Source organism: Pistacia vera, unplaced genomic scaffold (genome assembly GCF_008641045.1).
Source record: "Pistacia vera cultivar Batoury unplaced genomic scaffold, PisVer_v2 Contig557, whole genome shotgun sequence".
Lineage (NCBI taxonomy): Eukaryota > Viridiplantae > Streptophyta > Magnoliopsida > Sapindales > Anacardiaceae > Pistacia > Pistacia vera.
The window spans coordinates 463,725-534,741 of record NW_022196398.1 but is presented as its reverse complement, the minus strand read 5'-3'; the positions used below and the strand labels follow the sequence as shown (position 1 = coordinate 534,741).

General features: G+C 38.5%; 3 protein-coding genes and 1 pseudogene across 3 annotated transcripts; 2 read left to right on the top strand and 2 right to left on the bottom strand.

The window, feature by feature from the left end:
* Window positions 1-10,705: 10,705 nt before the first annotated feature.
* LOC116108179 lies at window positions 10,706-13,817 on the bottom strand (annotated as a pseudogene).
* An 860-nt stretch (window positions 13,818-14,677) lies between these two features.
* On the top strand, window positions 14,678-15,582 carry LOC116108206 (probable RNA 3'-terminal phosphate cyclase-like protein). The gene is made up of 4 exons (XM_031394473.1): window positions 14,678-14,718; window positions 14,851-14,968; window positions 15,181-15,361; window positions 15,464-15,582. Exons 1-4 carry the CDS (start codon window positions 14,678-14,680, stop codon window positions 15,580-15,582), a joined length of 459 nt encoding a protein of 152 aa, XP_031250333.1.
* Window positions 15,583-21,896: 6,314 nt separating this feature from the next.
* On the top strand, window positions 21,897-25,382 carry LOC116108204. Its single transcript, XM_031394472.1, has 8 exons — window positions 21,897-22,058; window positions 22,152-22,274; window positions 22,358-22,377; window positions 22,580-22,695; window positions 23,252-23,716; window positions 23,816-24,033; window positions 24,195-24,614; window positions 25,050-25,382. The coding sequence occupies exons 1-8, from the start codon at window positions 21,897-21,899 to the stop codon at window positions 25,380-25,382; spliced, it is 1,857 nt and encodes a 618-aa protein (XP_031250332.1).
* Window positions 25,383-26,123: 741 nt separating this feature from the next.
* Window positions 26,124-39,016, bottom strand: LOC116108203. Its single transcript, XM_031394471.1, has 15 exons — window positions 38,704-39,016; window positions 37,772-38,599; window positions 37,257-37,507; window positions 36,655-36,922; window positions 36,268-36,348; window positions 31,167-31,186; window positions 29,086-31,080; window positions 28,666-29,007; window positions 28,507-28,569; window positions 28,270-28,422; window positions 27,766-27,929; window positions 27,535-27,682; window positions 27,236-27,358; window positions 27,009-27,096; window positions 26,124-26,364 (listed from the first exon to the last, which is right to left on the bottom strand). Exons 1-15 carry the CDS (start codon window positions 39,014-39,016, stop codon window positions 26,177-26,179), a joined length of 5,025 nt encoding a protein of 1,674 aa, XP_031250331.1. The 3' UTR covers window positions 26,124-26,176.
* Between the last annotated feature and the right edge of the window lie 32,001 nt (window positions 39,017-71,017).

The window sequence follows — 71,017 nt, the reverse complement described above, 5'->3', positions numbered from 1 at the left end:
GTTAAACCCCTCGACGCTTTGCCACAAACCACTGAAACATAGCTTCTCAAACTCGAAGAATTGAACTCTGGCAAAGTCCGAGTTGAGGATCCCCTCTTCAAGCTTTACTCTAAAAAGTTCTCCCAAATGTTGCCAAACTCATTCAACTTGTTAGATTATCGTGTTAAGGAGATAACTAAAGTTTACAGACTCGAGTTAGAACCCTTCTTGTTTCAGAGAAGTGGCAGTTTCTAATGAAAATGAGCTTGAACTTGGAGTTATGGCATTAGTTACCGGAGGCAAAGTAGGATTATGGAAAAGCGAAAACAGAATGTGGATGAATTTCACCATGGGTTCCGATGGTCGTACTATCACCATTGTGTTGGTAAGTGATCAGGTTTACGCAGTGGAAAAACGTAATTTTAAAAAGGAAAAAGATCACTTACACATCCCAAAAACAGGTACAAATTATATTATTTACATGCATAAATTTAAAATGTATAAAAGAGATTTGCGTAACATAGACAATCCATACAAGGATCTAGAACACTTACGCACGTTTGGAGGCTCCTCCGAATATCTCTGATTTCACTCACAAATTATGTTCAGAGCACTGTTCACCAACTACTGTTCATCAGATACTGTTCACTAATCGATCAATGTAGGATCGCACTCATGGAAATCCACACGAAGATAATCCGAAGAACGAACAATTATTTTGTTAGAACAATTGTCGGCTTCAAGAATAAAAAACAATCAAGGAAAAGAAAATTTTCTTTTGCACTCAAAGATTGAAAACGTGAGAGAGAGAAAGATAGGATGACTAGGGTTTTTATTTTTATAAAAAGCTCTCTTTATGTTTTAATTAAGTTGCACTTATATAGTGCAACTAATTAAAACCCTATTTCACTAAGGAATACCCATGGGCACCAACCCAAGATTACCCTTGCAACCAAACACATTTTAATTGGTATTTTAAATTTTAATTAATTATTATTATAATTAAATAATTAAAATAAATTAATATATAATAATATATTAACATTTAATTATTAATAATAATTCACTTAAATTTGTGCATACACATATTTAAATATATTGGAATAAGTATAAGAAGCAGGGTTGTTTCTGCAAAGATTAGAAGTTGAGTAGGGTTGTTTTTGTAAAGGCACCACACGGTGCGTTTTATGAACAAATGTAACAGACTATATAAAGTCTTCTGTAACTGATCTGCTTTACCAATTTTTCAATAACAGAACACTTGAAACATATTTTTCTCTTTTCTCTCTTAATTCGTTCACTTCTTTAATTTTCTTTTCAATTCCGCTATTAATCCTTCATGGTATCAGAGCTGTAGACAAGCGTCAATGGCTTCGAATCCTGAGTTCGTCAATGTTCCATCAAAATCTGAAGTTGAATCAGCTGAAAATGCAAACGCAAATAACTCAGCTGCTCACTCCACGCTTCCAACCATATCAGTAAAACTCGTGGAGAAGAATTATAGTCACTGGCGATCACAAGTTTTTCCAACCTTAGCCTCTCATGGTCTTGAAAGCTTTATCACTGGTGAGAGCATCTGGCCTTCTATGTTTCTTTTTGAAAAACTTGTTGATTCTGATGAATTAGTAAAGAAACAAAACCCTAAGTATCTTAATTGGAAAAGAACAGATCAATTTTTAGTTAGTTGGCTGTTTTCTTCAATTTCTGAATCTATGTTCAGACATGTAACCAAATGTGTTAGTGCGTTTGAAATATGGAACACGCTAGAATTGCATTTTTAATCAATTTCGAAGGCTAGAACACTTCACTTAAGGAATATGTTATAGACCACAAAGAAGGACTCTTTAAGTATTAATGAGTATGTCCTGAAAATGAAGGAATTAGGGGATGAGTTAGTGGCAAGTGGTGTTAACATTGGAGAAGAAGAGTTGCTTTTGTATAAACTGGATGGTCTAGGACCAGAGTAAAATGCGGTTGTGGTGAATTTGACATATCATAGTAGTAATGCAACCATTCAACAAGCTCAATTCATGCTTCACAAACATGAAATGAGATTGGAGAGACAACACTCGGCTCTGTCAAACTTTCATGAGCATTTAAATTCTACTCTGTTTGCTTCCAAGCAAGAAAACACCACCAACTGCTCTAATCCTCTAACTAATTCATCTGGTCAAAGAATGGTTGTACCATTTCATCCTCAGGTTGTTGGTCATGAGTATTCACACAGCCCTAATGTTAACATTCCAACCTCTGGTCCAACCACTGGTTCAGCATATCCTACAGCAAGTAATTTTGATTTTGGACAGAACAGTTATCAAGGAACAAATTATGGAAGAACTGGTTACTCACCCAACACATATCACTCTGCTGGACACTTTCAGTTTCAAAACAACATGATGAGAGGCAGGGGCAGAGGCCGAAATGAGACTGGAGAGACAACACTCGGCTTTGTCAAACTTTCATGAGCATTTAAATTCTGCTCTGTTTGCTTCCAAGCAAGAAAACACCACCAACTGCTCTAATCCTCTGACTAATTCATCTGGTCAAAGAATGGTTGTACCATTTCATCCTCAGGCTGTTGGTCATGAGTATTCACACAGCCCCAATGTTAACATTCCAACCTCTGGTCCAACCCCTGGTTCAGCATATCCTACAGCAAGTAATTTTGATTTTGGATAGAACAATTATCAAGGAACAAATTATGGAAGAACTGGTTACTCACCCAACACATATCACTCTGCTGGACACTTTCAGTTTCAAAACAACATGATGAGAGGCAGGGGCAGAGGCCGAAGTTACTTTAAGCCAAGATTAGTATGCCAAGTATGTGGCAAAACAGGCCATTCTGCCATCCAATGTTATCACTGATTTGATCAGGAGTATCAAGGCTTTACTGCCAATTCTTACAGCTCCCAAATACAGCCTACTATGTACAATTCAATAGGTCCCTCTCTAACTTTCGTTACTGAGCATTCTATTCAACCTGCAAGCCTTAATTGCAGCAAACTACACACAACATCCAAACTACACACAACCCCCAAACTACACACAACACTCTACCAATACCTTCCAAAATAATTTTGTAGATTTTCATGATTACTCAACTCCTCCTATGTCTAAATCAAATGCACCATCTCCTACTCATTTCTCTTCGGTACCACATCAACAATACTATCCTAGAACTTCAACCAATACTGGTCATTCTGTCAGCTTTACACCAAAAACAGTCACCAATGAAGTATCTCAATCTTCAGCAACCTCTTATCAAGCAGTAGCCTCTCCACAAATTCTGCAAGACCAGTCCTGGTATATGGACTCTGGAGCCTCAAATCACATGACTGCAGATGGTTCCAACTTGGCATTCAAAACTGCTCACTTAGGAGGCCCAAAGGTACAAGTTGGGAATGGGGAATCCATCCCTATTACTCATTCAGGTATGATGTTAGTACCCTTTTATGTTACAACTAGACTGATTCATCTTAAGAATATACTATGTGTTCCCAATATTGCCAAGAACTTACTAAGTATATCTCAAATCACTAAAGATAACAATGTCATTGTAAAGTTTCATTCTGACCATTGTTTGGTAAAGGATAAGTGTAGTAGAGCTGTGCTTCTTCAAGGTGCAGTTAAGGATGGATTGTATCAGCTTGAGTTGTCACAGTTTGTCAGCCCACTGGTTCATCAGTCATCCAGCTCAGTTTCATATCTCCCCACTGCTTGTCAGTTCTCAGAATCCTCTCATGCTCCTATCACAACTATGGTTAATAAATGTTCCACTGATGATGTTCAATCTGTTACTGTTTTGAATAAGTTTGCAAATTCAGATTTGTGTATGTTATGGCATGCAAGGTTAGGACATCCCAATGTTAGAACCATTCATGTCATTTTAGACAAACTGAATGTAAAACACTCTTTAAGCATAAATAAAAGTTTCTTTTGTGAGGCATGTCAGTTTGGTAAGTTACAACAATGCCAATTTCCTATTTCTCACTCTAGAGGCAAGGATCCTCTAGAGTTAGTTTATTCCGATCTTTGGGACCAGCTCCAATCAACTTTAGGGAAGGATTCAAGTATTATATCATATTTGTTGATGATTTTAGCCGTTTTACTTGGATTTATCCTTTGAAACTCAAATTGGAAGCTTATGGAGCATTTGTACAATTTCATTGCTTTGTGGAAAAACACTTGGGTTATAAACTTAAGAGCCTACAAACTGATTGGGGAGGTGAATATAGATCATTCAGTGGTTATTTACAGTAGAATGGTATTTTATTTAGGCATCCATGTCCACATTTACACCAACAAAATGGGAGAGTGGAGAGGAAACACAGAACTATTACAGAATTTGGGTTATCCCTTCTAGCTCATGCCGGTATGCCACTAAAGTATTGGTGGGAGGCCTTTAGCACAGCCACATACCTGATAAACAGATTACCCACCTCAGTTCTTGAATCTACCTCACCATATTCTGTTTTGTTTAAGCAATAGCCCAACTACACTACATTGAAGGTTTTTGGCTGTAGTTGTTATCCTTACTTAAGGCCATATCATAGACACAAACTCTCTTATCACACTGAGAAGTGTGTTTTTCTTGGATATAGCCTTGCCCATAAAGGATATTTGTGTTTGGCCTCCACTGGCAGATTGTATATTGCGAAGCAAGTCAAGTTTAATGAGACAGATTTTCCCTTCAAAGGTGATTTTGGTTCCCTCACAATGCATAGGTGTACCTCGCCAGTTGATCTTAGTTTGAACACCTCTAGTAGCTCATGGATCCTACCTCAAAATGTTCCTATTTGTACAGACTCTACTTCACCTGCAGTTTCATCTAACTTTGCTCCTATTGAACATTATTCTCAACCTGCTTTCACACCCCAATGTGTTCCTGATCCAGAATATGTTCAACCTGTTACCTCATCCAATCCTGCTCCAATATCACCATTACAACCTGATTTAGAACCTGTTCAACCTGCTGTTACATCCAATCTTTCTCCCATATCATCAGCTCAACCAGATAAGTCTGATACATCAGTTATAAATGCAGATTCCTCATTCCTTGATTCAGACTTAACACATCCTGGCATTAACTTAGAAGTAGTTCTTCCATTGCCCTCTATCTCATCTCTAAACACACATCCCATGATCACTAGATCAAAGTCAGCCACTTATCCTGGTTCCACTGCCTATCAAGCTGAAGTTACTCATATTCCTATTCTTCCGAAACCTAAAACAATTACTGAAGCATTATTAAGTCCTGAATGGAAACGGGCCATGGACTCTGAATATCAAGCTTTGATGAGCAATAACACATGGGAGATTGTTCCTTATGAAGAGGGAATGAATGTTGTAGGATACAAATGAGTGTTTAGAATAAAATTAAACTCTGATGGGACACTTCAGAAGTATAAGGCCAGGTTGGTGGTTAAAGGCTTTCAACAAACACCTGGTCTAGATTATTTCTACACATTTTCTCCAATTGTTAAAGCAGCCACAATCAGAGTCATGTTATCCTATGCAGTGGACCAAAATTAGGAAATCCAGTAGTTAGATGTTAATAATGCGTTCCTGAATGGGGAACTAATTGAAACTATCTTTATGCTTCCTCTTGAAGGATATTCTGGTACTGCAGCAGCCAAGGGTCATCCTGAGCAGGTTTGCAAACTTCATACATCCTTGTATGGTCTAAAACAAGCTCCTAGAGCTTGGTTTGATAAACTCAAATCTGCCTTGATCAATTGAGGTTTTGAAAATTCTGTTTCAGATGTGAGTTTGTTTTTTTACAAAAAGGATTTCAAATTAATGTATTTGTTAGTGTATGTAGACGATATCCTTGTAACAGGGAATGATTCTGAGCTCATATCAAGCTTAGTTGCTTACTTGAATAGCAAATTTGCTCTAAAAACTCTTGGTACAGTGCAGTACTTCCTGGGATTTGAGGTAAAGAGAAATGATTCTAGTTTACTACTGTCCCAGACCAAATATGCATAAGATCTTCTCCTTAAGGCAGGAATGACAGATTCGAAGCCCTGTTCCACCCCCATGGCTACTGGTCTTCGACTTGGCAAGGAGGATAGTAAGGTGTTTTAACAACCTACACTGTATAGAAGTGTCATTGGTGGACTTCAATATCTAACACTATCTCGGCCAGACTTAGCTTTTGCTGTCAACAAGCTCAGTCAATTTTTGTAGTAGCCCATTGAAGTTCACTGGACAGCATGTAAACGAATCCTCAGATATGTCAAGGGAACATTGCAGCATGGTATTCTTTTTACCAAGAAACAACCCTTTACTTTAGAAGCATTTTCAGATACTAATTGGGCTAGAGATGAAACTGATAGGAGATCCACCAGTGGGTACAATGTATTTCTTGGAGGTAACTTGGTCCAATGGTCATCTAGAAAACAGAAGGTAGTGTCCTTATCTTCTACAGAAGTTGAATACCGATCTCTTAGTCAAACAGCCACTGAACTTGTTTGGATTCAGAACTTATTCAAGGAACTTGGCATTCATATAAACAACACTCCCATCATATGGTGTGATAACATGAGTGCTGGGGCATTATCCTCAAATCCGGTGTTTCATGCCCGAACAAAGCACATCGAAATTGATGTACATTTTGTTAGGGAATTAGTTACAAAAAGGTTGCTAAATGTGCAGCATGTTTCATCTAAATATCAGATAGCTGATATCCTAACTAAAGCCCTCCCTTGTTCACGGTTTGCTATGCTAAGGGAGAAGCTAACTGTCACATCTGAGCTTGTAACCAGTGTTCACAGTAGTCAGGAGATATAGTTTGTAATGTAGTAGGATTTTGTGCAGAAATATTTGTTTGTGATGCAGTAAGAATTTGCAGCAATAAATATGGTTTGAAGTCTCTGCAGCAGAAATACAGTGGAATGCAGTGGAATTTTGCAGTAGGTTTTGCAGAAATTTATTTTTGTTTGTGATGCAGTGGAATTTTGCAGAAATTTATTGTTGTTGTGATGCAGTGATGCTATGGGATTTTGCAGTGGAATTTTGCAGTTTGTCTGTTGTTTGTGATGTTGTGGGATTTTGCAGTTTGTAGAAATTTATTGTTGTTTGTGATGCAGTGATGCTGTGGGATTTTGCTGTGGAATTTTGCAGTTTGTGATGCTGTGGAATTTTGCAGTTTGCAATGGAATTTTGCAGTTTGTTTGTTGTTTGTGATGCTGTGGGATTTTGCAATTTGCAGAAATTTATTGTTGTCTGTGATGCAGTGATGCTGTGGGATTTTGCAGTGGAATGTTGCAATTTGTTTGTTGTTTGTGATGCTGTGGGATTTTGCAGTTTGCAGAAATTTATTGTTGTTTGTGATGCAGTGGAATTTTTCAGTTTCCAGAAACTTGTTTTGTTGTTTGTGAAGCTGTAAGATTTTACAGTAAGGAGATATAGTTTGGAGTCTCTACAGCAGGAAATCTGTTTTGTGATGTCTGTTTTGTGATACAAGTGGAATGCAGTGGAAATTTTGCAGTGGAATTTTGCAAATTTTTTGTTTGTGATGAATGATATTGATTAAGAAAGAGTAATAAAGTCAGTTTATGGGCTCTAGCTTACGAGAAGATATTGATCAAGAGAGATTAACTGAATCAGTTCAGGGGCTTTGGTTTACGGGAAGATATTGGAATAAGTATAAGAAGTAGGGTTGTTTCTGCAAAGATTAGAAGTTGAGTAGGGTTGTTTTTGTAAAGGCACCACACGGTGCGTTTTATGAACAAATGTAACAGACTATATAAAGTCGTCTGTAACTGATCTGCTTTACCAATTTTTCAATAACAGAACACTTGAAACAAATTTTTCTCTTTTCTCTGTTAATTCGTTCACTTCTTTAATTTTCTTTTCAATTCCGCTATTAATCCTTCAAAATATAATCTCACGCATTTAATTTTAATATCAAATTAAATACAGGTAACAACCTTAGCAAATTTCATTACACTGCGAGATTATCCAAATACTCTTTCGTCTTGAAAGATGAAAATACCATTCTCACAAATTGATTTTTAAATTATCTTCTAAGCGTGTGTGATCCGTAGACTCCTCATCATATCGGTAGTGTATAGTATTGCAATTAACTCCAATTAATCGTCTTACTACACACATACCAAGATTGGCCCCTAGCAAGACATCATTGTCACTCGATAGATTTGAATTCAGCGAAACCTCAGCCTGTCAACAGTATGGTTACCGTGCAATTAAATCATTTCATCATCTGTTATCTCATCAAGGCTGAGGTACATAAATAGTGTCAACCTCAGATATCCTCGACATGTTTGTATTCAGTTATTGGACCAATGACATGAATATTAAATTGGATTGAGCAACAACTTAATTCCATTGTCGCCACAGATTTAGTGTCATTGCTATTCACTGAATTGCGCCGTAAGATAACTTCTCCCGTACCCGAGAGTGATGAATCCTTTGTCGATCCATCATAGTCTTGATACACTCCTTGATGCAACCAATCACTACCGTATTGATAGCTCTAAATAAAACTATGTTGGGATAGTGTCAAACTACACCAATCGGTACACAAGGCACTCTAGTGATCTCAAGTCCAAGGATCACATGCGCCACCATCCGTTAAAGGATTTATTCCATAGACACCGGAGTTACCATCCATATGGAATCCTTTGGTGGGTCTGTCCAGTGAACTTGCCTATAGCAAGCAGTCATGTGTCGCATCAGATTGTCGGCAAACAACCATGACAAGTGAGATCAGTCACTGCCTTTCGACAGGGTCGTTCAACATTATGATAGTCTTACCGTATTATCTGTGTCCTTGGTCAGAATAATACTGGACTGCGGACATTTCTAGAATGGCCACCATATGTGATCATATAGTTCTCACTATCAAGATTTGAAACGTTTAATATCCTCGTCACGGTTTTGCCATCCTAAGGACATATATCAATACATATAATATGATTTACGTGATATCATGGATAATGCTTTTTATTGATAAATAAACATTTATTATAGAATCAATTTTACAATAATTGATTAGTTCTAGGGCAGCTTCTCTAACACATTGATCCTAAATCTTTAAAGATTATCGAAGTTGCAGCTGCAGTTACGAAATCAAATCATGGATTACTCTCTTTGATACAATGGTTCGACGATTTGTTTTTGATCGATAAGTATTGGTTAGAGAAGTATAACAAATTTGGCTTGGGTCCTGAGGATGAGTTTTGTTCGGTTCGTGTGGACGTTTATAGGCTTGACGAAGAGAGGCGAGAGTGGATTAAGGTGAGGGATGGACTGGAGGAGAAGGCGTTGTTTCTGGGGGGAAATCATTCGTTTTTTGTTGAGGGTGAAGGATTCTCGGGGAGGAAAGGGAGGTGTATTTATTTGTTTGATAGAGATTTTTCAAGATTGGATTTTGATTATCCTGCTGTGAGTGTTGTGACCTTTGAATTGGAGGATGATAATGGCGGATGGAGCTATGGAGTTTCAAGCTTTTCCAAGATTTTTTGGCCTCCACCTACTTGGCTAAAGCAGAATTGATTATTGATCCAGATAGCTCCATCGCCTAGATTCTTGTATATATATCAGCATTTGTTTTGATTTATGTATTGTAAAACATATCTAATTATTATTGACTATATATATTAAAAGAGTATATCTTATTTTTCTCGTATAAGACCGCTTGTTACGCTCAGAAAGTATTAAAAATATCAAATATTCTATTATAAAATTTAAAAAAACGAAATTTTTTTAACAAGTATATAAACTTTATAATGAGTGATCTCATAGAATAAAATTAAATAAACCCTTGTCAGTATAATGGAGCAAACTCATAAAATTGTGATTTTAATATTATTAGAAGATTCCGTTAACAATGTGTGATTCATTTTCAAGCTCAAGATTCATATAAAGTCAATTGAGTTAACAAAATTTCAGGCATTAATTGTTGATTTGTTTGCCACCTACAAGTGATCAATATTACAGACCTATCCTTATAATGAATGTAACGAAATATCATGTCCATATGCATCTGATAATTACTCCAAATGCTTATTATTTTTGATAAATTTATGAAGCTCCCTTGTGATTTGAATAAATACATTAAGGCCTCAGTGGTTTGAAAACTCATCAGTTATCTCCCCTGTTATTTTTATAAAATATGACAAAAGGAAGAAAACTAAATGAAAAAGACGATAAAAATAAGAGTTTATTTTATTTCCCCCCTAAGCAGCTGCTTGCTTACCACGTAGTAGGATAATTTAAAAAAGAAAACACATTATCACTAAGGTTGTAAGTTTACATGAAGTATTGATAACATAACTAATTTGTAATAATTTTAATCGATTCTTTTTATATTGATAACAAAGTTATATACTGTTAAATTCAATCAAACTATAAATATTGATTTTAAGATATTTTTAAATTTCAATATTTCAGTAAAAAATATTATTATTCGAATTTGGTCCGCTTAATTAAATTTATCAAATTTCTAATCATGAAGATAAGACTTTTTACAGTTTCTGTGTTATTTCCAGGTTCAAATTTGGTCTACAATATTGAGGAAAATTTCAACTTCTAGAATATTTGAAGTATTCTTGTCGCAATACAATTAATTAATGAGAGATATTTCACTCTCGCTGAGAGATGACATATTTTCATTGACCAATTCTATTGTAAAAAGACGCACAGAAGACTTTTTTTCATTTTCATGTATTAGAAAGTGCGAAAGATGTAGGCTACTAATTGGAGCAACGTACAAAATACAATAAAGCACATGATGTAGGCTACATATCAGAATAATGATTTCTTTGGAACAGGTATGCATTTGACAATCCAACTAATTGGCCAAGAGGCAGCTGCAATTCCAATACAGGCACCCCCCCAGTTCAACCTCTCTCCATCTCCAAACCTTTTCAGATATTCCAGAATCATTATTTGAAGAACAATGGTAATCCCAACAATCCTCAAAAACAACTTGTTCTTGTGGACTCCCTGAAAGACGTTTTTCTTTTCCAGCTTCCTTGTGTTGAACTCATTAAAGACTTGACAAAGCACAAATATATTGAATGTCGAAGTGTCTTTTAGATTCTCATTTAGACCAAACAACGATTCACCTCTGAACTGTAAGATTAAGAGGATGACTATCTGATAAAAAGCTTGAGCAAAAAGACTCCTCAGTATAACGTTTGTGATAAGTGGCTGAGTTTGACTCAAAGGTGGGTTCTCCATGAGCTCCTGAGCGGGCTGCTCCGTAACAAGGGCCAAAGCACCTAATGTGTTCACGATCAAGCTTACCCACAATAACTGAACGGCTGTAAAGGGATTTTACCGACCAAAAGTGCTGGCCAAAAGTTAACCACAAGAGCAGCAACAATTACTGTAAGCTGGAACTGAATGAATTTCTGGATGTTGATATTGACACATCTTCCCCATCTCAAAACTGTGGCTTTAGAAGCAAAATTATCATCTATGATGACAATATCTGAACTCTGCCTGGCCACTTCAGTCCCTTGAATTGCCATGGACAGTCCTATATCTGCTTCCTTTAGAGCTGGTGCATCTTTTGTGCCATCCCCAGTGATAGCAACCACATGACCTTTCTGTTTTAAGCACTGTACCATGAGCAGTTTATCAGAAGGAGAGGACCTCGCCATCACACAGATTTGGTCAATTTTCTCCTTTCTCTCTTGTGGTGTGTAGTTTCTAAATTCCTCCCCTTCAACCACTGCTCCAGTGGGCATGTCTTGCAGGTTTGGTCCAAGAATTCCACATTCAGTGGCCACAGCTTTTGCAGTGAAAATATTGTCACCGTTGATCATTTTGATGTTTACTCCAGCATGTTGACAATCTTCCACAGCTTGTTTTATCCCTGGATGGCATGGATCCTGGATACCAACCAGTCCTAATAGGGTCAGACTATGTTGATTTAGCTTGTCTTGATCTTCTACATCTTCATGCTCTTCTTCTTGAACTTGTTTATGCGCAAAAGCAATGCATCGAAGTCCGCTATCTGCTATAACTTGAATAATTTGTTCTAGCTTTCCCCTTTCAACAACATCTAGATATTTCATGTTTCCATCAGCATCGTAGTAACTTGAACAAATCGCTAGAATAATTTCTGCTGCTCCTTTCCGGTGAATGTGGATAGAGTTGTCTGTTTCTTCCTCATCAAAACCCCACAACATTTCTTTTCTGAGTCGAAGGCCTCAAGTTGGAGAACAATGCAACTCTGCTTTGTTTCCTCCATATCCATGTGCAATTCCTGGGAAGCCCAAGAAAAAATTGCTTTTTCGGTCGGATCACTACTTGAAAACTCAAATTCAGACCCTAAAGTTTCCCAGTAGGCGCCATCAGCAGTATTCAGAGCAACCCCTTGTTGGATCAAATCGATAACCGGCGGATAAATTAAAGAAGCACAACCCTCTGTGACAGGTTCTTGGCCAAGCCAAAACTTTATGACCTTCATCTTGTTCTGGGTGAGAGTTCCCGTTTTATTAGTACAGATGACAGTCACACAGTTCATTGTCTCGCAGGCAGGGAGCTTTCTCACCATAACATGATCGACAATCATCTTCTTCATCGAATACGCAATAGCAACTGTCACAGCCAAGGGAAGACTATCTGGGAACATTAAATTCACAACATGAATAACTACATCACTGATACGATCACTACGGAATTCAATAGTTCCATCAGGGTATTTTGTATGACCAGTGGAGTAACGGGACAACAAGATTAGAAAAACAAAAATAGCAATAGCACCTCCAACTATGTCTACCAATGACATTATTTTCTCTACGTGAGCTTTAAAAGGTATCTGTTCACTTGTCTGTCGACTGATTTGGCTCATCATTTGGCCCCATGTGGTGTTCATGCCCACTGATGTTGCAATCAGACGACCATACCCATCAACCACCTTGTTGCCAGAAAACAAAAATGGATTTTGATTGCTGTTTACCTCTACATACTCGCACTCCCCTGTTATGCTTGATTGCTCCACTTGTAAAGAATGCCCATCTAAGAGCAATCCATCAGCAGGAACTTGGTCTCCCATCTCTAAGCATATAACATCTCCAACAACAGCTTCCAGTATTGAAATTTCTTGGCGCCGGCCACTTCTAACCACATCAATTTGGATACTGTTTCTGACTTTTGAGAATAGCTTGTCCAATTTTCTAGTTTGACAATAGTTACATAAAGCTGAGACTGCAATATAAATAAAGACAGCAAGAAATATGCTTCCTCCATCTTGCCATCCCTCTTTCAGTCCAGAATCGTTAATTCCCAAAGCAAGAGAAACAGCTGCACAGCCGAGGAAGATTAAAATCTTTAAACTCTTTAAAGCTTCCGCAAGAAAACTGAAGAAGCTCTTTATTGGTGGTTCCTCATAGGTGTTTGAACCAAATACGTTACGCCGGTGCGCTCTGTCTTCATCACTACCACAGATTCCACCATCAAAATTTGTTTCAAGAGCAGAAGCCACAACGCGAGTCCCTCCAAAATTCAGAAGCTGCTGGAGATTTTTCTCCTTGACAAGCTTGGTGAGGCTTATCTGGGAGATTTCAGGTTCTATTTCAGTATTGATTCTCACTGTAGCATTTTTGGCCAGAGACAGTAAAGTTCTGCAACAATAGATTTTGGCACAAGCTGAGCGCCATCTTCTCTTGGGTGTGCTAAGAGTCCCGTTAAAATTCAGTAAAAACTCTGTGCAAACAACTGTTTCAGAGAATGGGGTGGACATGGTGCTTGATCAGAGCCAAAGAATGATAAAGAGATAACATATAACTTTTTATTAAGATGCATGCAGAGTAATATATATACCTTTCAACATGTAATCACTTTAAACATTTTACATGGCCATGAAACGCTCAAGAAATTTCTTCAAGCTTATATCAATTATCATTTGCTTTAGTGCAGCTTGTCGGAAGCAGCAAAAGTTTAGGTCCCTTAACCCACAATCTGAAACAAGAAGTCAAACACCCTTTAGATAACAAAAATTCTATTTGTTTCAACAACTTATCACTTTAAACACTTTCCATGGTCACGAAATGCTCAAGAAATTTCTTCAAGCTTATATCAATTATCATTTGCTGTACTGAAGCTTGTCGGAAGCGGCAAAAGTCTTGATCTCTTGACTCACAAGCTGAAAGAAGTTAAACACACTTTAGTGTATTGAAAGTGACTGTATTCTTGATACTAACCTTTCGATTAGATACGATCCCAAGGTTTTGTTATAAGTAACATTTAATCTAGTAACCTGGAAGGTTTGTAACTTCGATAACTTTTGGGTTCAAATTATAAACCACATATTTTGTGACTTATCTTAGAGCATTAGATTTATAGGATGTTTGATGTATGCACAAATTAATCCAACACTCCATCATTAAAAAAAAAAAAAAAAATTAATCTAGTAGAATTTTTTTTGGTAATGATACGATCATTGTCATATGATTACTGTTACTCTCATTACACGGTGTGTGTATTCCAGTTTTATTTTTTTATTTTTCGTTTAACATACTTACTAATACATCCACCCTAGACTTTATCTTAGTTATGGATGCAGTAATCATATCTCTGTTAACTCATGATATTCTGGCACAAATAATCAGACACTATAAAGTTTGTCAAAAAGTAAGGGATAGAATTTAAACTTATAAAAATTTCAAGACCTAAAGCACCATTTATATTAGAAGCTTCTGCTCTTAGTCTTAACATGAAACTTGAATCAATGTGTGTGGATATATGTCTCTTGCTGTAAATCAAATGTGGAGTGATATTTGTCACTAAAAGGGTGTTTCTTCAAGTAATATTATTTTTTGTTTCAGGAATCACAAATGATTCTAAGAACCCTTGTGTTGACACTTTCCGTTCAACTACCTTACCCAGGTTGAAGCGCTTTGGAGTCCCTTATGAAGGATTGGGGCTGAAAATAGAGAGTCGTGGATCTCCACCTCATGGTGGGGGAGAAGTTATTCTGACTATTCCAGTTATTGATAAGTTAACGGTGAGCCTTTGAATTTTAATGTAGTACACTGCAAATAGAATATTTTCCAAAAGATTACAAGATACAGTACATTGGAAACAGTAACAGCAAAAGATAAGATAAAAGAGGGTAAAGTAAAGTGAATTAAATTAGAAAAAGACTGACAAAAAAAGATAAAGAGTATGGGAGGCTATCTATTTTGCATATTTTTCTTATGCTTTTTCTCTGTACAGGCAGTTAATTGGCTTGATGAAGGAATGGTAAAAAGGATTAGATGGGTCACCTACTCAACCAGAGTGTCTTCTCAGTTTGAAAGTACCATGATTCATGCTGCTCGTGGAATCTTCAATCGTCTGCTTCCAGATGTTCACATATTTACTGATCATAAAGCTGGTCCTCAAGCTGGAAAGTATGGTCTCATTTTGCTGTAGATATTATCTTCCTTTCTTTTAGCTAGATATCTATATATAAAAAAATCATTACAATTCTGTGCTGAGTACAATTTATCTCATCAAGAGGAGCGATTTGATGGCAGGTCACCTGGTTATGGAATTTCACTGGTTGCAGAAACTACTTCTGGTAGCTTCATTTCTGCTGATACTACAGTACCTTATGCACAAGGAGAAGCAGGTTAAATTGATAATGATGAGAAGGAAGGTTAAATTGATAATGATGAGAAGGAGGAGTTGATGCCGCCGGAGAATGTTGGTAAGGAAATTGCTTCATTTCTTCTTGAAGAGATTCAGAAAGGTGGAGAGATTCCGTGAGAGATTGACCTTCGAAGTATACTTATTGCTAGCTATTAGTGATTCATACGCTTGCGAATATTAAATTTGCACATTATTGTAGCACGTTCAAGCATTGAAGCAAAATTTAGGAGAATGACACTTGGGATTTGTGCAAGGCCGACTCAAGGGGTAGGCAAGTGAGGCACCTGCCTAGGCCCCCCAAAAAATAGGGCCAAAAAGGGTCAAATTTTTTATAATTTTTTTTTTAATATATTACAAAAATAAAAATAATGTATAATTTCTTATTAAGGCCAATCCAAGGGGCCCCCCCAAAAAAATAAAAAAGACCAAAATTTATTATAAACTTTTTACATATATTCCCACCCAAAGTTTGACGAAATAGCAAGTTTGTACCTTTAGTTTCATATATTCTAATTTATACCCCTAAATTAACACATTGAATTTCTTTTAACAATGAAAGGCTAAAAGGGTCATTTACATGTCTCAAATTACTCACCTCCAATTTAATCCTAAAATTTGACATTCATCATCTCCACCCCTCTTTCGCCACCGACCATTTGGAGCTGATTTCGATCGATTTTCTCACCAAAATCGACCGGAACAATCACTTTATCATTTTCCAATGTTTTCCCAGCCTTGATATCCTCAATTTGGCCAATTTTTTTACAAATCTCGCAACCTAGCTCCATTGCGTGTGATAGCCATTTCTGACCCTTTCAACATGTACTTAGCACGTTGGCCTTCCCCAACACCACCATCTTCCTCCCCTCAATCTTCTCACCAAAACCCTTATCATACCTCATCCGTTTACTCTGTCAATTGCTGGCCGTCGATGCCTTTTGGGCGGTGAATTCTCAAGTCTATTCTGGTTAATCTAGGCATTAGAAATCACTCATTTCACCACCCATCGCTTCTCCAGCATTTTCTCTACAAAACCCCCCACCAACCTAACCCCATTAGCCCGCTGATCGTCGTCCACCTCTTCTAGTGATTTTGCATCTCAAAAGGCAAGAAAATAAATTTGAAATAATTTTTTTAATATATGCTTATTTTATTAGAAGGCCCCCAAAATAACTTTTGCCTAGGGTCACAACGTTCTTAAAACAGCCTTGGATTTGTGAAGCTTTGTGGCTAAGACTTCTCTTGTAAGATTTGGGCTATCAACCCAATCAACCAATCCAATTATATTGTGACAATAAAGTAGCATGTGACATTGCTCACAAGCTAGTTCAACATGATCATACGAAACATGTTGAAGTAAAATGATTTTTCATCTAAGAAAAACTGGATGAAAAAACTATTGAATTGCCCAAGATTCGATCAAATGATCAATTGGCCAATATTCTTACCAAGGTTGTCTCCAAATGTATTTTCTCACAAGGTTTAGACAAGTTAGGTATGTGTGACATCTATGCACCAACTTGAGGGAGAGTGTTGAGATTTCCTAAATATTATGTGATCTCTTAATTTTTTCAGTTTTAGGATACTCATAATGTTCTGATGTCCTGTAATCTCCTAATTATGTTGGTATATTGTAATTAACATAATTACGAGATTCCGTAGATTGTATCTCCCCTATATAAAGTTTGTAACTCTTAGTGTAAAATCAATGAATTGAAAATACAATTCTTCAAACTTTCACTCGCAAAGCTTTTACTTTGTGATAAACTCTCGCCAACATCAAGCAACACAACCTCATACTTTAATCGCCTCTTGACGATATGAAATGAGCTTGATGCAGTTGAAGAACCGTTTGAAAGGCCATCAACAATTGTTTAACAGATCAAACGGGTATGAAGTTTCAATATATCATATTATATATCATATCAAATCTTGTTCAATACAGCTTAGGTACTTAACGAAAAAACTACATAATTGAGTTTTTAAAGGAATCATTGATTAACCGTATTTACAAACAAGTTATGCTAGTTACTACTCAATATCTTAATTAAGCACATTATCAAAAGTTAACAATTGGAATCTCTCTGTATTTACTTAAATTAATTAGCACAAAAACCTATTTCAAACCCATTTAGATTTACATTTGCTCGAATGATCCAACTGTATAGAATTGCTTTGCATTAGATGAAAACTCAAACGTTACATGCTCACATGAGAGTAAATATCAATGAGCCACTTAACCATGATTTTACTTGCTTGTTGATTTTTGTTTCATTTTACTATTTAAGCAAAAAAAAACTTTTTTACACTTTAAAAATAATCATGACTTCATTTACAGTATATGATATAGATGACAAACATCAATATGTATTATCAAATAAGTCATTGCTAGGATTCCAAAGGGATATAAAGTTTGAATAGAAAAATATTTATGCTAAATCAAAGATATTTATATGTAAAACATCTCCCAAATAAAATGGTTAGACAAATCAATATATGAAGCCACAACTTTCCAATAAAAACTTGTGGGAGGACGTTAATGAAGCTTAGAATTCAGATGTGTCTTAGATAGGATTGTTGTATTAAACAAAGCCAAGTGACATGTGATTTTATTTTATAACAAAACAGATTTTTTTTTTGGAATTTATATTTTCTTCACGTTAAGAACATTGTAAATTATGAAATCTTCCAATCCAAGTCCAACAAAGAAACTATCTAATTAATTTTTTAAAGGAATTGATAGGAACCCAACTAGAGGAGAGGCTAGGAAGGATGGAGTAGCAGGAAGATATCCTACAAGGACTCAGCAAGCTCTTGCATGGGCAAAAGATTATAACATGGGGCGTTGAGCAGCAGAGTTATAAAAGCAAAGTTATTTTTATGCTATTGTCATTAGTTTTGGTTAATTGATGTTATTATTCCTTATGTTGGGCATTAGTTGGATTATTAAGACTTTATTATTTTATGGTTATTTATATTACTTCATCATAATAAGAAAGGCATGCAAGTTTTTCTACAACTCTTCTCTCTCGCTACTCTCTATCTCTCTCAATTGCTTTGGAGTCACTACTCCCTCATATAGAGTAGATCATCCCGTCATTTGGTGCTTTCGTTCCTTATGGCTGAGGGCATGTGTCTTCGCTCCTTGGATGAATAGGTTACCTGCCTTTCTACTGGCCAGGCTGCATAAGATACAAAATTGAATTCCTTTGAGGAATTTATGAAGGAACTTGCAGTAAAATTAACTATGCTTGATGCTAAATGGGAGCAGTCCTTGTGCCTGTTATAACAATTGTCCTCAAGGACGTTGTCCAGTGGTGATGCTGATTCCCTGCCTGGTTCTAGTGCCCAACCACTTGCAAATCGTACCACCTTTAAGCCTTTTCACTTGGAAGTTCCCTGTTTTGACGGCACTGATCCGAAAGGCTAGATTTTTAAGGCATAATAATTCTTTGAATACCATGACACACCACCAACATAACCCCTCATCGTTTCCTCATTTCATATGGACGGACTTGCTCTCTCTTGGTATCGTTGGATGCACGCCAATGGTTAGCTTCCTTCTTGGCTGGTTTTCCTGTATGCTCTATAGCTTCGTTTTGGCCTTTCTAAGTTTGTGGATTATCAGGGTGAGCTCTCTAAACTATGCCAGATTAGTTTCGTTAATAATTATCAGTCCTCGTTTGAGGAATTGTTGACGCAAGTCTTTGGTCTCTTGAAATCTTTTTTGTTAAGTTTTTTTGTGTTTGGCCTGAAGCTAGAAATTCAATGGGAAGTTCGGTCTTGTTGTCCACAATCCCTCACGCAAGCTTTCGACCTAGCCCCTTTGCAAGAGGATAAGTTATGGATTTGAGGCAGCCAATACGGCATCTGTTTGCTTCTCGCTCATGGGCTCCTCTGAAAGCCAACGATAGCTCCTTGCCTCCATTATTACCGACTCCACCTGCTCCTTAACGGATAAAGGTGCTACCTTCTCCACAGCCATTTCTGTTCCAGTGAAGCAACTAACCGTGACTCAAATTCAAGAGCATCATGAACAGGGCCTTTGTTTTAATTGCGACAGATGTTTTCATCGAGGGCATCGTTGCAAGGCCAAATTTTATTTGCTGACAGTGGTCGATGACTCCAAGGAGGAGATTGTGGCTGAGGATCAAGAGACCTCTAATCTGGTCAAGGAACCAGAAGTGGCAGCTATTATTTTTCACGCCTTCATGGGGCAATGTAGTCCTAGTACAATCTGATTGCATGGGAATATTAGGGGCCAACTGACGGAGGTATTGGTGGATAGGGGGTCTACTCACAACTTTTTATAAGAGCTGGTTGCTATTCATTTGGGCCTCCCTATTGTTTCTTCCTCCCATTTTCAAGTGCTCATTGGTAATGTGGATTCTTTGAGTTGTTCAAGAGTGTGCTCGGGGGTTGCCTTGGAGTTAGATGGTCATTTCTTTTCTGTTGATTTGTTTGTTCTTCCAATCCATGGGGTTGATATGGTGTTGGGCATGCAGTGGTTAGCCACCTTGGGGCTAGTTGTTATGGATTACAAAGCCCTCACTATGTCCAAGTCGTTCGGCCATGCCTTGACCTTGCAAGGTAAACAATCACAAAGTGTAGAACCCTTTCACTTGCACCAATTGGAACGACTTCTTCGGGTACATTCAGTGGTTGATACTTATCACCTTTGCAGTTTAACCAACCACTCTCCTCTCTTAGTTTTTGATACTCCCTTTAGGTTGCCTCCTCAACGGCCTATAATCATCGCATTCCGCTCCGGTCAAGCGCTGAACCAGTTAGCATGTGTCCTTATCGTTACCCTCACTTCCAAAAAGGGGAGTTGGAGCACATGGTCCATGACATGCTTGCTAGTGGCATTATTAGACCAAGCCGAAGCCTTTTTCATCCCTAGTCTTGTCGGTGAAAAAGCGGGATGGGTCTTGGTGATTCTGTGTGGCCTATCAGGCTCTTAATCAGTTGACAATGCCAGACAAATTCCCAATCCTTATTGTCAATGAATTGCTTGATGAATTGTTTGGCACAACAATTTTTACCAAAATTGATTTGCGTTTGGGTTACCACCAGATAAGGAGAGTAGAGTCTGATATTGAAAAGATGATTTTTTTGATCCATGACAGCCACTACGAATTGGTGGTGATGCCTTTCGGCCTTACCAATGCCTCGACCACTTTTCAAGCTGCCACGAATGATCTTTTTCGGCCATACCTACGGAAATTTGTTATCATCTTCTTTGATGATATTTTGGTTTACAATAAGGGGGAGGCTAAACATGTTGAACATCTAACTGTGGTCCTTAATTGCTTACAAGCTCATCAATTTTATGCCAATCGAGGAAGGTGCTTGTTTGGGGTTAGCCGAATTGATTACTTGGGCCATATTGNTTGGAGGAATTTCTGAAGGATCTCACGGTAAAGGTGACTGCGCTTGATGCCAATTGGGAGCAGTCCTTGTGCATGCTGCAGCAATCATCCTCAAGGACGTCTTCCAATGGTGATGCTGATTCCCCACCTGGTTCTGGTGCCCAACCACTTGCAAATCATACCACCTTTAGGCCTTTTTGCCTGGAAGTTCCCCGTTTTGACAGTACTGATCCGAAGGGCTGGATTTTTAAGGCATAACAATTCTTTGAATACCATGACACACCACTAGCACAATGCCTCACTGTTTCCTCATTTCCTATGGATGGACCCGCTCTCTCTTGGTACCGTTGGATGCACACCAATGGTTAGCATCCTTCTTGGCCGGTTTTCCTACATGCTCTACAAATTCGTTTTGGCCCTTTTGAGTTTGTCGATTATTAGGGTGAGCTCTCTAAACTATGTCAGATTGGTTCCATCACTAATTATTAGTCCTCATTTGAGGAATTGTTGTCGTAGGTCTCTGGTCTCTCGGAATCCTTTCTGTTAAGTTGTTTTGTGTCTGACCTGAAGTCGAAAATTCAACGGGAAGTTCAGTCTTGCCGTTCACAATCCCTCACATAAGCTTTCAGCCTGGCCCATTTGTAAGAGGATAAGTTAAGGGATTTGAGGCAGCCAACACAACATCCATTTGCTTCTCGCTCATGGGCTCTTCCAAAAGCCAATGACAGCTTTTTACCTCCGTTATTGCTGACTCCACCTACTCCCCAACGGATAGAGGCACTACCTTCTCCACGACCATCTTCTCTTCCAGTGAAATAGCTAACCACGGCTCAAATTCAAGAGCTTCTTGAACGGGGCCTTTGTTTTAATTATGACGAACATTTTCATCGGAGGCATCGTTGCAAGGCCAATTTTTATTTGTTGACAATGACCGATGACTCCAAGGATGAGATTGTGCCCGAGGATCAGGAAACATCTAATATGATTGAGGAACCAAAAATGGTAGCTATTAGTTTTCACGCCCTCACGGGGCAACGCAGTCCTAGTACAATTCGACTGCATGGGAATATTGGGGGCCAATCGATAGAGGTATTGGTGGATGGGGGGTCTACTCATAACTTCTTACAAGAGCGGGTTGCTATTCATTTGGGTCTCCCTATTGTTTCTTCCTCCCATTTTCAGGTGCTCATTGGTAATGGGGATACTTTGAATTGTTCAGAAGTGTGCTCGGGGTTTGCCTTGGAGTTAGATGGTCATTCCTTCTCTATTGATTTGTTTGTTCTTCTAATCCATGGGGTCGATGTGGTATTAGGGGCGTAGTGGTTAGCCACCTTGGGGCCAGTTGTTATGGATTACAAAGCCCTCACTATGTCCTTCACTTGGTTCAGCCATGCCTTGACCTTGCAAGGTAAATAATCGCAGAGCGTGGAACCCATTCACTTTCACCAATTGGAACGACTTCTTCGGGTACATTCAATGGCTGATACTTATTAGCTCTATAGTTTAGCCGACCACTCTCCTCTCCCAGGTAACAACTCCTCAGCTTCAATCCCATCTCTTATGAAAGGGGTCTTAACTAGTTTTGTGGAAGTTTTTGATACTCCCTCTAGGTTGCCTCCTCAATGGCCTCATGATCATCACATTCCACTCCGACCAAGTGTTGAGCCAGTTAGCATGTGCCCTTATCGTTACCCTCACTTCCAGAAAAGGGGAGTTGGAGCATATGGTCCGTGACATACTTGCTAGTGGCATTATTCGACCAAGCCAAAGCCCTTTTTCCTCCCTAGTCTTGTTGGTGAAAAAGCGGGTTGGGTCTTGGCGATTTTGGTGGACTATTGGGCCCTTAATTAGTTCATAGTGCCAAACAAATTCCCAATCCCTACTATCGATGAATTGCTTGATGAATTGTTTGGCGTAACAAATTTTTACCAAAATTGATTTACGCTCAGGTTACCACCAGATAAGGATGGTCAAGTCTGATATTGAAAAGACAACTTTTTGGACATGTGACAACCACTACGAATTCGTGGTGATGCCTTTCGGCATTACCAATGCCCCAACCACTTTTCAAGCCGCCATGAATGATCTTTTTCGGCCATACCTACGGAAGTTTGTTATCATCTTCTTTAACATTATTCTGGTTTACAATAAAGGGGAGGCTAAACATGTTGAACATCTAATGGTGGTCTTTAATTGCTTACAAGCTCATCAATTTTATGCCAATTAAGGAAAATGCTTGTTTGGGGTTAGCTGAATTGATTACTTGGGGCATATTGTCTCAGGCACAGCGGTTGAGCTGGATCCTTCCAAGATTCAAGCCATGACAAGTTGGCCGACTCCGGCTAATGTTCGCCAGTTGAGGGGATTTTTGGGTTTGATAAGGTATTATCGATGGTTTGTGTGTGGGTATGCTCCCATTGCAGCGTTGCTAACGTCCCTCTTACAAAAAGATAAATTTTGTTGGACTATGGAAGCACGACAAGCATTTAACAACCTGAAGCTTGCCATGATTGAGGCACCTGTACTTGCCTTGCCGAATTTTGCTGAGACTATTGTGATTGAAATTGATGCCTCCAGGCAAGGTATTGGGGCAGTACTCATGCAGCACAAGCATCCCATTGCCTATTTTAGTAAGAAGTTATCTTCATGGATGCAACTTGCCTCTGCGTATGCTAGGGAATTATGTGTTGTTACTGAAGCAGTTATGCGCTGGCGCCAATATTTGTTGGGTCGCAAGTTTATCATATGTATCGATTAGCAAAGCCTCTGCAACCTCCTTACGTAGGTAGTTCAAACCCCTAAACAACAAACTTATTTGGTTAAATTATTGGGTTTTGATTTTGTAGTGAGTTATAAGTGGGGAAAGGACAACATCGCAACCGATGCCTTTTCGTGCCAATTTGTTGATGAACTACCTCCAGTTGAGCAGTCTTTTTTAGCCTTGTCAGTTCCTACTTTTAAAATTTTACAAAACATCCGTGACTATCTAGTGACAGATGCTCATTGTGCGGCTTTATTGGCCGATTTTCACAGTAGCTCCACATGGCCTCCTGGTTATAGTCTTGTGATGGATTATTGTTTTATCATGGTCGTGTGGTGGTTCCAGCAATGGGATCTTTGAGTTAGCAACTTCTCGTGGAGTTTCATGCCACACCCTTGGGTGGTCATGGTGGTTATAGAAAAACTCTGAGTAAACTGTCTTTAAACTTTTATTGGCGTAATAAGGGCAAAGATGTTAAGGATTTCATTCAAGGTTGTCATGTGTATAATCAGGCCAAATACCAAGCTCGCTCTTTTGGGGGCCTTCTGCAACCCTTGCCTATACCAGCTCAGATTTGGGAGGAGGTAGCTCTCGATTTTATCATGGGGTTGCCTTTGTCATCCGGGTTTTCGGTCATCATGGGGGTGGTAGATCGCCTGACCAAATATGCGCATTTTGGACCCCTTCGCCTGGGTTTACGATATCCAAAGTTGCTGCTTTTGTTTGTTCACTTAGTCTATAAAATCCACAGCTTACCTAAGACAATTCTCAATGATCGGGACCTTGTCTTTTTGAGCAACTTTTGGCGGGAATTGTTTCAGCTTAGTGGCACCACCCTCCTCCACAATTCAGCTTATCATCAGCGAAAGAACGGCCAAACAGAGGTAACAAATCGATTCCTTGAGCAATACTTGCGCTGCTTTGTGATGGACTAACATGATAAGTGGTCGGATTTCCTTCCCTGGGCAGAATTCTACTATAACACTTCATTCCACACTTCAACCGGAACCACATCTTTTACTTTAGTGTATGGTATGGAGCCTCCGGTGATCTGACCGTATGTGTTCGGTGAATCAAATATGGATGCAGTAGACTTTGAACTTAGCTCTCGTGACCACATTTTGAAAGAGTTAAATGAAAACTTGGGTCGCGGTTAGCAACGTATGGTTAGCCAAGCTGACAAGTGCCAGCGACCTGTGGAATTCGAAGTGGGTCAGCAGGTGTACCTGAAATTATAGCCTTATCATCAATTGTTGGTGAGTGGGCATACTTATTCCAAGCTCGGGCGATGATACTATGGACCCTTTGCAATTTTGCAGTGGGTTTGCAAAGTTGCTTACAAGTTGGCCTTTCCGGAAGGGTCCAAAATACACCCCGTATTTCATGTGTCTTTGCTGAAACCGTGTTCGGCTTTTCTGACAGTCACACCCTTGCAATTACCTCCTTTGGTCTACCGAGATCAGCCACACATCACTCCCCTTGCTATGCTTGGCCTCCGAATTGTGTCGCATGAGGGAGTTGACGTGCCGCAACTGTTAGTTCAATGGCACGGCTTACCACTAGAGGGCACCTCTTGGGAGGATGGTACGACATTTGAGGCCATCTACGAGAAGTTGTCTCACAACCTTGAGGACATGGTTGAAGTGGAATAGGGGAGTATTGATAAGAATCCAGCTAAAGGAGAGGCTGGGGAGGATGGAAGGAAGATATCCTACAATGACTTGGCAAGCTCCTGCATGGGCAAAGGATTATTGCATTGGGCTTTGAGTAGCAGAGTTATTTTTATGTTATTGTCATTAGTTTTGGTTAATTGATGATATTATTCCTTATGTTGGGCATTAGTTGGATTATTAAGACTTTATTATTTTAGGGTTATTTATATTGCTTCATCATAATAAGAAAGGCATGCAAGTTTTTCTGCAACTCTTCTCTCTCGCTGCTCTGTGTCTCTCTCAATTGCTTTGGAGGTACTACTCCCTCATATAGAGTAGCTTATCCCATCATGATACATTAGATGAATCGTTTGAGACTTTTGAGTCTTCCAATATCAGTAGGTTGATTGATTGTTTTGCTTTTCTATCCTCAAAAAAGATAAAAGATCTTCGAGAGTTTTTTTCTCAATTCAAAAGCGAGTATTCCAATTCAGCCAATAAATAAAAAATGTATCATGCCTGAATCTAACCAGGTTCTTGGTGGTGGAGGAATTGGCTGAGAAAAAAGAGGGATTCTAGATGTAAGATATCTAATGAAACCGTTGTTGGAATTGAAACTTTTATGCAAAGAGAAAGGTATCAAATGTCTGGAATTAAATTAATGATGAACAAGATGAATTTTATTCATATGTGAATAAATTTTCAAGTCTACAAAAATAAGATCTATACAGCAATGGCGTATATATTTGTGTGCTATTTTGCCTGAGATTTGTAAGAGTATGAGCATGCTGCGTTCATCTAATTACATTACTACGCCGCTTTGTCTGGAGAGCTGTTGACATAACGCGCAGCCTTTTTGTTATCTCTGTAAATGATGGCCTTGCCGAAGGGTCGAAAGACCAGCATTCTTCCAATAACCTTTTCCATTCTGGATCACAACGTTCCGGTAGAGGAGGCCTGAGTGTGTTGCTTACGATCCCGCCTTCACAAAGAGTTCACATAGCATCAAAATTTTCCTCAGATTTGTAACAGAATCGAGATAAAAGAATAACTATAGAAAGTAAATTCAAAAAGCATATCAAACCAAGCTCTTTAAATAATGAAGACAAAGTTCAAGATACAAGGATATGCACAAATGTAATTATCATGTTGGAAGCTTGAATTTTCAGATGTAAATGTAATTATGTACAAGAAAAAGATATGTTAGATTTGGCATGGTTATGAAAAAAATGTTGTCAATTTATTTCATTTTATATTTCTATTAGGATCAAACATAACATTCTCGGAAATTTGTGATCATTTCGTCAGATGTCTTGCAGTGAACAGTTAAAAGTATTCAAATGGATAAACTTTTAGTTTAACACCTTCACTTACCAAGGTGCTAAATGTAGCTCTCAAAACTATGAAGAAAAAGAATTGACAAAATTAATGTTGTTCTTCGCCAAACTAACGTATAAGAATATACGCACACTCCTATCTAAACGATATTCAATTGCTACAGTAATTTATAAAATATACTTCATATATCATCAAATGCAGGACGGACTATCTTGAGAAGATTTCGTTACGCACAAACGTGATGGAAAGAAGGTAAAAATGTTTAAACAATTAATTAGAAGATGTTACCTATAATAGCACCACAATGCATGTTGGCATATGGCTCTTCTCCAGTGAGGAGCTCCCACATTGCAATACCAAATGAGAAAACATCAACCTGGCGAAGAGAATTAAAAAAAAAAAAAAAAGAGAAGACATTAATACTATATTCTTTACAATGTTACTGGTTTCATTTTTAAATATATTCAAATTCAAAAGATATTATTTGAAGCCTTTATCCTAAGATGCTCATTAACCTTTTCAGAAACCCTGCTGCTGCTTCCATTCAATAATTCTGGTGCCATCCACGGAAGAGTTCCACGCACACCGCCAGACACAAGTGTATTGCGTTTAATTCGTGACAACCCAAAATCTCCAACCTGCAAAGCAGATTGGTGAATTATACTAACAAATATTATTAACAAACAAATGAAAAAGTCTTAAGACATCATTAACTAGCAACAAGAGAAAAATGTAAAAAGCTAGAGTATTTTCATGCATTGAAACATAATAAATTACAACTGCAGTAAAAGAAAAGAAATTTTATTCCCGCTACCTTGCAAATGGGTCGTTGGGGATCCCTCAAATTGACAAGCAAATTGTCACACTTCAAATCAAAATGAACAATATTTTTAAAATGCAGATATTCCATGCCAAAAGCTGCATCCATGGCGATCATAAGCCTTTTGCGGCGATCAAGTGATCTGTAGGAAAAGTTCTAAAGATTTCATGAATTCATTCCTTGTTAGAAGATAATAAGGAACATAATGCTGATGGATCTACTCACCTATCTTTCCTTAGTAGGACATGCCTCAATGATCCATTGACCATATATTCAGTTACGGTTGCCATTGTTCTACCAGGTCCATCGGGGACAACACCATAGAATGCTACCACATTTGGATGGTGAAGATTTGACAGGATCTGTGTCTCTCTCCAGAAGTCTTTTGTCTGGATAATCAACAGGATCAGATTTTCATTTCAAAAGATGTGAACATAAAATCTCAAAAAGGTAGAATATGTAACCTTGGGGATTTAAACAAGACTAAAGGTAGGATAATTATATCTAGAAACCTTGTCAATAAATGTATGCTCCAAGTGATTAAAAACTATTCTATCACCGATTATGAGTGATACCCATTTTCTTCCATATAATTTCATTTTTTAGAAAATTTTGGAGCGTCTACAGTCTAATAAACTGAATCAATATGAGCAACATAACAAGAATAATCTGAACAGAAAGAAAAAAGAGATTTCAGAGCTTATATGACCAATGATTCTGGAGACCCACCAACCGGTCTCGTTCCGATGATCTGCCTGAAAAACAACTCTTTTTTATTCTCTTTATAGCAACATCTGTTCCCCTCCACTTCCCATGGTAAACAGTTCCGTATGTTCCAGAACCTAACTCTTGTGATTCTTCAAGGTCATCATTCTTAATAATCTGTGTATGTGATCATGGAGTTAGTTAGACATAGACTTCAATAAAAAAATTATGCATAAATTTGTTAAGGTGGTTGTTATCAACCTGCAAACCATATATGTCTGCTTCTAATTCAGCCATTGCAGCATTGCTAAATACTTTTGCTTCCTATGCAAGATAAGTACAAGCTCAAACCAATAAGCAAAAACAATATCACAATTTAAGAGAAAAACCAAGTTCAATAGGGAAATGTCAAGATACTACCTCACCGTCAGATTGATTCATATTCTCTGCATCTGTTTCTCTTTGGGATGGATATTCATCACTGCCGTTATGCTGTACATGTGGTACTACTACCAGGGAGGAGGGAATGTCTGGAGGTGTACTATCAGTTACATCTTTCCCTATAACCCCTGACTTGAGCATCTTGTCTTCATGATCATTTTCTGAGGCTTGTGATTGGGCACATATACGATCTTCAGACTTCTGATCCTTTCCTGATGGCATCCTAATGCGTATTTTTCCAATTCTATGGTGGGGAGAATTTGTAGCTTCTTCATTGTAGATAGAATCCTCTTTACTTGAAGCATAACTTGTTGTCAATTTCTGAAGAAAGAATACAGAAATGGCTCATACTTTGGAGCATTTAAACCAATATCAAAACAAAAAAGGAAATGTACATACACATCTTGGGATTCTACGTTCTTGATTAGCAGCTCCTTTAGATGATATAGAGGGTAGTCCGGGGAATCCAAGGGAATCTGGTTGACTTGTCTCAGGCATAGCACATTTTTTATTGCTTGTAGCATTTTGTCTCTTAACATGAGACTTAGGTGCATTTGTGTCAAATTGACAACCACCAAGGTTCTCCTTTGTGGTACCTGCAGAATTTTCTTTATGAATAACTGGTAAAGAGAATAGCGAGCTCCCAGAGTCATGAGAATCTTGCAGGGGAATATGAGTGCTGGGTTGGTTGTTTATCGTATATTCCATGGCATTACCATATTGCATAACTTTAACACTTTCTTCATGGTGTTTTCTATCTGAAACAGAAGAAGCAGGATTCCAGTCCATGCAATTGAACTCTGGACTCCATTCAAAATTATTTTTGCATGGTTCTGGTGTCTTCATAATGCACTGATTCTTATATTTGGTACCTTGGTTTTTTTCATCAATCACCTCTTGCCATTGCATTGGCCACTCTTTTGAAGAACTTAACATTCCTACCATAGGTGATTTCTCTCTTCCAATAGTCCAGGGGCTTTGAGGTATAGTTGGCTCTCTAAAGCTGTAAATAGAACTCTCATATTGTTCATGTAACCCTGTGTCAGAAAGTGACCTTTCCTTAAGTGCAGGTCCTTCAGAGTTCTTATCTCTTTGGCTGTGTGCCGTATAATGCATAGTATCTCTACTGGGGCCATGATTTTGAAAATGCATTTCATGGCTTCTGTTTGTGTGCTCAGTTTCTACCATATTTTTGTTTTGCTGATGGTTATTCTTCAATTGCACATGGGCATAAGAAAGATTATCATAGTGGCTAATGGGATTTACACAAGAAAATTTGTCCACGGCTAAAGGATTGGCACTTCCATTGACAACAGCACATGGTTGATCCGCATTAATTTGCGCATTAGAGCTCATAGTATCACGATGCTGAACATTACGATTAAAAAACGTGCCTCCAAAATTCGAGGAATTAGAACTATAATCCTTATTCTCACAAGTCTGAATAGATGTAGGGGAGTCTCTATAAAAACCTACACTATGATCTGAAGCAGTTCCCAAGGCGGTTGCTTGACTTGCCAAACTCTGCCCACTAGAATTCCTTCGAGAAGTCACACTTAGCATGCCATTTACGGCAAAAACATACTGATAATCAGGATCACTCTGCTGGGTGTCCCTGCCTTCCAAAGAACTTGGACTCTCCGGTTCAGCTAGAGGTACAAGAAATATTCGCAGTCTATGAGGGCCACCAATTCTTTCCAATTCTTGATGTTCCTCTATCATATGATGAAGATCCTCATCCGAACAAACAGATATAAGTGCATCAAGATCCTCTCCTGGGAGCTGATACTTGATCGTATGAGGTTGGTTACAAATTGCTGAAGTCTTCTTTACGAGTTCCACCCAAGTGAGGTTTCTCCTGATGGATATAATCCGTGTCTCTCCACCCACATACCTAAGCTTCGAATCATTTGGCCTAGGTAATATTCTCCCGCCAAAGCTACAAAGGAACTTTATCTTTTGACTAAGAGCACTCTCCATAAACCCTGGTCCGTAATAATGGTATGACAGAGGAGAGCCCACTATGTAATGTGGGGAAACAGTTGGTTCTGTGGTAACTTGATCAGAATAAATTTCATCAGAAAACTTACCTGAATTTTGTCCAATAGCACCATATTGCCACGGATATCTGCTTAAATTATCATTATAAGCATTATTTTCTATTTCAGCTGCACATCCTGTAGCAGGAACCATATCTGAGACATCTGCATTGCATTCATAACTCTTTCTCCTTGATCCGTGAATGCCATTAAGATCCCTGTAAACTGCCTGATTGTTCTGATTGAAATTAAACCCCATTTGGGTTGGACGGCGATGACCTCCATCATTCATTACTGTTATTCTTCTTTGAGATGTGCGGTCCCTCAAAAACTCAGAAGAAAATTCCTCACCTGTCTGTGCACATATGTCATCTATATTTCTTTCCGCAGCAACTCGGTTACTTGACAAAACATTTTTTTTATATCGGTATAACTGCTTACCTGCAGTGCCTGAAGTCTCACTTCTCATGGCATCTAAAGAATTATTAAACCCAAGACAGCCAATCAGAAATGTCACGAAATCCCCCACTCTTGGGGATGCCCCCAGCGCCGATTACCTTATTTGCAGCTGCATATCCACAACCCACTAAAATGTGGGGCCTTCCTTTAGTTTTGTCAAAGATACTTGTGAAAATGCATCTATAAACTTTAATACACAAGCCTATATTCAAACTCAAAACCAAAAGTTTCCCATCAACTAATTGTTGGCATCAACTCTATAATTTTGCAATACAACTTGATATGCACCATTAAGAATAGTAAACATTTTACATACAATGCAGTTCTTTTATTCGGGTAATTTACAAATTCTCCCAATCCTCACAAAAGAGTCTTCATCAATTATGTGCAACCAACAAGAAGAAGAAAGTTGTTTACAAATTAAAATGTATCTACCCACAAACACAAAAAGAAGGGGGAAAAAAAAATTCCTTTTCTATGTTCAATCCACCTTTATTTTACAGGATGAATTCAGCAAAATTCCTATTGGGAACATAAAAAGTTGATCAATTGTTCAATAAATTTCCTAAAATATGCCAATCAATCAATGATCCCAGAAGAAAAAAACAAAAACAAAGAGAACTAACCTAATGAACCACCATTGTTAAGGGATAGCATCATGAAAATACATAAAAAAAAAAAAAAAAAAAAAAAAGAGTATCTATTGAAATAAAATAAGCAATTCAAACTAATACAAGCATTGTCATATTGAATACTGCATTCAACTGAAAAGGAACGAGGAGGTAAATTTAATAAACAAAGTCAAGAGAAAGAATGGTGATAGGGGTACCTATTTGTTTGTTGAAATTTGGTTTTGAAAAATATGTAAAACAGTTTGAGGTTTAAGTTATTTGGATAAAAGCAAAGCTAACCAAAAGGTAAAAAATGGTGATTAAATTGAAAATGGGTTTTGTTTTGTGAGGTTTGTAAAGAGAGAGGAAAAATGGGCGAAGGACAGGAAAGAGAGAGAGAGGGAGGACATCGCTTAAAATAACGCGGGCCTAACCGCAAACTAACTTATGAATTTTTCAGTATCGGACGCACTCTAAATAATAATTATTTTTCATATAACAAGTAAATTTATTATTTCTGCTTTCTAGCTTATACGGTTGTTCAAGCAATGGGGCTCACATCAACCTTTTTTTTTTTTTTTTTTTTTTTCAAGGACCACGACCCAATATGCAAAATTTGATAAAGGAAATGTCTTTGAACCCAATAATATCGTTTTATTACATATAGAAAATTGTAAATAAGGTAAAATAATAAATTTATAAATATATAACCATAATATTGAAATTCAAACTTGTTTCATAAAATTACATGACAATGTGTTTATGTTTTTCGAAAACTGAATGAAAACTGCTTAAAAAGTTAAATTGACAGAATCATCAATTTAAACCAAGTCAATCGGGCTAAGAAAAAAGATTAGAAGTCGAGCACACTCTAGAGACAGTGATGAGCCACTATAGGACTAGGATAGGCTTATGCCCTTCCTGAATTTTAATTTATTTTTTAAGTTATACTTTAAAGTTCTTCAATTTATATATGAAGTAATGAAAATATAAATATGAAGTAAAAAAGCCAGAAATTGTAAATTAATTAAAATTTTACTTAAAAAAAAAATGGATTTTGTGATTAATTTGTTAGGTGCAAATTAGTAATCATTTCCTTTAATTAATTTGGTTTTACAAATAAAATAAACAAAATAACATAAGGACACTCATCACAAAGAATTACAAACAAAAATGGATTTAATTAACATCAACAATCATGGTGTAGGTTCTTGCATAAATGATGTTATCTTTACTTAAGATCATCAAGTGATCATACAAGATTTAAGATTTGTTTCTTATTCTCTCTCTGTTTTTCTTTTTTCTTTTTCCAAATTATATATGGAAAGGATGTTCTACTTCGTGTGTGTTTCCATTCTATTATATTACTAATTTATTTTATTGTAATTATTAGACATTCATTTCCTATAAAGTATATATCATTTGAGTTTGAAAGTTTTAAATGATATTATTTTTGGATAATTTTTGCCCTCCTCAAGCCAAATTCTTGGCTGCGCCACTGTCTAAACTCTCAGAGAGTGATTTAAACAGTTGGTTTCTCTTTCTTAGTTGCTTTGATAAAAATTAGAGATTTAGCCCCTGTTTTACACATTCTGGATCATTATCTGCTATCCTATTGGATTAAAAAATAGGATATGTGTTTGTTATTTATTGAACCAATCCAATCTAAAAATTAATCTAACTTAAATAAGATTTTTGCCTAAAAATGAAAGAAGGCGGGACTTGTTTTTGATTATCCAATTCTATTCAACTGAAAATATTTTTCTTTCTCTCATTCTCATTTTCTGTCCTTCCAATATGAAAATTAGTCCACTCAAGACCACCAGTGTTTGCCAGCAACCACTGTCGGCCACCGCCACTATCACGGAGGTCGACGTGGCCGATTGGCTGGTTGCATTGATTTGGCCATTTCCAACTAGATCTATGACCAAAGATCTGGTCGTTGATGGCAGGTTTTGGTCGAGATTTGGCCTTTAACAATGGCCAAATTATGGCAGTTAACGATAACTAGAAAGATCTAGCCATCAATGGCCACCATATCTGGACATCAACAGCCAAAAAATCTGGCTATCAACTGCAGTTTGGCCATAGATCTGGCAATTTCTGGTAGATCCATGGTGGATCTGGTTGAAAACAGTCAATGGTGCATGATCGGTCAGATCCAGTCAGTCGTGCACCGTTTCGTGGACTTCAGTTACCATCTGACAGTGGTGGCCGGTGGCCGGTTGTTCCTCTTCAGTGACTAGGGTGCTGTAGTTAATTTTCAAGCTTTATTGTGAGGGTGTTTAGCAAAATTAACAAATCTAGAGGGCTAAAAAAGTAATCCAATATTTTCAAAAAATGTACCAAACAATATTCTGTCTTAAAAACCTTTTTAAAAAATGTTCCAAACAACTATTCAACATTTATCAAACTCGATATAATTTTCAAATATTTTACCAAACATATTTCATATTCAGATCCATTCAATTGATTCAACTAAATTCAAATTAAAACACTTTTTTAGAACAATATTTTAAAAAGTGTAACAAACAAGCCCTTAATAGGCCGAATTGTAACGGCGGGATGACATCAAGCAGCAGAGTGCCAGTGTACATAGGAAATGGAGTGATGGAAGCAATATTAGGTATGAATAAAGATGACTTGATAAATGCATCTCACAACCTTCTTCACAAAACACACACGTGGCAGTTGAGCTGGCAACTCCTACCAAAACGGCCGCAAAATGATTTCGACTAGACCTAAGAAATAGTTGTTCCTTCATAGGGAGCGGCCGTTCCATCCATGGAACGATGGAACACCCATTCCATAATTCATGGAACAAGTGTTCCATCTTATGGGTACCCATTCCATAAAGATGGAATGGGTGTTCCATCTATGGAACACTCATTCCATCTAAGGAACGGTCGTTCCTATGAAGGAACAGTCATTCTTATGATGAACTGCCTTTACACTCTAAGGAACGACGTTCATGTCTAGTAAAAGTCATGATTTTGGGTGGTGTAAAGCCAAATCAGTGCCACGTCGGCATTTGTGAGAGAAAGTTATGAGATTCATTTGTCAACGTATTATACTATTAAATAGTGAAGAGGTGGCAACGGATACAACTTGCAGTATTGACTTGTTTGTATAGTTTAGGTAGTCTAGGGTTTCCTTTTGACTTTTATTTCTTTTTGTTACGTTAAATAAGTGCATTATAACAATGCAATATAATAAATGATGTATCTAATAATACACAACCAAATGTATTTTTAATACAAAATTATAAATTATCGGTTTGGGTCAGTTTTGTCTAATTTCCTTTAAGTCTAGTACCAACCTAATCAATGTAGATTCTCTTGATAGTAAGGTTATTATCAAATTGAATAACTGATCCGAATGGCCAACTCAAGTTGAGTTCATTGATTTGAATTGGGTATCGGTTATTGGTCTAATATATATTTGAACGTTCACCTACTGCCAAACTTTTAGATGGGCGACAACTTAACATGGTACCAAAGCTGAATGCCTCAAGTTTAAATCCCACATAAAAATGGGATAATAAAAATGAAAAAAAAAAAAAAAAAATCTAAGTTTAATGTGAAGGGGCCTATTGGTCTAATTATGTATGAGCCCTCACCTATTAGCTTAACCTTAGATGGGACAATTAACATTAGTAAAATTCCCAACCTTAGGTTTTAGGCAAGTAACCATTTAAGAAGGAGTGGAATAAACATATTGAAGGTGGATTATAATTTTCAAGTTATGAGATTTTTTTGCAACCATATTAGTCATAATCCCTGCATTAGTGATAATAATCAAATGGACAAATGAAAAAAAACCACGTACACACACAGAGATTTATAGTGGTTCAATCTCAAAAAGAAAATATGTCTATTTCGTTAGAATTTCACTATAAAAAAGAAGATATTATAAGATTTTCTTGAACTTCTTCAATTGCTTACACACTCTCTCTTTGTGGCTACACACTCTCTTAGGATTCAGCACCCTTTTATAGTGTCGAGGACATCTGACAATTCTATAGGTGATTGTAGATAGTAAAATCTACAGTTACAGGAGAAGGTTTTAATCCTATGAGGTTGAGGCCACTAACAATCTGTTGAACCTGGCCACAAAGAAACAAGCGCAAAGTTTACGTAAAACACTGGTGGGGTGTCTGCCATAGGCACTCTGACACTCAAGTCAGCAGACTGTTAAGATTCTAGGGTTTATGATTAAACCTAAATCAGTCTCAAACAGGTCATCAATCAACGATTAAACACAGACAAATGGAAAAATAGAAGAACAAATAAAAACAGGACACAACAGTTTATAGTGGTTCGCTTTATAGCCTACATCTACTCTCCAGGCTCACAATAGGGATTTCATATCAATAATATGTACAGTGAGATGATTTCATCAGAACATAAGGGAAAACAAACAAGGAAGAACACACCAATCGTAAACCCTAACTCTCTTAACCCAAAATATGCCTTTTCCTCTTGCACCAGTAGGTGTTATTACACATGCTCGAAAGCCTAAATCATCATCCAGCTGTCTCTGATTCTCCATAACTGCAAGATCACAAGATCAATTCTGGAACATTCAGTAGGGTTGTGAGTTGTCAAAGCAAAACAGAAATGAGAGAGAGGAATGAAGTCTGGGCACAAAATGAGATAACCCAAACAGATAACATATTAGGTTTGGCCAAAAAACGACGTCGCATAAGAGAGTTTGACTTTAACACTTAAGCTGACTTCCATCGTGGCAAATAAGGAGCCACATCACCATAATTCTCCACCTTGTCTTCTTGATTTGTCACTACCCATATGGCCTTGGAAATTTACCAGTTCACTCTTAAACTTGAAGCAGGCTCATACAAAGCCTGTGTTTTTCAAATGGGACAGATTTTGTGAACATGTCGGCATGATTATGAGATCCATCAATTTTCTCAATCTCGATTGCTCCTCTTTTAATCATTTCCCTAATGAAATGAAGATGGACATCAATGTGTTTGGTTCTTTCATGGTAAACTTGGTTTTTACAAAGGTGAATCGCACTCTGACTATCACTGTTAATCTTCACTGTCTGTTGCTCAGCACCCAGCTCATTGATCAGACCTTTCAACCAGGCAGGTGGCCTCCTCTGCTGCCTCAGTTAATGCAACATATTCTGATTCAGTTGAAGACAGGGTAACCATATGCTGCAATTTTGATTTCCAACTGATAGTGTTTCCCCACAAAGTAAAAACAAACCACGATGTAGACTTCCTTTTGTCTAAATCTCCTGCATAATATGCATCACAAAACCCCTCAACACACTCATCACAACTATGGTTTTTGTTAAAAATAATTCCTGCTGATTTGGTTCCTTGTAAGTATCTCATAATCCATTTAAGAGCCATCCAGTGAGTCCTTCCTAGATTGCTCATAAATCTGCTAACCAAACTTACAGCAAAACCTAAATCTGGTCTAGAACATACCATCAAGTACATTAGGCTTCCCAGTGCACTAGCATAAGGTATCCCTGCCATTTCAAGCTTCTCAGTTTCAGTCCGTAGACTCTGCTCATGTGAAAGTTTCAGGTGAGCACCGAGAGGAGTTTGAACAGATTTAGCATCCAGCATCTTGAATTTCTTCAGAATTTTCTCAGTGTAGTCCTTCTGGACTAACTTTAGACTTTCAGAAGCTCTGTTTCTGACAATGGAAACACCAAGAATTTTATGAGCTTGACCTAGCTATTTCATTTCAAACTTGGTGTTCAGTAACTTCTTCAGTCGACACAGCTCAGATTTATCATGGCATGCCACAAGCATATCATCCACATACAACAGTAAAAAAATATGTGTCAGTTCTGAGATTCTTTTACAGTAAAAACAACTGTCAAAATTACATCTATTAAACCCTATTTCTAACATAAAAGAATCAAATTTCTTATACCACTATCGTGATGACTGTTTCAAACCATACAATGATTTTTTTAATAGACAAACTTTACCTGTAGCACTGTTGTACCCTTCAGGCTGCTCCATTAGAATACTTTCTTCCAAATCCCCATGCAAGAAAGCTATCTTCACATCAAGTTGTTCTAATTCCAGATTGAATTGAACTACTAGAGAAATCAGGACCCTAATTGATGTATGTTTGACCACGGGAGAAAATATTTCATTATAGTCAACCCCCTCTACTTGTGTGAACCCTTTTGCGACTAACCTAGCCTTGTACCTAGGTGCATCCTGAGTTTTTAAACCTGGTTTCCTTTTGAAAATCCATTTGCATTTTACCGCCCTACAGTCTTCTGGTTTATCAACCAAAACCCATGTATTATTCTTCATAAGAGAATCAAATTCTTCCTCAATGGCTTTCTTCCATTCCAATTTTTCAGATCCAGAAACTGCTTCTTGGAATGTCTTAGGTTCATCATTCATCTCTTCCTCCACTTGAAGTGCATAAGCCACCAGGTCTGCATATCCTAGTCTACTTGGAGGTCTAATTGTTTTCCTAATTCTATCTCTTAATAATTGATAATCAGTCAAGTTTGAAGTATCTACACCTGGAGTATTCTGCCCTACTTCATGATCACCAGTTGGTTCTTCCTCATGAGTATCTAACTCCTCAACTCCACCTTGATTCAAACTTTGGCTAAAACTGGAGTCTGTCACTTCTAGTTCTAGGTGTCCAGCTTCTGAATAAGAGTTCTCAGATTCATCAGGTTTGTTTCCTAAACCAGGTAGGGTATTTTCTCTGAATATGACATCTCTACTCACAATACATTTCTTAGTTTCTAAATTCCAGAACTTGTAGCCTTTAACCCCATCTGGATATCCTAAGAAAATGCATTTAATGGCTCTAGTTTTAACTTTTCATCCTTAGAATGAACATAGGCTAGACATCCAAAAACTCTAAGGTTTTCAAGGTTTACAGGATGACCAGTCCACCTTTCAAGTGGAACTCTAAAACCTATAGCTAATGAGGGTGTTCTGTTTATCAAGTAGACTGTATCGGCTGCTTCTGCCCAAAACTTGACTGGAAGTTTGGAACATGATAGGATGCTTCTTACCTTTTCTAGAATAGTCATATTCATCCTTTCACAGAGCCCATTCTGTTGTGGAGTGTGACTCACTGTCCTATGTCTAACTACCCCATTATTTCTACAATAGTTATTAAATACCTCGTTAATGAATTCCAAACCATTATCAGTTCGTAACCTTTTCAGTTTCTTTCCACTTTGCTTTTCAACCATGGTTTTCCATTCCTTAAATCTAGAAAAGGCTTCATCCTTGGTTTTAAGAAAATAAATTCAAACATGCCTAGAGTAGTCATCTACAAAACTCAAAAAATACCTACACCCTCCAAGTGAATAATGCCTAGATGGTCCCCATAAATAAGAGTGCACATACTCAAATGGTGAGCTTGAGTAGTGTTATCCAGTCCCAAATTTTACCCTGCACATTTTCCCAAATACACAGTGCTCACAAAAATTCAGATTCCCTGTTTCATCCCCACCCAGTAGGTTTTGTTTACTGAGTTCACCTAAGCCCTTTTCACTAACATGGGCAAGCCTTCTATGCCACAAGGTAGTCTTATCTAGTTCCTCAGTTGACCAAAATTAGCCACTCCACTATCAGTCCTACCTTTCAACACATACAGTCCATTTTTTTTCTCAGCCTTCATGACAACCAGAGAACCCTTTAAGACACTAAGACTCCCATTAACAGCCTTATAATTCAGACCTATATAGTCTAAAGTTCCAAGAGAGATAAGATTTCGTTTTAGGTCAGGGACATACCTAACATCAGTAAGTGTCTTAGTTAATCCACTATGGAGATTTAGTTTAACAGATCTTATTCCCTTAATATGACAGACATTATTGTTTCCCATCATTACTTTCCCACCATCTAAAAGTTGAAATGAGCTAAACCATTCCCTATTAGGTGTCATATGATAGATACAACCAGTGTCTAAAATCCACTCTTCCCTAGTACTGCCCTCTGAAATAACTAGGACCTCTGAACTCTCATAACCTTCTGATACTACCCCTGCACTACCTCCATCATCCTCTTTCTCATATTCTTCTTTCTCTCAGGACAGTCTCTCCTAAGGTGACCCTCCTTATGACAGAAGAAACACTTCCATTTCCCAGGTTTGGACTTAGACCTATGTCTATTCTGCCCTCCCCTTTTCCAGTTCTTCTTTTCAGATCTTCCTCTTACTATAAAACCCTTACCATCACTCACATTTTTATCCCTAATTCTATTTTCAGTATCCTTAGCTGGGATAGCTTCTACTACTTCTTCTAATTTCAGAGTCTGCCTACCATATTTCAAAGTCTCTACAAAATTCGAGTAGGATTTGGGTAGTGAATTCAACAAAATCACAGCTTGGTCCTCATCACCAATTTCAATGGAAATACTCTCTAAATCTTCTATGATCTTAAGAAAATCATTCTTATTATCTTTTAGAGATTTTTGTTCATCCATCTTAAACCCAAATAAACTCTGTTTTAGAAATAAATGATTAGGCACAGTCTTAGACTGATAAAGTGAGTCTAACCTGCTCCATATCTCTACAGCAGTCTTTTCTTTTTTGACTTCTCGAAGCACTTTGTCACCCAAGCCAAGGATTAGCGAGCTCTTGGCCTTGTTCAGCATGTCTTGTTTTTCAATAGTGGTTAATGTTGCAGGTAACTCATCTTCTCCCTTCAGAGCTAACGCCAAGCCCTCTTTAACCAGTACCGCCTCCATCTTTATTTTCCATAGTCCAAAGTCGTTCTCACCTGTAAACTTCTCAAGCTCATATTTAGTTGACATGTTTTCTCACATATCAAAAAAAAATTCAGCAACAGAGAATGAATCAGTTTAAGGAAACTTAGAGAAATGTATTTAGGTAAGATTAAAACAGAGAAACCCTAACTGGACCTTCAATCGAGCTCTGATACCAATTTGTTAAGATTCTAGGGTTTATGATTAAACCTAAATCAGTCTCAAACAGGTCATCAATCAACGATTAAACACAAGACAAATGGAAAAATAAGAAGAACAAATATAAAACAGGACACAACAGTTTATAGTGGTTTGGCTTTATAGCCTACATCTACTCTCCAAGGCTCACAATAGGGGATTTCATTATCAATAAATAATGTACAGTGAGAATGATTTCATCAGAACATAAGGGAAAAACAAACAAGGAAGGAACACACCAATTCGTAAAACCCTAACTCTCTTAACCCAAAATCTGCCTTTTCCTCTTGCACCAGTAGGTTTTAAATACACATGCTCGAAGCCTAAATCATCATCCAGCTGTCTCTGATTCTCCATAACTGCAAGATCACAAGATCAATTCTGGAACATTCAGTAGGGTTGTGAGTTGTCGAAGCAAAACAGAAATGAGAGAGAGGAATGAAGTCTGCGCACAAAATGAGATAACCCAAACAGATAACATATTAGGTTTGGCCAAAAAACGACGTCGTATAGGAGATTTTGACTTTAACACTTAAGCTGACTTCCACCGTGGCAAATAAGGAGCCACATCACCATAATGGCTGAAATAGACTATTTAGTAAAGGCAAAGGGGAGGAAGGGTTTATTGAAGTCTGATTGGAGATTAGAGCTACGGTGAAGGTTAGGAGCAAGAACTTTAGGAGCTAGTAGATGGTAGTGAATATTCTATCTTTAATGAGAGGCAATACATCTCTTTATATAATGGTCATAGGATCTTTGAATTTTGATAAGACTTTAAGTCCATAATGGTAGGGGTGTGAAAAAAAAAGGGAAACCTGAACCTTAAAACCGTTTGGTTTTGGTTCATAAAATTGACTAAACCGGTTTTTCAGTTCGGTTATCAGTTCAACCAATTTTGGAAACCAATTAACCGAAACTAGTTTTTAACTAATATATTATATATGATGTGGATGTCTCCTTTTCTAAGATGTGCGGCTGGGATCTTCACTCTTCCCACAAAACTCCCTAAGGTTTATATCTGAAGCCGCTAGGGTTTTCAAGTTCTCTTTAGTCTCCTGCCTCTGTTTAGTTACTTTCCTTCCATTTTTTTGTGTCCTTTGTGTTTAGTTATGGCTTTGAGTTTGTTTTACGTTAAGATAATCTGCTTAGAACCTCTAACATTTACCTTTAATTTATATATTTTCCTTTTTTTTTTTTTGGTTGTATGTCTATTTAATTTGTGTTGTGTTTAAACTTTAATGAGATAGGGAGTATCGAAGGGAATGTCATAGGAGTTTAGCCTTTTTAACAAATCCTTCTCTTACATAAACTTCAGTTTACGAACTAGGTCACCTTCCGAGCAAACTTGTTTTGTCTCTCAGCAGGTGGCATTAATCGGTGCCTACACTTTTTTGTTTTGGTTTTCAAGATTGTATCTCTATAATGTTTAAATTCAGATTTGGGTCTTTTTGTTTTTTGATACCAAAATATGAATGACAAAGAACTCAAACCAACCATAAACATTGGATGAAACTTGAAGAAAGGATTTTGATTGTTTGTGATTGAGTTTCAACTTGAAGAAGGGAAAAATTAGAAATTAATTTTTTTATTTAAAAATCGGTTCAAAACCTGATTATTCGGTTTGGTTTCAATAGTAGTTCGGTCCGATTTCAGTTTAGATTTTTACCTGAATTGGTTTTTCGGTTCGGTTTGAAAAATGGCCAAACCGATTCGGTTAACCGGTTTTTCACACCCCTACATAATGGTAGAGTTCTAGTAAACAAGAAGAACTCGATTTGCTTGCCTTTGTAGGAATGAGAGTCAAAATTCACATAAGATAAAAGATCTTGAGTGAATTAGGATAAAAACTAAATAGGAAGTAGATGTATTAGGGTTTTCGTGGGATTTTGGACCCTCAGAAACGATCATGGACCAATGGGTCTGACTCTAGGTGGGCTAATGATGAGGCCCAATCTGAATGATCCAATCTGGAGAGGCTAGGTTGGTGTTATGGGTCTGGCCCATGACATAAACCTTGACGTAGACCCAATCAGAATTGGGTCATGGCCTTGGGCCATATAGTAGATGTTTCATGCTTGGGTCTGATAAGGCCTAAGACGATTTTTGACCCATACAATGATATAGAGTAATTGAGGTTAAAAGACATTCTCTTCTAAGCAAAAAAATACGTTTTTCTTGTAGTGTGTTTGTTACAACTAATTCTAATTGTCTTTGCCACAACAAATTTGGGTTAGTACAGCAAACTAGCTTGTGGAATGAATGATAATATTTTAGGCTATAGCAAGAAGCGAATCTGCAAACTCTACATTCCTTTGATTCCACTTTGAATTTTCTCCACAACTCAACATCAAGTGTGGGTACGGTACTTGCATGTGAAGTTTGGAGGGGAAGGATAGGTTGCTGATGGAGACCAGAGCCCAAAATTTGTAGGAGGTGGAGGCCGGCAGTAGATGCGTAAATTGTTTGACTTTATTGGAAATGGGGATTTTATTTAATAATTCTCCAAATAAAATATGCTATTTGGTTACTAGTTTCAACTTGTCATTTTTCGACTTATTATTGAGCTGCTATCAATTATGATGGGTATTATTCAAACATAATACAACACATACAATATTTCTCATTCAACATGATGTGATAAAAGATGGTTGACTGATTTTAAATTAAAAATAAATTTTCATCAAATCATCTTTTACCACATTATGTTGTATTAAAATGTTTTATGTGTAGTATTACTCGTTATTCAAACTTAATTCCATCTTTGACACCATAAGAAAATTATGTTTTCCTGCCCAACTTTCTTCGGATATAATCCTTAGGCGTTCTGTAATACACCTACACGGTTTTGGAGTCATATTAGCCGTGGATATACTATTCAGCCTACTGTAATGCAACTTCGACATCATCATAGGCCTTTATATGCTTTTTAGCTTGTTGCGGCACAACTTCAGCGTCGTCGTAGGCTCTAATATACTTTTAGGCCATTATAACACAATTTTGACTTCACAATAGATCTTTCCCTTTAAACAGACACGACAATAAACCCACATGTCTTGATTTTTTTTATTTTTAAATTTAAACTCGCATTCTTGGTGATATGAATGCATTAAAAGTCAATTTCATTCAAATTTATCGTATTATGTACATGCGCAGCTAAGAAAGCAAATTTGGTTTTTAAAAAAAATCAGGATACCTTGCAAGGGAGAATGATTAAGATATATGGGGCCAAAGTAAAAGACAGTTTCTACAGTGAAGGAATATAATGGCATAAATTAAGGTCCCTTTAGAATTATAACAACCATTAACTAGAAGCTTTACTAAAGCATTTCTGTTTACCTTTAGGCTGCGTTTAATTTTGACAATGTTTTATTACCAAAAAGATATGATTACCAGTTAGTGCGGAGCCAGGATTTTTGCCCAAGGGGGGCCTCCACGGCTCCTCCATTGTTTGCTAAACAACTAGTGAAAACTTTTAAAAAAATCATCAAATCTTAAGCAAAAGAGTTTACAGCAATCATAATCCATCAAAAATATTCCACACAAATTTAGAGGTCAATCGCAACTCTAACACAAGTAAAATGCATAAAAGTTTACAAAGAGATGGATTAAAATCACCAGAGAAGCAGTCAAACTTCATGCTGTATAACTCCAAATCCAGACATTAATATCAAAACTCAACCGTCTAGATTAAAGATCCACACATCTTCTGCGTATTGACCAAAAAATCAAGTTAGAATGGTATACCTGAAGATTTGAATATATGATTATTGATTATATAAATATGAAAGCAAGTTAGAATGGTATACCTAAAGATCTTCAATTTAACACGATTTTCCGCTTGGATATATTCTGAAAGTGTTCAATGATATCTTCATTTTCAGTTGTAGCTAAAACTTCCTTTTCAATGTAAACCACCAAGCAATTGTTCATCCAGTCGTCTCCCATTCAATTACGCAAACTATTTTTCACAAGATTCATTGCAGAGAACACCCTTTCAACTGTTGCAGTAGCCACAGGCAAAACCAATGCTAATTTAATAAGCAAGAAAACTTTGTTGTGAGCAACATCCTTCTTAAACTCAACCATTTTTTTAGCAAGGTCGGCAATCCCTCCGACATGAGTGAAATTGGCATTGGTGCTAACATCCTCATAATAGTTTTCAAGTTGATCATCGAGCAACCAAATATCGTTTTGAGAAAAATCAGTAGGATAGAACTTTGCAAATTCAAGTAATCTATCTTTGTTAAATGCAACAAAAGAGTTACTTGGATCAAGAGATGCCATGCATTGAAGCAAGCTCATATTTACTCTATCAAAACGATTATTGAGTTCTTCTTGAATGTTATCCAAAAATGTATACATCAATTCCACCTTAAAATGACGTTTATTCATAATTGGCGCAATCCCTCGTATTGTCCTCCCAAAGTTATCTTCCATATTCTCCAAGATTGGTATGTCATTATCTTTGCACATATCAGAAGCTTCTTTTAACAATATGTCGAAGCAAGTATCTTCATTTCTCATTTTATGCAATCGACGCTTCGAAATTTGTACAAATTGTATGGCATTAAGAAGATCCTATTCTTTTCTTTGTAATGCTTGTGACAGTTCATTTGTGATTCCTAATACTCTTTTCACTAAGAATAACAAAAAGACGAATTCAAAATTCTTCATGATTCGTAATAAACTCTTTGCTTGACTTTTGTTTTGCCAATCATCTCCTTTAATCTCAGTCACCCTAAGCACATCAACATCAAAAGAAAATAAATTTATGACACTATGAATTGTCCCTATGTGTGAACCCTAACATGTATCTCCTGGTCATTTAATAGTGCATTCTTGATTCAAACCTCGTCCCATATGAAAATCACCACTAGAAATCAAAGATATCACATTTTCATATTGTTTATCACGTAGAAGATCTCTGCGCTTACAAGATGCCGCTATAGTGTTTGATAACATAGAAAGAGATTGAAAAAATTCACCCAATGCCGAATGGTTACTTACAACTTTGACTAGCACAAGTTAGAGTTGATAAGAGAAACAATGAATGTAGAAAGCTGATTTATTTTCTCTCAATATCAAAGTCTTCAAACCATTGAACTCACCTCTCATATTGCTTGCTCCATCATAACCTTGTCCCCGTAAACTTGTCAAACTCAATCTTTTTTTTTTAAAAAATTCATCTATTGCAATTTTCAAAGACTTTGCAGAAGTATTCTTAACATGCACAACCCCGATAAAACATTCAATAACACAACCTATTTTGTTCACATAGCAAGAAACAATAGCCATTTGTTCTTTCACTGCCACATCACAAGATTCATCAACTAGTAAAGAGAACGGTTGTTTATCTCTCATAATTTCTGCAATAATTTTCTTGGTCGTCAAATGAGCACAAACACTAGTTAATTTCCTTTGGATGTTGGGGGCCGTCATTTGATGGTTTTTCGGAGCATTTTCCAACATAACTTTTTTTATGTCATCATTATGATTGGATAGAAACTTCAATAGTTCCATAAAGTTACCTTGATTTTCAGATTCAACAGACTCGTCATGACCACGAAATGTTAATCCTTGATGTAAAAGAAATCTAATGAAATCAATTGATGCATTCAAGCGAATGCGATAGTCCAACTTGGCCTTTTTCGACACGCAAGCAAGATTTACATCGACGTGTTGCCTTTGCTTTATCAAATCAACACACTTGGCATGACATTGGTTATGAGTACTAGAATGATCTCCAACATGTTTTTTCACTTTTGCTTTATCTTTCCAATTATTAAATCCCTTACTCACTAAAACTTCACCACCTGCTTGGTCACCATAATCAGTTTTGAAAAGATAACAATTTAAACAAAAGATGTAATCTTTTGCCACACTATATTCCATCCAACTTGGACCTTCTCCGTACCACTCTAGTGTAAACCTATGCTTTTTATCTCCGAAAAGAGTGAAAGGAAAGTTATGATCTTCGGTTGACAAGGACCTTTCAGCAAGTATGCTCTTCGAACTTCCTCTTTTTACTTGTCAGTACAACAAATCTCGTTAATTGGTATCATCAATCCTGGATCAGTTTCAGGCTCATCTAAATTGAACATCCCTACCGAGGTTTGAGCTTCTTTTACTTGGTGTTGTTGTTGCTGATGTGGGGCTTCTTCTTCTAATGGGATTTGATTAACCTCAATATCAGTAGAGTCTCCATCAACAATTTCTGTTGAAATTTTCTTTAATCTCTTGAAATAATTGGATATCATAGCTATCAAATAAAAAAAGATAAAATGATACATGTAAAGAAAGACTGATGAAACTTTAATTAATAAGATTACAAGGACTGACTTATCACATTTTTAGATGTAACAATTAGATCTAATTAAAAGATTATTTTAGCAATTAATTAATCATTTTATTGTGTTAATTTTCCTATTTTTAAAATCATTTTAGTGAAATTTAAAAACTTATATAATTTGCTAATCAATTTATTGACTTATTTAAATTATTGGCATAGATCAACTAGATTTAATTTAATTACTATTACAGCATACATAGTCAACTAATCTTATCATAAAATAATAAAAATATCATTATTAATATATTAATGACGGGTGCAAATCAAGTTGTCCTCTAATTATATAAAAAAATAATTTTATAAATGTATTTGTGATATCTAAAGTCACAAATTAATAATAATGTTTTCAACCAATTACAAAATCAAACAAACACAAAACAAACTCACAAGATTTATATTTTTTTTTATCATAATAAAAAATCTCCATAAAAATAAATATTATTTTACCTTAAAATATACTAAACTAAAATAAGTAATATACATACCTAAAACTGATAAAGCAGAAAATAGTCTTCAAAAGTTGTAACTTCAACCGAGCCAGTAAGACAAAGAGAAAGAGAGGCGCACTCACTAAATAAAATTAGGGATACAAAAGTTGTGGTACTATGGAGATTGGTCAGCATATATATAATATATTTATAATAATGAAACTAGTGGGCCAGCATAGCTACAATATTTATGATGGGTGAGCCTGGCATTGCTGCATTAACATATTATAGCAATTAGTTTGATTGTGGGCCATATATATTTGTACCTTTTTGATATAAAAACAATTAATTATAAATATTTGCAATTTTTTTTTTCAAAATCTGAGGCCTACCCTCAAGGATGCTGGATCCGCCCCTGTTACCAGTAAGATAGATAACCTTGAAGATTAATATGTATAAATCATTATTGTGTTTGGTTCATGTGGGCTGTATAAATAATTAATGTATTTGATTGGCAGTAATTAGAAAATACTTAGATATTATTTTACAGAAATGCCCTTCACAAGATTTTATCCATATATGTATATATTATTATTGTTGTTGTTCTTATTATTATTATTATTATTATTATTATTATTATTATTATTATTATTATTATATGTGGGGCATTTTTGTCAAAATAATTAATTAACAAGATTAAAGAAGTTATTTAACAAGTTGGGTTAATTGTTATTTAATATCAAAAAGAGGACATTTGTGTCCAGAATTTTTATTAAGTAAGGGTAAAATTGGAACAAAAATAGGATTATCACGGTAATCTTAAAATACCACCCTTTAAGTAAGTCACATAACCTCCTATATCACCTCTCATATTATCTGAGTAATAAAAGATTAGTGGAATCTTTTATTACCTGTTGAGCCAAACAAGGTAATGATAGATTAAAAGAAAGATTACCAGAGTAATCTTCTTAGGGTCATACCCATATGCAGCTTCAAAGGAAATTATTCTTTCAACTCTAATTCTAGCTTTACAACACAACAGTGGTATTAATAGGGCCGTCTCAAGAACATTTGTGACTTTAGGCTAGAGTTACTTTAGGGGCCTTCTAATAATATAAGCATCTATTAAAAAAAAATTATTTCAAATTTATTTTCTTGCCTTTTGAGATACGAAATCACTAGGAGAGGTGGACGGCGATCGGCAGGCTAACAGGGTCAGGTTGGTGGGGGGTTTTGGAGAGTAGATGTTGGAGAAGCGAGATAGGTAATTTCCAATGCCCGAATTGGCCAGAAAAGGCTTGAGAAGTCGCAACCCAAAAAGTATCGGTGGTCGGCGATTGACGGAGTAAACGGATGAGGTATGATAGGGATTTTGGTGAGAGCGTTGAAGGGAGGAAGATGGTGTCGGGGAAGGCTAACAACGTCGGGTACATACTAAAAAGGCTGAAAATGGTTGTCATGCACGGTGGAGTTGGGTTATGAGATTTGTAAAAAATCTGCTAAATCGAGGGCTATCAAGACTGGAAAAACACTTGGGAAATGATAAAGTGATGATTCCGGTCAATTTTGGTGAGAAAATCAATCGGCATCAGCTCCAAACGGCTGGCGGTGGAACAGGGGTAGAGATGATTTATGTGAATGTCGAATTTTAGGATGGAATTGGGGTTGAGTAATTTTAGACATATAAATGACTATTTTAGCCTTTTATTATTAAAAGAAATTCAATATATTAATTTAGGGGTGTAAATTAGAATATATGAAACTAGAGGTACAAACTTGCTATTTCGTCAAACTTTAGTGGGAATATATGTAAAAAATTTATAATAAATTTGGGTCCTCTTTTTTTGCCCTTTGGCCTGAATAAAAAAATCATAGACCATTTTTATTTTTGTAATATATTAAAAAAATTATAAAAAATTTGGGCCCCTATTTTTGGGGGCCCTAAGCAGGAGAGGCACCTGCCTAGCCCTTGAGCCGGGCTTGGGTATTATTATTCATCATTCATCTTAAATTTAGCTGGGGCAATGTGGGCAGTGAGTTACATTTGAAGACTAGCTTGATAGTTACCACTTTTGTATTTAAGTGCATTCTATCATCGATGCATTTTTTTCCCATTGTTGAAGTATATCAAGAGATAATCTGGCTGTTGAAGTATATCAAGAGATAATCTGGCACAGCCGCGCAGACAAGCAGAGTAGCTCCAATAAATGAGTAAGTTCTATATAATTCTCTTTTCTTTGTATCTCATCAAAATAGCAGACAAAGAAATGATATCTATTGTCCATCTATTTGTTTGGGGGCGTTTTGATTATATAATATTTTATTATAGAAGGATGTTATATAAACGGAAAGATATATCACTTTGAAAATTATTGAGAATATTTAGAAAATGTGTTTAGTTGGTTCGAATAAATTGGTGAATAATATGTTTGGTTGGGAGGATAATTAGGTGGGTATGTTATATGGATTACTAAATTGCCCTCATTTTTAAATATTAATATAATATTATTTTTTGAATCATTCATCTTAACCCCCTACATTTTAAATTTTGCTAAAACACCCTAACTATATAAAACTTTAATTCGTAGCGAAATCACCCCTACCCACCCCAAGCCATTGCTGACAGCCAGCCACCATCGTCAACCACTACTAGAATGGCGCTTGACTAGTCGTATATGGCTAGCCGTGCGTCGGCAAAGCCATTTGTGGCCATGGATCACAAATTCATGGCAATTTCACGACCAAAGCCATTACCGTTTCATAGCCAAATCTGTGGCCATTTCATGACCACATCTTGGCCATGAAACGACTAATTCATGGCTAAATCTAGCCGAAAAAGACCTTACCAGTGCACGACCCGCTAGATCCAACAAGTCGTGCACCATTACGGTGATTAACGCCGGCAGTCGACGATGGTCTTGGGTGGTTAGGGGTATTTTGTTAACTTATAATTTTTTTTTGTGGCTGAGTTGTTTTAGCTAATTTCTCAAATGTAGGGGGGCTGGGTAATTTTTATTTGGTAGACATTTGAAGACAATTGTGTTCGAAATGGTATTTAATTAAGGGCAAAATAGGTATAAAAATCAGATTATCTGGTAATCTTTGCAATAAAAGATACTTATAATATTTTATTACTTACAAACCAAACATTGGAGTCTTTTAAAATAAACGAAAATTACCTCTGTTATCTTATATGCCCTCGATCCAAACACACCCTTACTGTCATTCTATTATTCTATACTACTCTTGTTCATCTTTTGAAGCATTATATGTGCTTGAATTTTGAAGCACAACTCAGGCTCGGCTCCGTAAAAGCTCGGGTTCGGCTCAGTTTTTAGTCTAGTCGAGCTGAGTCTGGCTCAGCTCGCTACAGTGTCAAGCTGAGTTCGAACAAGACAAAACTCGGCTCATGAGGCTCGTGAGTTTTAGGAAGCTCAAGGGTATATTTGATATTTTTGAAACAATAGGGGCCGATAGGGATTGTTTATTTTTTAAAATTGACAAACACACCCAAAAAATTCAAAAAATTAATTAAATGATTAAAAATTTAATTAATTATAACATTGCATTATATATTTATAATATGATTACTTAATTAATCATAACATTAAATTATAAACATTAGTAATTTACTACATTATTACATTACTTAATTAAATGATTAGTATATTATAGTATGACAACTCATACCTCATGGTCACGATATATTAAAAAATCATTAAACAAACTTAAAGTTAGAGTCATACTAATTATTTAATTAAAGATTCATAAATCATATTAATATTAATATTTAATTTTATTATTTTGTCATAAATTCATAATTAATGTTAATTTAACTTTATTTTCACTCTAATAATTATAATATTTATATTTTTGGATAATAAAGTTTACTAAAATTTAATTTCCAAAATTAATTTTATAACTATACTTTATATATATATATATATAAGGTTTTCTTAATTATTCAGAGGTATATTTATAAAATTTTAAAATATATTTATTATTTTTCAAACTAATAAGAGATAATTTATTTTTTGCAAAGTATCTAACTAAGAACCGAAACCTTAATTTCAGGTTCGGGTTCTAAGAATCAAAGAACTGAACATGTCAGTTTTGATTCCTAATTCTTTTCCTAGGATCCTGTTGCTTCAATTCCGACTCCCAAAAAAACACAGGTACTGCAACCTGTTCACACCAACAAAAATGAGTCATTTCATAGCTTTGTTGGGCTCGAGAAATTGTAGTAGAGGAGTGAAAATAGGACACAACATTAATTGTAAAGAAGAGAGACAAAATAAAAAAATATTTTCTCTCTCCTCTTACAAATAAAAGATCAAAAATAAAATTCACTCGTTTCTCCCCCTTCAAAGTTTCAAGGCTTCGTTTTCTTCTCCTCTTTCAAAGTTCTAAGGTTTCAAGCTCATGGCAGTGGAGTCTCTGATGTTTGCTCCATTCTTTGCTACTCATGGTGGCCTCTTGTTCATATTGTCGTAACTTTAAACCCTTCACCTAATGCGAGTCCAATTCGGTATATATTTTCAATAGCAGCGGAGCAGTGACATTGAACAACATTTTCTATAACTACTAGTTTCAAAACGTAAAGATGAAGTTTAAGTTTAAAATCTGTTGATGCATGATTTTGACACCAACGAAACGCACGTGTAAAATGTCGATTAATCTCCAAAAGACAAACGTGAATGGTTTGGAAAGATGAAAGTAAATGCAGGGAGAAAGGAGTTTTAAAATGGTTCGGATGTTAAGAAAGCAAATCCTACGTCCACTGATTTTTTTATTAATGATAAGGGTCAAATCGCTTTAGACGACTGACTTTACACTGATAATACAAGGTATTGAAGGATGTCTTTTCTAGAGAGAGAGAAAGAGATTTTTCTTTCTGTAAGATTAAAATGCGTCAATCCCTTTGATGAGAGAAGAGCTCCCATTTTATAGTGGGATGCCTTGAGGTAATCATCATTGAATCTGCAAGTTAGTGGGATGATCCGCGCAAATCCTTTGTTTAGAGTAATTCACGTGATTTGCTGTAGGGGTTAGACATGCGGGGTTAGCACAACTCCTCGTTGGCCTGACGTGTACCCATTACTCTGATGGAAGCAAGCTGTGGGTGCCACCATGATCACATGAAGCAGCTGCGTTAGAATGGTAGTAGGCTCTTCTCGAGGCCTGACCATGCGCACTTAATAGGATGACACGTCAGCCCTAAGTTCTCAAGCATAATAGAAGTCCCCTAGTTTTTAAGGTTTGAGAACCGAACCTTGGAAACTATTAGTCATGCCGCAATTGGATGATTCCTAAAGATTCTGGAAATTTTGGAAATCCTGACCTGCCTGAAAGTAGGTCGGGATGGAACTTTTTTGAGAACGACCTCGCATGTTCATTGTTTGCAGGGGATGAACGACCTGGTTTCGTTAGACGTCACTTGTTGTCCTTTTGCCATGGGTGCATTTAATGAAGCAGTCTCTATGCTGACAGACATGCCTTGTGCATGATAAGTGCCAGCCAGTTGCATTAAATGCGTTGTACGCTGACACAATACGCCTTATCAGGACATTAAGTACGCAGTATGTTGGAACGACGCCCCTTATCAGAGCATTAAATGTAGATTTGAAACGCAATTAATGCTCTAAGGAAGAGAGAGTGGCCGTCGTTTGGGCTTTTCAACAGAAGAGATGAAAGTCTGACTTTATCCAGTCATGACGCTCACTCTTCCTCGCTGATGCACGACATGTGGCTATGATCAACGGTGAGAAACCTTTGCCGCCCAAACGACGTTTCGATTTTGAGAAACCCAAGCGCCGATTCGTACGCTATAAAAACCTCAAGTCATTTTCAGGCAATGTCACTAAAGCCCTTCCCTTTTTTTTTTTTTTTTTTTTTTTTTAAGAGAGTAAAAGATTTGCACAGACTTGGAATTTCTGCCTTTCAAACCGGCGTTTTCAAGCATTCAGAGCGGAAGTTATTCTCACACTTGGTACGGTAAGAGCTTCTCCCTGTTTTTGTTTTGTTATTTTCCATGGTTGAGTGGCGTTTGTCTTCCGGTAGCCTATCGAAGACGAGATGCTTAGGTCTGGTTCGAGCCATGAACGGCGGCTCGAATCATGCCGTTAGGGTTTCCTTTGGGATTTTGGGAGTTAGTTTTCTCCCACATCGTCGTACGAAATAGCGTACGATGGCTAAATGACCCTTCTGCTTGTCGCTTTTGCAGACTGGAAAAATGGACCACTGAACAACCGAACTTGAATAGGGAATTAGTTTGCCCGCACAGGGTGCTCCAAACATTCATATCGAGGTCTTCTTGGTGCTCACCGGGGAAGAGCTCGAGGGGGTAATAAAGTAGTACGCTATCGAGGTGGATGCTTTCATTGACGTGGCGCACTCATCTCGGTACCCGCTAAGCGGTCTGGCTGCGGTTTCCGAGGATATCATCAAGGGTGGGGGACTGATCCCCTTCCAACCTTTTATCAGGTCGCTTTTGGACCACTTCGGGGTTGTGCCTATGCAGTTGACCCCAAATGCATATGTCATTGCTGTTGCAATATACATCGCATGCCAAGAGAGCGGACTGGGCGAGCTGACCGCGTTGGAGGTCGGCTGCTCTTATTATTTGAAGAAGAGTAAGGACAAGGATTCTTACTACTTGTCCAGGCGACCTACTATCGCCGATGGGATACACAGCTATCCGAGTAACGCGGGTGCCTACAAAACGAAGTTTTTCTTCTTTCGTTATGATGGCCATTGCTGCTTTCAGGATCCGAGTAGACCCTTTTTCTTTTTCTCGTTTTTTTTTTTTTTTTTTTTTTGAAATGTGCTTTTTTAACGACCTGGTTTCTTTTTGATAGTTAACAAGACGACTGACCTAGGGCTGCTTTTAGACAGACGTAGGATTGTGTATTTCGGCTCCCTACCGAAAGATCAGCGCAACGCGAGAAAACTCGTGACGACCACGAGCTTGCGAAAATACGGTTTCTTTAACGCAAACGTGTCTCTAGAGGCCCCATTAAGTAAGTCTTGCTAGCTGACCCCTATCTGGTCATGGACCGAGATACTTTGCTAATGATGTTTTGCATGTAGCAACCATGCCTCCGAAGGAGTCAGACCAGCCGCAACGGAGGCAAGTTACTTTCCCTCGGACAAAGAAAGCCAAAGCAGCGGAAGCTGCTTTGACAATTCAACCGGCTGAAGGCGCGATGTCGGGCCCACCGGCGTGACCTTCCGAGACTACTCAAGCGCAGCCGTCAGAGGATGTGCCAACACAAAAAACGAAGACTTCCGAGCAGCCTCCTGCCTGGTCAAGGCTGAAGACAACGGCCCAGCAAAAAAAGAGGAAACAGATTCAGGTCGAACAATCAGAGACCGAATCTAAGGGCGACCAATTAAAAAGGTCGCGGTCGGACGCAAGTAAGTCAGGCAAGGCGCCTATGGACGACACGACGGCTGCTGAGGCCGCTAAGAAGGGTACCCTAGTGTTGGACTCGCTGGGGAACCTGTCGGAGTACCTGCAGCCAGTGGTATATGCCCTTCTGGAATGCAGACTATCGGAATCTTTTTAGCAGTTCGCAAGTTCCAGCGACGTGGACCTGATGTCCACATCGGTCCAAAACTTGAGCAAGGTGAGCGAACTGTCCTCGTTGAGGACTTCCCTTAGCTTCTTTTGATTTGCTAACTTTTTCTCTCTTTGTTCGCATGCTCTTCTTTCCATGCGAATGTCTATGGAAAAGGTCCAACTGGGAGCTGCGAAGGGAGGTGTTGCTTTGAAGGAAGAGAATGCAGTGCTCAAGCGAAACCTGGAAGCTGCCGAAACAGAAAGAAACCTGTCTTTTGAGTTGGCAAACAGGTATATAAATGAAAGAAACGCGGCTCTTTGCACGGTAGATTTTCAGAAAGCGCAGCTCGAGAAGCAGGGAGAGGAAGTAAAAGAGCTACAAAGGACCATAGCTAGACTCTCCAAGGAGACCGAGGGGAAGGATCAGGAGCTTAAAGCGACCTCTCTGTAGGTCTTACGAACAGAGCAAGAGAGGGACGCCTCCGAGAAGGAAAGTCAAGCTCTTGAAGTTGAACTTCGGGAAAGTTAAGAAAGAGTTGCCTCCTTAACGCAAGAGGTGCAAGATCAGGCGGCGGAGGTCGAGGAGAAGGCTGCCGAATGGGCAATTGATTCCATTTATGCCTTACGATCGAAGAATCCGCTACTTGACATGTCCGACCTCCTGGCAGACTAGCGAGAAACACTTATGTCCAGGGCGCGGGAGGATGATGAAGCGGCGGCCTCCCGACCAGAAAGCTCGGGACATGCCGCAGATAAACCTTCAGCCGACCAGCCCTAGGACAAGGAGGTCGGCTCCGTAGGGGTTGGATTAGGTCTTGTAATCATTTCCTTTTTTTTTTTCCTTTTTTTTTTTTTGCTGTACTCCACAGTAATGAAATACATTTTCGCCTTTACAAATTTCTGTTCGCTTTATTATACATGAGTGCTTCCTGATTGCTTACAGTTATGGAAACAAGTGTGATGATATAATACATTCACACGAACAAGATTACATGCGAACAAAATGACATTTTACAAGAAGACTATTTACAAAAATTGCAAGTTAATTTACGAGGAAAGCTGAGTTCAGAATTACTGATAGTATGGTCGAAGGTGCTTAGCATTCCAAGCTCGGGGTACCTTGGAACCATTCAGCCTTTTGAGATGGTAAGTCCCCGGTCTTATCACTTTGTCAATGTGGTACGGACCTTCCCAGTTCGGTCCTAATACTCTCACACTTGGTTCCCTGGTACCGAGAAGAACCTCCTTTAGCATAAGGTTGCCGACCCGAAAGTCTCTTCACCTGACCTTTGAATCGAAGAACCTCTTCACGCTTTGCTGGTAGCCTGCTATCCTTAGCGATGCCTTGCCGCGATGTTCTTCAATAAGGTCTAGGCTTTCTCTCATAAGTGCTTCGTTGTCGGCCTCACTATACAAGTCCCTCCAAAGCGAACCAGTTCCCACCTCTACAGGGATTATCACTTCGCATCCGTATGCTAGCGAAAGAGGTGTTTCTAAGGTGGAGGTCCTTGGAGTTATTATGTACGCCCATAGGACTTCGGGGAGGTCGTCAGCCAAATTCCCTTTGGCTGCGCCAAGTTTGGCCTTCAGAGTGTGTTTGATGGTTTTGTTGATAGCTTCGACTTGGCCATTTGCTTGGGGCTTTGCTACCGAGGCAAACTTTTTATGGATGCCCAGTTCGTCACAAAACTGTTTGAATTCCTCGTTGTCGAATTGTTTCCCGTTATCTGAGATGAGGGTATGAGGAATTCCGTAGCGGCACACAATATTCTTGAAAATGAAGTCCTTGAGCTTCCTAGTCGTGATCGCAGCTATCGGTTCAGCTTCGACCCATTTGGTGAAGTAATCTATTGTGGCCACGACATATTTGACTCCCCCTTTACCAACTGGCATGGGACCGATGAAATCGATCCCCTACATAGAGAAAGGCCAGGGGCTAGTCATGGTTACCAGCTCGTGGGAGGGAGCTCGCGGTATATTCGCGAACCGCTGGCACTTATCACACCTTTTGACAAAGTTGTAGGCGTCATCTTGGATTCAGGGCCAATAGTAACCCTGACGAACAACCTTATTCGCAAGAGATCACGCAGCGGTGTGATTACCGTAGATCCCTTCATGTATCTCCCGCATGATATAATTTGCTTCTTCGCTGGTCACACATCGGAGGAGAGGGGCACTAAATCCTTGCCTATACAGTTGGTCTCCGATGAGGGTGTACCTAGCAGATCTCGTTCGTAGAATTCTTGCCTCGACCTTATCATCAGGCAAGATCCCATCCTTGAGATACCGAATAATAGGGGTCATCCATGAGTCTGAACCTATTACATTCACGGCCTGTTCGTTTGGGCTGGTACTTGGGATTTCGATGAATCGAACAGGAATGTTCTCCGATGCATCTGAGTCTATTGATGAGGCTATCCTTGCCAAGGCGTCTGCCACAGAATTATTTTCTCCGGGGATCTGAGTGACTGTGAAATGCTTGAATGGCTCGAGTGCAGCCTTAGCTTTCTTCAGATAGTTGATCATGTTATCTTCCTTGGCTTGATACTCTCCCAAGATCTGGTTAACGACCAGCATGGAGTCACTATGGACGCTGATCGTGGCTGTGCCCATTTCCCTGGCCAACCTGAGTCCAGCGAGCAGAGCTTCGTACTCGGCCTTATTATTCGTAGCTTTGAAACTGAACCAGAGAATGCCATGAATACGGGCCCCTTCGGGACTCAACAAAAGAAGGCCTGCCCTAGCCCTCTTTCTGTTCGATGATCCATCGACGTAGAGGGTCCACGTCGAGAGATTTTGAATAGTTTTCTGGATGACTTCGTTGGGCTGTTTCGACTCATTCGCTGGATGATGTGAGAACTCTGAGATGAAGTCGGCAACAGCTTGCCCTTTAATAGCTGCTCTCGGTTTGTAATGAGATCGAATTGGCTGAGTTCCATGGCCCACTTGAGCAATTTTCCCGATGCCTCTGGTTTTTGGAAGACCTGCCTGAGCAGGTAATTAGTCAATACATGAACCGTATGGGCATGGAAGTAAGGTCACAGCTTTCGAGAAGCGATCAGCAGGGCATAGGCTAATCGCTCCATTTTCGGATGCCGCATCTCGGCATCAAATAGATGCTTGCTCATATAATACACTGGCCATTGCGTTCCGCTCTCTTCCCAAACGAGAGCTGCACTAACCGCAAACTGCAAGACGGATTGGTACAAAAGGAGGATCTCTTGTAGGAGGAAGGCCTGTTCACACTCGAGGGTCCATTCGAACTTCTTATTGGCCCTGAGTACATTGAAGAATAGCAAGCAGCGATCTGTTACCCTTGATATGAAGCGACTTAGCGCCGCTATACGCCCGTTCAGGCTCATAACCTGTTTTTTGTTGGTCAGGCTCGTCATATCGTGGAGAGCTTGGATTTTTTCGGGGTTGATCTCAATACCCCGCTGGTTAACCATGTACCCTAAGAACTTTCCTGAGGATACTCCAAATGAACATTTGAGGGGGTTCAGCTTCATTCGGTATTGCCGGAGGATGCCAAACATCTCTGCAAGATGTGCTACATGATCTGAGGCGACATGAGATTTTACTAGCATGTCATCTACGTAGACCTCTATCGATCTACCTATCTGTTCAGAGAACATCCGATTAACCAGTCGCTGGTAAGTTGCACCAGCGTTCTTGAGGCCAAAGGGCATAACTTTGTAGCAGTATAGTCTCTGATCTGTAATAAAAGATGTATGCTCTTCGTTTGGCCCGTACATCGGGATTTGATTATAACCCAAGTACGTGTCCATAAAACTTAGAAGCTCGTGCCCCGAGGTGGCATCCACGAGCTGGTTATTCTTGGCAGGGGAAAACTATCCTTCGGACATGCTTTGTTGAGGTTGGTGAAGTTGACGCAGGTCCGCCATTTGCCGTTAGGCTTCTTTACTAGAACTGGGTTAGCAACCCAGGTCGGGTAGAGTGCTTCTCGAATGGACCTATTTCTAAGGAGGTTATTTACCTCAAGCTTCAGGGCAGCATATCGTTCTGGGTCCATTGCTCTCCTCTTTTGGCGAACTGGCTTGGCTTCACTGTCAATGTTTAATGTATGGCAAATGATATTCGGGCTGATCCCGACCATGTTTGCGTGCGACCATGCGAACACAACGATGTTCTCCTTGAGAAAACTGGTCAGTTCGGTAGCAAGCTGGGCATTGAGATTTTTACCAATCCTTAGCACTCTGCTCAGTTCCGAGTGGTCGACCAGTACTTCTGCCAAATCCTCAATTGGCCCACTGGAAGGGCAGTCCTGAATGTGAGGATCTATATTATCCTCGGCTGGGCTAGGCTGTGGCTCTATTCAGCTGATCGCCATTGTCTGGTTGTGATTGCCACGCGAAGTACCTTTGCCTTTATACGCCATCTTAACTGCTTTCATACAGCAGTCCCGGGCTGCACGTTAAGATCCGCTAACTTTCCCAATCCCCATCGGGGTAGGGAACTTCATTTTCAAATGGTACACTGAAGTGACCGCCTTGAAGTGTCTCAACAGAGGTCGCCCTAGAATTCCGTTAAAAGCAGACGGGCAATCTACTACCAAGAACTCGATTACTCTGGTCACTTCATCGAAGTCACCCAACGTGACTGGGAGCAAGATCGTGCCCTTGGGGAGCAGGTGGTCCCCTATGAAGCCGTATAGGGGGAACGAGGTAGGCTTCAGGTCTGCTTCGTCCAAATTCATTCTCTCGAAAGTCGAAGCGAACAGGATGTTCACAGCACTTCCATTGTCCACTAACATTCTCTGGACATTATGGCGCCCTATAAGGGGCATTATCACAAGGGCATCTTCGTGAGGATGATGCAGCCAGACCGCATCTTTTTCGGAGAAGGAAATTTCCTCCTCCCAACGAACCTTCTGTTGTCATCGTGCTACGCTCATCGCTTTGATGGGCTCATGGTGTGCCTCGCGAGCATACCTTTCTTGGGTACCTCACGAGTTTCCCGCGAAGTGCAGGTCCCCCGAAAATTAAATTTAGGTTACACACGCCTTTCTGATCACAGTGCTTCTTACTTGACTCCCCCTGATTTTTCTCTTGCGAGGGAGCAGAGTCATCAATATACTCCTTGAAATGTCCTTGCTTGATTAAGTTTTCAATCGCCTGCTTGAGAGCTCGGCATTCATCGGTATAGTGTGCATTGTCCCGATGATAGCGGCAATATTTTTTATTATTTCTGGCTATCGCTGGAGTTTTCATGGGCTCCGGTTCTCTGAGCAGGCTGACCTCCTCGGATTTATCGAGAATAGCTGATACAGATGCGTTCAGTGGAGTATATTGGTTTCTGTCGCGATTGCGACAAGGGACGGGGGCGTAGGACTTTTTGGGCTCGTAACGAGGTTTCTTCCCTCTTCGCTGATCGTTTACGTCCCCCCTGTGATCAGCTCTTCTATTATCCCGTCGACCAGGTGCGTTGCCCGAAGCGCCTTGGTCACAACGGCGGAGTGCCGCCATTGAATTTTCTATTTGGAGGTACTTCTTCGCAAGCTCATAGAATCCGGTGAGGGAAATATCATCCTCAGCCTGTAATTCTTTCCACAGGTCGGTCTATGGACAGACTCCGGCTATGATGAGTGTCCGAACAGACTATTCAGGGGTATGAGCCACCTTGTTGAGCTCTCTGTGGAAACGATCAATGTAGGACTGGAGGGATTCATCCATTTCTTGCCTTATATTGCTGAGGTACCTCAAAGGCATCGAGAACTTCCGATTCGCCTGGAAATGCCTCAGGAACGTTGCGCTCATCTGAGGCCACGAACTGATTGATCCTGCTGGTAACGACCTGAACCACCGTTTGGCATAAGAGGTCAAGGTCACTGCCAAACAACGACATTTGGCTAGATCTGAGACCTGGTGAAGTTCCATCAAGTCGTTAAATTCATACAGATGATCCTGCTGGTCGGAGTTCCCATCAAATGCCCGCATGTCGGGCATCCTAAATCCTGATGGGAGTGGAGCTGCTAACACTTCGGTAGAGAAGGAGACACTGATGCGACCTGCCCCTGCTCATTTTGCTGAGCTCGTAGTCTGTCAAGAGCTCGCTGCAGCTCCTCAATTTGCGGCAATGGAGCCGCTTGGGGATTGCTTTCACCCATGCGAGTTTGACCCTCACGATTACGGTTGAGGAATGTCCGGAGGTTGGGTTCCTCTTCGCCTCGGCTAGCTGTTCCAGCCACTCTCAACACACGTTGGTTAGATGCGTGTGATGGCGATGAAGGGTGCGGGGTATTTTCACGACCTTCGCGGTGGTAAGAATCACCCCGCGAAGTGTGGGACCCTCTCGTACGGTGACGATCAGGATCGTTTTGCTAGTGGTGATAGGAATCGCCCCAACCAGCATTTTTATGGGTGTGCTCTTGTGATGTGGCATGGGACAGCTCGGGCTGCATCCTTTCACCGAGTCTCAGCGAGATTGGTATTCTGCTCGGGACGCGGTCAGAGTTCGCTAGCCCTTTGGAGCCCATGGGCTTGCTTTTTGCCACTTGTTTTCCCTTTCGTCTACGTGCTGCAGTGCTCGTGGCACGGGCTATTTCCCATTGCCGCGCTTTCGTGCAACCTGCAAGCATTTTTGGCAGTTGCACCACCACAGCTGATGTGGATGGCACGCCTTGGTCCAAACGGTCCAACCTTTGGTTGACCGTCTAGAGAGTATTGTCAAACCTCTCCAAGTAGCTTCTGATAACATGGTCAAGCTGTGAACTTGAGGGGATATCTCCCACAGCATTTTGCGGGGCTAAAGGTTATCTGGAAGAGGTGTCCCCCTGAACTTGGGGGAGCCCCTCAGCGCCCTGGTTAGTCTGCTCAGGTTCTGGTTGGCGGGCCATTTGTTGCTGTAGGACCGATAGGTTGGGGATTCTCCTGATGAAGGATGAACACTAAATCATCCCTCCTTCTAGCGCCAAACTGTTGATGCGTGATTTTGACACCAATGAAACGCACTTGTGAAATGTCGGGTTGGCCCCCAAAAGACACACGTGAATGGTTTGGAAAGATGAAAGTAAATGCAGGGAGAAAGGAGTTTTAAATTGGTTCGGATGCTAAGGAAGCAAATCCTACGTCCACTGATGTTTTTTATTAATGATAAGGTTCAGGTCGCTTTAGACGACTAACTTTACACTGATAATACAAGGTATTGAAGGCTGTCTTTTCTAGAGAGAGAGAAAGAGATTTTTCTTTCTGTAAGATTAAAATGCGCCAATCCCTTTGATGAGTGAGGAGCTCCCATTTTATAGTGGGATGCCTTGAGGTAATCATCATTGAATCTGCAAGTTGGTGGGATGATCCGTGCAAATCCTTTGTTTAGAGTAATTCACGTGATTTGCTGCAGGGGTTGGACACGCGGGGTCAGCACAACTCCTCGTTGGCCTGACGTGTACCCATTACTCTGATGGAAGCAAGCTGTGGGTGCCACCATGATCACACGAAGCAGCTGTGTCAGAATGGTAGTAGGCTCTTCCCGAGGCCTGACCATGCGCACTTAATCGGATGAGACGTCAGCCCTAAGTTCCCAGTCATAACAAAATCCAAAAGGCTTCATTCTCTCATTCTCTTCTCTTACGATAAGAAAATAAAAAATAAAATAAAAACAAACAAACAAACAAACCAACGAACATTTTATCTCTTCCTTGAAACCAACTTTCGTTTTTAGTTTTAGTTGTATTATTTAGTTCTTTTGTTTGCCTAACCTAGGCTTTGTTTGGTAGCTTAGAAAATGTATTATTGTGCATGAAATCCAAAGAGGATAATACCTTATTAGGTAGGACTGTTCAAATCCAGATATCCGATCTGAATAAGGCTTTTTCTAATCCGATCTGAATTTTTGGATCAAGCTATATCCTGATCCGAATCTGATCCGAATTATGTGAATATCCGGTTTTACGGATATCTGATTATTCGAATCAGATAATTGGATATCCGAAATCGATCTGAATTTTAAAATTTTCTTATTAAAATCAAATAATTCTAGCAATAAAATTGAAATTATAATTCCCTTACATGATAAAAGTATCTAAAAAAATTAACATGAAGCACAAAATATTTAACATATGTTGTCAAACACTGTCACAGCCTAAATGACTATACTATCTTCATTGCCAGTTCCTACTCGTCATCATCCTCCTGTACAAAACAAAACAAAACAAATAAACCAAAGTCTTAGTAAGTGTTTGCAGACATAGAAAGAATTGATAAAAAATACATCATTCGGAATTTAAGGTTATCTGGGCAGTTCATGTGACTAATTCGGAATTTGAACTAGAAACTTAATCATAAAATTCATCAAATTTCCCACGAAAAAGTACAAGCTTTAACTTAATCCCTTTATTATCAAAGATAACTCAGCAAACAAACCATGAATGAAGATCCAACAAACAACCCATAGTCAAAGCATCCATCACAAAACAAGGTAGAAAATTCAACAATTTATAATGGAAAATGCTACAATTTCGAAAGGGAAAAAGAAAATTTAGCAAATCTAAAGAAATTTACTTACGATCGATTTGGGGCTTCAATTAGGGATTTAGGAGAGGAACTGACGATTTGGGGTTGTTGACGATCTTAGCTTTGATGGTGGAACGAGTGAGTGATAGAGATGGCGATGGTGAGTTAGTGACTGTAAGTGAAGACTGAAAATGAAGATGACGATGGTGAGGTTGAGTCGTGAGTTTCTGACTCGTCTATCGAGTGTCGAGTGAGAGAGACTGAGAGAGTTGAGCGAGAGAGACTGCGATCTGAGAGAGTTGAGTTTGAGTGACTGTGTTTGTGTTTGTGTTTGTGTTTGTGTCTGTGAGTGTTCAAGCGAGAGAGACTGAGATCTGAGTCTAACAGAGTTGAGTTTGAGTGATTGTGTCTGTGCGTGTTCGAGCGAGAGAGACTGAGAGTGAGAGAGTTGAGTTTGAATTAAATTAAAATTGTGTTAGGGTTATTATAAAAATCAAAACGACGTAGTTTTAGTACAATTCGGATCGGATACGGATATCCATTTTTTTAACAATCCCGATCCAATATCCGATCCGAATATTCAGATTTTTTTAAATTACGATCTGAATTTTCGGATATCTGATTTTTTTGGATCGGAGCGGAGCGGATCAGGATCGAATATCGGATTTTTTTTAACAGCCCTATTATTAGGAAAGAAGATATTTAGATTGACTCAATTTGAAATAATGATATTCAGATTGACTTAGATTCCAACTAAGGTAGTCGAAGACCATGCAACTTCCTAATTCTATGTATTTAAATCTTATCTCAACTCTATCATGTAAATGAGTGCTATATAAACCCATCATAACTTGTTTTCAGGGGGGCTGGACAATTGTTCTAAGCAAACTTTCCTAGGAATTATACTGTTCTTTGTAAGCTCTCAAAAGTAATAAGATAACAGTGAACGTAGGCTCAAGTTTAACTTGTCGAACCACTTTAAAAATTGTCTTGTGTTCTTATTTATGACTCTTTCTTTTTTATTCATTGTTGATTTTCATTAAATCACACGCACATCCATTCCGATTCCGACAGGGTCAATCAAAATTCTATGGTTGGTGCAGATTTCTATATCAACATTTTGGCATTAGAAAGAGGGCCTGATTCACACCAGCTCTCCATGTTTTTTTCTAGCAAGTCTCAGCTTCTTCAGTATCCCAACTTCTTTTTGTAGAATCACGTTATCAAATGTGAAAATCTAAGCAGGATAAAGTTTGAATCTGGCTAAGTGGTAAACACAATAATAGCATTGTAGATTGTAGCCCTCCGAGTTAGCTTTTCGATAGTCTAAGAATCATCCAAATCCAAGGTCTATAGCTCAAGTTATCACAAAAATACTGAAGCTTGTTTCAAATCAGAGTTCTCAGATTGTGTGGCCAGATCACTCAGATTGCGTGCTTAGATCACTCTGATCTTCAGCTTCAGATCGCATGACCAGATCGCTCAAATCGCAAGCTCAAATCTCTAAAATTAGAAAGAGCTCGCTAGCTCTTAAGCTTCCAAGCTATCGAACTCTCAAGCTATCTCTCAAGCTACCAAGCTATCGAGCTCTCAAGCTACCAAGCTATCGAGCTCTCAAGCTCTCAAGGTGTCGAGCTTTCAAGCTAGCTCTCTAGCTCTCTAGCTCCTAAGCTATCAAGCTCTCAAGCTCCCAAGCTATCGAGCTCTCAAGCTAGCTCTCCAGCTCCTAAGCTCTCCATGCTTTCTGATCGAGCTATATTATCAGATCAAACTTTCTATGCTTTTTGATCGAGTTATGCTCTCAGATCAAGCTTCCACACTTTCTGATCAAGCTATGCTCTCAGATCAAGCTCTCCAAGCTTTCTGATCGAGCTATGCTCTTATATCAAGCTTTTCATTCTTTCTAATCTAGCAATGCTCTCAGATCAAGCTCTCCAAGCTTTCTAATCGAGCAATGCTCTCGGATCAAGCTCTCCATGCTTTCTGATCGAATTATGCTCTCAGATCAAGCTCTTCATGCTTTTTGATTGAGCTCTGCTCTTAGATCAATCTCTCCATGCTTTCTGATCAAGCAATGTTCTCAGATCAAGCTCTCCAAGCTTTTTGATCGAGCTATGCTCTTAGATCAAGCTTTCCATGCTTTCTGATCGAGCTATGCTCTCAGATCAAGCTCTCCAAGCTTTTTAATTGAGCAATGGTCTCAGATCAAGCTCTCCAAGCTTTCTAATCGAGCAATGCTCTCAGATCAAGCTCTCCATGCTTTCTGATCGACCAATGCTCTCAAATCAAGCTCTCCATGCTTTTTTATCGAGCTATGTTCTCATATCAAGCTCTCGATGCTTTCTGATCGAGCTATGCTCTCAGATCAAGTTCTCCATGCTTTCTGATCGAGCTATGCTCTCAGATCAAGCTCTCCAAGCTTTCTGATCAAGCAATGCTCTCAGATCAAGCTTTCCAAGCTTTCTCATCGAGCAATGCTCTTAGATCAAGCTCTCCATGCTTTCTGATTGGGTTATGCTGTCAGATCAAGCTCTCCATGCTTTCTGATCGAGCAATGCTTTCAGATCAAGCTCTCATTGCTTTCTGATCGAGCTATGCTCTTGGATCAAGCTCTTCATGCTTGCTGATCAAGCTATGCTCTCAGATCAAGCTCTCCAAGCTTTCTGATCGAGCTATGCTCTCAGATCAAGCTCTCCAAGTTTTCTGATCGAGCTATGCTCTCAGATTAAGCTTTCCATGTTTTCTGATCAAGCAATGCTCTCAGATCAAGCTCTCCATGCTTTCTGATCGAGCAATGCTCTCAGATCAAGCTCTCCATGTTTTTTGATCGAGCAATGCTCTCAAATCAAGATCTGCATGCTTTCTGATTGAGTTATGCTCTTAGATCAAGCTCTCCATGCTTTTTGACCGAGTTATGCTCTCAGATCAATCTCTCCATGCTCCAAGCTTTCTGATCGAGCAATGCTCTCAGATCAAGCTCTTCATGCTTTCTGATAGAGCCATGCTTTTAGATCAAACTCTCTATGCTTTCTGATTGAGCTATGCTCTCAGATCAAGCTTTCCATGCTTTTTGATTGAGCTATGGGCTCAGATCAAGTTCTTCATGCTTTCTAATCGAACTATTTGCACTCTCAGATTAAGCTCTTTATGTTCTTAGATTGAGCTCTTTATGCTCCCTGATTAAGTTCATAAGCTTGTTCATTCGCTTGAGATCATTTGTTCAAGATCTCTCAGATCTCTTAGATCATGCTAGGCATAACTCAAGTTCTTCAATTCGAGACTAAAGCTTATAGTGCGACAGTCATCCAGATCAAAGACATGAGTTTTTGAAGCGCGATTACGCACTCCAAAAACTGGGGGGCTATTGTTGTGCGTGAAATCCGGAGAGGATAATTCCTTATTAGGAGAGAAGATATTTAGATTGGCTCCATCAAGCTCGAGCCAGTTTGAGTTCGAGTACCCCTTTACGATGTTGAGCTCGAGTTCGAGTTTGATTTTTCAAGCTCACTAAGCTTGAGCTCGAGCTCAAACTCAAACTCGAGCTCGACACTGTAACAATCGACCTGAGCTCGATTAACTCAAAACTCAACTGGGCTCGGCTGGATTACACCCCAAATTAATGTAAAAATTCAATATGAAACCAGGGAATCATAATGGCAATGATGAACTTTGATTAACTGTATCTTTGGTGGTGTCGATCAAGATGCCAATACTTTGTAGAAATAATTTCATCTTTAAATATGTATGCTGGGGTGGTGGTGTAATTCATGAGGTATGCAGTAGATGTCTATCGATTTGAGAAAATGTGGCTGTAATTGCAATTTGCGTCAAATCATTATCATGTGCTTATGTCATGATATATACGTCATGAATGATTAATGAGACCCAAATTACGTGTTAGAGTAAACGACATGATCCCACCCAAGGTTTAGCGAAATGGCAAGTTCTCACTCCTGGTTTTGTAAATTCCAGATTTTCATCCTTAAATTAACATAGTTAACAAATTTTAGGTTCAAATACAGGTACAAATAGGCTATTATCATACATCCCTTGACTAATAAAATAATAAATTATTTTTGACCTCCCAAATTTGTAGAGTTAAAATAATAACTATGTTACTTTCAAATTTACTTCAGTAACACCCTCTTCCTCAACCTTCACATCGTCCCAATCTCCAACCACCCAACCACTGCCACTGTCGCCACCCCCCACCGCCAACCAGCCACTGTCACCATCTTACCAAATTAATAAAATTTCAGGAAAATCCTATACATCTCAAATTCATTCACCAACACCCTCTTCAATCCAAACCCACCCAACACTCTAAATTTTCTTTAATCCAAACAAACTTCATCAACAACAAACCTAACAACACATCACCAACAATCCCAACAAATTTCAACTAATGACATGTGACAACACAATGACGAGGCTGGCGTCATCTTTGGCCTCAAGTCCAGTGAGCACGAATCAATTACACCGCACCACACCACACAGCACAGATCAAATCCTTTAACATTCAAATTACCAGAAATAAAATTTCTGCTCATGATTGGACCGACGTTCATAAGCTCTAGAGAAGCTTTTTTTTTTTTTTTTTTTTCCAGGAATCACAAACGAAAAAAGAATAAATAAAATTACACAGTAATGGCAGAAGTTCTTTGGATAGCTTGCTCACAAGAGAGACAATCTGAGAGCGATAGTCACGCGCCTGATTTACGGCCTCTACTTCAAGTTCACCTAGCTATGAACATAGCATTTCTTCAGCTTCCTCTGCCAAACGCAATCGTTCCAGAACTTTCTGAAGCTCAACTCTCTTTCGAGCTCTTCATTTCTCTTCTTTAGATCTTCTTCTTCTCTTTCTTTAATATATATATAACAAATTATTATCTTGTATTAATAGAATTTCTAATCTACATGTTCATAAATTGCCTTATATATATTTTTTAGATCTTCTTCTTCACTTTCTTTAATGTTGTTGTTATTCTTCTTCATGACTCCTGGTGCCATTGCCATTGCTAGAGCCATTTTTTATTGGTGAATTAAAAATTGAATGATTTCTCTTCTTTTGATTTGGTGCTCCAATGAAGATGAAGTGCTCTTTTATTTATATCCTTCAGTTCACTTTGCTTTGTTATGTCTGGTCGCTAGCGACTCCCTATCATTTTCAACTTTCCCACAGCCAACCCGACCACCACCTGTTTGACAAAATTTCTCACCCAAAGCCACCATCCAGCCATTTTACCCTTTGAGATGTGGAGGCCTATTTTAAAATTTTCATTGTCATTTCAATTTAATTTAAGATTTAATATAGAACAAAAGACTATTTTACCCTTTAGCAGTTACATTAAATGATTTTCTGTTAATTTAAAGGTGAAGATCTTAAATTTATGGCTTCATTTGGCTGATTATTTCTACCGATAATCTCAACCCGATTTTACGAATAATGTTTGGTTTATTATTCAGAAAATACAATCCTGAAAATAGAATCCTGACAGGTATCCTGATAGTTTTTTGATCGTTGAAGACAGTTGGCAGTCCTATCTGCTTTTATTTCATTTTCTCGGTTTGGTTCATTGCTTTAGTGCTTCACCACCGTCACAAACCATCTTGCTACCCTTCCAACAAATTCTTCTCCAACACAATCTTCCACCTGCAAATACAAAACAAAGCACATTGGCCAAACGACCAGCCACCTGAATCAGAAAACCACCCCAGAGCACCACCCAATCAATCTTCCACCATCATCACAACAGAACCGCACGGCCACGACCCATCACCATCTTCCACCATCATTGCATTACCACCCCACCGCAACCACACATCACCATCTGTCGCCATCATCACAACACAAACCAACCGAAATCAAACCATCATCCACTGCCACCATAATCACAAAACAACACCATCATCACAAACCATTCACAGTGACCCACCATCGTTGATCTGCCACGATTTAAAGTCGATCGTCACAAACCCACCACGAATACCCACCGACGTCGCAAATCTGTCACTATGAAGCCCCAACATCGCCGATCATCACAAACCCACCACGAATACCCACCGACGTCATAGATCTGTCACTGTGAAGCCTCGACGTCATCGATCGTCACAAAACCATCATGAATACCCACCAACGTCGCAGATCTATCACTGTGAAGCCCTGATGTCGCCGATCTGACTTCTGTGAACACTGTGAAGGGAACACCGTGAAGGGAAACGTGTTTTTTATTTTTTTTGTTTTGCAGGTTTGTAAATCACTTGTACAAAAGATTTGCACATAATTTGTGAGCTTCTGTTTGATTGTTATCGGGCCAAAATATTCAGGGAAGGGAAAGAGACACGCGAAGTTTGTGAATCAAGTTTGTGAGCTTCCCTAACATGTTTGTTTTCAAGACATCCAGAGACGCAATTGTCTTGATTTTTATTTTATTTTTGGCTTTGTGTTAGTACTCTTTTTTCCTTTCATTATTCCTTTTAATTTGGACTTTAATAATTGGTAGAGTCAAAGTGATTTCTACACATGAGATACTTGGATCTGGTGGATTTGTTTGCGGGGTTTAACGGTTAGAGCACGTGCCATGTTGCTTACAGTGTTTAGCACATGCGTCAAAATATTGTGCTACTTCATATATTATGTATGTAACATGCTGTACGTAATGGATAAATTTTGGGAGTAAAAAATTATTTGATTATTGGAAATATTTTTTTTGGGATTTTACTAATTGATATATTTGTTCTATAGATTCGACATAGTTCTTTTATCGTAAGAACAAATTACGCTCATATGCACAAATGTCAGTATAATTTGTTCTGATGTCGCAGGATTGATTACTACTTGCAGTAGAGGCGAAAGTTTCGATGTTTTTCCAGACTTTGAGTTCGTCATACACCTTGTTGGTCGACACTGCCTGTATCTTCCCCTACATTGACGTCTTCAAGCAATGTCAGATCGAACGAGGTAACGGTTTATCTGTGTTTACTTGATTACGTTTACATGTGCATATGTCTGTTAGTAATGTGATTGGTGATTGGTATGGTGTCCCAATCTTGGTTATCGTTCTCACCGTACTGTCCTTAGATGAATGATACTGTGAATTGGTCCCCTGAGATGACTGACAAATTTCTGGTTTTGTTGTCTAAGCGGGCAAAAACTTCACACAGTACTTCAAATAAAAACAGCAGATTACTAGGAAATGTTGGATGACTTATCATCAATGGCTGGGAGGAGACTCAACGTCACACAACTAACCTGTAAGTACTTTCGCCTGCAAAGAGTACATCAAGCATGGCAGAAATTACTGCAACACACGGGGTTCGGGTGGGATCATGAGTCACAAAGTCCAATGTGTCCCGTAGAGGTTTGGCAAGAATATGTCAAGGTAAATTTTCAATTTTTTTAACTAATATTAATCAACGTCACCATATTTGTAAGCATTTTTTTTCGGACTGCCAAATATTAATATATTATTCTT

Bases quoted from the DNA above. Each gene is read 5' to 3' on its own strand.
- LOC116108206 (XM_031394473.1), top strand. From the start codon at position 14,678: ATGAAACTTGAATCAATGTGTGTGGATATATGTCTCTTGCT. The intron at 14,719-14,850 runs GTAAATCAAATG...TACCTTACCCAG, and splicing joins GTGGATATATGTCTCTTGCT to GTTGAAGCGCTTTGGAGTCC. The intron at 15,362-15,463 runs GTCTCATTTTGC...TATCTCATCAAG, and splicing joins TCCTCAAGCTGGAAAGTATG to AGGAGCGATTTGATGGCAGG.
- LOC116108203 (XM_031394471.1), bottom strand. From the start codon at position 39,016: ATGGTTGAAAAGCAAAGTGGAAAGAAACTGAAAAGGTTACGAACTGAT. The intron at 37,508-37,771 runs GTAAAGTTTGTC...TGAAATAGCTAG, and splicing joins AGGGTACAACAGTGCTACAG to GTCAAGCTCATAAAATTCTT. The intron at 28,570-28,665 runs GTAGTATCTTGA...TATCTTGCATAG, and splicing joins TGAATCAATCTGACGGTGAG to GAAGCAAAAGTATTTAGCAA.
- LOC116108204 (XM_031394472.1), top strand. From the start codon at position 21,897: ATGACCGATGACTCCAAGGATGAGATTGTGCCCGAGGATCAGGAAACA. The intron at 22,059-22,151 runs GTATTGGTGGAT...TCCCATTTTCAG, and splicing joins TTGGGGGCCAATCGATAGAG to GTGCTCATTGGTAATGGGGA. The intron at 24,034-24,194 runs GTGATGGATTAT...TGGCGTAATAAG, and splicing joins GGCCTCCTGGTTATAGTCTT to GGCAAAGATGTTAAGGATTT.